At 37.7% G+C, this 72,089-nt stretch overlaps 3 protein-coding genes across 3 annotated transcripts in view; 2 read left to right on the top strand and 1 right to left on the bottom strand.

The window, feature by feature from the left end:
• The window catches only part of LOC306876166 (E3 SUMO-protein ligase RanBP2-like), a gene marked incomplete at its 5' end in the record, with an annotated part of 41,950 nt that extends 35,958 nt beyond the window's left edge, over positions 1-5,992 (bottom strand). The window contains 3 exons of the mRNA XM_079427147.1: positions 654-765; positions 851-918; positions 5,921-5,992. Coding sequence (XP_079283273.1) covers positions 654-765; positions 851-918; positions 5,921-5,992 — 252 coding nt within the window. The remainder of the gene's footprint in view (positions 1-653; positions 766-850; positions 919-5,920) is intronic.
• Positions 5,993-14,993: 9,001 nt separating this feature from the next.
• LOC306876045 (interferon alpha/beta receptor 1a-like) lies at positions 14,994-23,927 on the top strand. The gene is made up of 7 exons (XM_079426942.1): positions 14,994-15,195; positions 15,470-15,599; positions 16,349-16,539; positions 17,402-17,565; positions 18,488-18,635; positions 18,984-19,141; positions 21,418-23,927. Exons 1-7 carry the CDS (start codon positions 15,135-15,137, stop codon positions 21,712-21,714), a joined length of 1,149 nt encoding a protein of 382 aa, XP_079283068.1. The 5' UTR covers positions 14,994-15,134; the 3' UTR covers positions 21,715-23,927.
• Positions 23,928-33,842: 9,915 nt separating this feature from the next.
• On the top strand, positions 33,843-60,424 carry LOC306875704 (interferon alpha/beta receptor 1a-like). The gene is made up of 7 exons (XM_079426406.1): positions 33,843-34,123; positions 41,878-42,007; positions 49,470-49,660; positions 51,455-51,615; positions 53,061-53,217; positions 53,768-53,925; positions 59,674-60,424. Exons 1-7 carry the CDS (start codon positions 34,063-34,065, stop codon positions 59,968-59,970), a joined length of 1,155 nt encoding a protein of 384 aa, XP_079282532.1. The 5' UTR covers positions 33,843-34,062; the 3' UTR covers positions 59,971-60,424.
• The last annotated feature ends 11,665 nt before the right edge of the window (positions 60,425-72,089 follow it).

The following is a 72,089-nucleotide window of genomic DNA, read 5'->3' as shown; positions in this document are numbered from 1 at the left end:
ACTGTTTAAAGCAGCTCAGAGGGACACAGAATGCTAACCTGCAGTTAAATGCATAAATAACGTTTTGATATTTGAAACATAAAACGTTGAAAACTGATGTTTGAAATTATTTTTAAAAGATACAAGATACTCTAAATGTGAAATTAAAGCCGCCCGTATGTGGCAGTAAGTCAGTGTTAATAAGGGAGTCATTGAATCGTTTAAAAGGTTAATTAATTCAGGAATGAATCACCGTCATGTTGCTCAGAGACACAAAAACAGTGCTGTGGCTGTGTTTGGAATCATTTCTGTTGGAGAAATAGAGCAAAAGCAGGAAATATGTGTCTAAAACGTAAGTCTCTTAATATTAACTTCGTTTATTGAGCTGTTGCATAAAATCTAAATCATATTTGTAATCATGCTGACTTCTGGAGAAAAGATGGCACTCTGCGTTATTATTAACTACATATGTAATGATATACCGTAAATATAGGCTATACATTTTCTGCCCCCATATCTTAAATTATGTGATCAGAACAGATATTTGACAACACTATTATATGGATATTTATTTCCAGCCCTATGATTTATGCACGATCACATTAAACTCAAAAGCTGGTGTTTAAGACCACGCTATAGGAGAACATGTGAGAGCAAACGAGGAGAGGCCAAACCTTGTAACATCCCACAGCTTTGTCCGTTTCGCCGTCTCGCTCAAACAGCTGCCCGAGGAACTTGTGCGCTTTAGGATCCTTCGGCTGGACGGTCAGATACTCTGAAACATGTCTGCCATTGAAGAGAGAGAAACATCAGCTCGTCTGAGAGGAACCAGACATCAGACAAAGCAGAAAGAGCACAGAAACCAGCCTACCTTTTAGCCAGGTCATACTCCTTAGCCTCAAAGTATAGCTTAGCAAACAGAAATCCTTTGACTGGCCTCTGCAGAAACAGATCACAGAATCACAATGGGTTTTTTGCCAAGGTTTTTTACTCATGTGAAAAAGGGTTGATGCGAATAATGGGACATGGGTCTATAAATGTGTTTTATAGACTGATACAGTTACAGTTAGGGACACTTGATTTCTAGCGATTATCATCAATCTGATTTCACAGATACTATTTAAACTAAACTGAGCTAGACAATGACATCTCTGAATTCAATAATGAAATGCCTTTAACTGAAAATTGAGTGTTTAATCTTATTATTATACATTACTGACACTCTATTCTCCAATTCCAACGAATTCCAACCAATTGCCACTCCAATTCGTTGATCATTAGTTGTTGTCATGAGTGTCGTTAGGCCAATTTTAGGATGCTATAGCCCCCCTAAAAGTTTTATCTGCATCTGTGCAGTTCTTTGTCATAAATCCAGTTTACAAAATATCATGGAGGAGCAATCAAGTTTTCCCTGCGTTCACCCCTCATCACACCACAGCTGATTCCTCCAGCAAAAATGAAGCCCTTAAAGCCTTAAACACACTGCATGATTTGCGGCTGTCCCAGATGCAAGGTTGGCATCGTGAAACGATCGTGGTGATTTCTGTGATCATGGCTCCTAATCGGTGGTCCTGTGTCATACAGTGAGAGAGGTTGTCACGATCTTGCGACTAAAGATAGCCTACGATACAGCGTGATCATCACACAGTGTGTTTGCTGCTACGATCCACGTTTACTGACCAACCAATAAAAATGCTACATGAAATCAACGCAATATGGCGCTAAAACATAAAACTGCTTACCTCAAGCTCTTATGCCTTCCTCTTGCGCCGCTTCCACTTTTTTCAGCACTTCTACAACTGCTAAAGTAGGATTCATCATGCTCTTTATTTACAACTAGCGCAAGCTGATGATGTTTTATTCTTCTATACGAGTCAACAGGTGTCATCATCGTACAGTCTACACACGTCGTAGCCAAGTTTATTACATCCATGTGGCACAGTGTGACATGCAGTGATCTTATAGGACTGCTAAGATTGTGCAGTGTGTTTTGAGCTTAACACAGGGATGCCCAACCCTGTTCCTGGAGATGTACCTTCCTGCAGAGTTCAGCTCCAACCCTGATCAAACACACCTTTCTGTAATCATCATGCGCTCCTCCAGATCAGTTTGATCAGGGTTGGAGCTGAACTCTGCAGGAAGGTACATCTCCAGGGTTGGGCACCCCTGCCTGAACACATGATTGCGTACTTTATAAAATGATCATGTTGCCATGTTCATTTGAAAATTTAACTTTCAATATAAAACATATTACAGTGCATGTAGCAAAGCATACTTGAGCTAAGGAAAGAGGGTTGTACTAGAAGTGCAAATAGTAAAATGTTGTGTTTGTACAGCAAACAGGTGTGTGTGTGTGTGTGTGTGTGTGTGTGAGCCCCCCTAAAATGAAAATCCTAGAATCGCCCCTGGTTGTTGTTGATCAAGATTAAATGGATTTCACTGTCATAAAAACTAGTTTTAATAACTCATTTATGCATTAATTATAATGGAATATGTCCCAAAACACACTAAAAACATTTATATATATATATATATATATATATAAAAATAAATATATTACCATTTTTTTACCTATTTAAGCTGTGAATTTAGGTTTGTACTTTACTGCATTAATGTGCTTTAATAGAAAAGAAAATGTCTATTTTTATCCAAAAAATATGAGGTTTGAACCTAGAGTAAAATTTTCATCCAACTATATTTCATGTTGTCAAATGAGAGATCAAAGGCTGCCAAGTTTTTTTTAATTTATGTCAACAGTAAGCATTTTGTAAAAAGATGGAGACCTGTCTGAAAAATAAACTGACTTTGTATGATAGTTGGATTCATAAGGGTTAGATTTATGAGGTCAGGGAACTTCAATGCTGTATCACGTCTGTTACATTTTAAATGGATTTAACAAACCACCAGTACAAACCCACAGGGTCCATTAGTGTTTCATTAAAACCAGTACAAGTCCCATTATATCCAGTAAAACCATTACAAATTGTGTGATGGTGTCTGTTGTTTTCTCAGTGGGCAAGGCTGAGATTTGCATGGGATTTTCCTGTGACTCTGTGAGATGGGACGGCATAACCTGACTAACCACAGGACTGATCTCGTCGCACAGCAGCTGAAACTGGTTGGATGGAAACAGTGCTTATTCACAAATGTATTATGTAATGTTTCAATTTTGCACACAAGTTAAATTTGCACCATTCAATGGAAACCCAGCTACTGTTTGACTGCGTTTAACACAGTCTTGTGGAGCTGAGCTCATTTCCCATCATGCACAACAGCTCAAACACATGAGCATGACAATAACATGAATGGTACACTCTAAAAATATGGTTCTTTAAAGGTTCTTCTTTATGTATAAACATACAAAAAATATTAAAACTATCCCATGACTTTTTACTTTTAAGGTTGTGAAGGGCTCACATACTGTCCATTTTTGCGTTTGGCCTTCATAAACAATTGTTTTTACATAAACACATGGACACACTGTAACTCTAAACTCAATTGTGTGTTTCAGATGCATCTCATTGTACAACCTCATCATCTGAAGAGAAAAATCACCACTTAATCACACCAAAATAATGGACTTAAAGGCATCATCCTGAAGTTCGCAGACGACACCACACTGATCGGCCTCATCCAGGACGGAGACGAGTCTGCTTACAGACAGGAGGTTAAGGAGCTGGCTGCTGGTGCAGTCTTAACAACCTGGAGCTTAACACGCTCAAAACGGTGGAGATGATCGTGGACTTCAGGAGAAACCCCCCTGCACTCCCCCCACTCACCATCATGAACAGCACTGTGACTGCAGTGGAGTCATTCAGATTCCTGGGCACCACCATCTCTCAGGACCTGAAGTGGGATATTCACATAGACTCCATTGTCAGGAAGGCCCAGCAGAGGTTGTACTTTCTTCACCAGCTGAGGAAGTTCAACCTGCCACAGGACTTACTGAAACAGTTCTACTCTGCCATCATTGAATCCATCCTCTGCACCTCAATAACTGTCTGGTTCAGCTCAGCTACCAAATCTGACCTCAGAAGACTACGGAGGGTAGTCCGGACTGCTGAGCGAATCATTGGTACAACCCTCCCCACTCTACAAGAACTGTACTCATCCAGAGTACAGTAAATTATAACTTTCAAATGCTAATTGGTTTTTCTCTGTATTTTCTCTTTTTAGTTTAAGAGAACACGTACATGTGACCAGCTCTATTCATTTAAGGAAATTCTCCTCTTCTTCACTAATTAAGTAACAAAGATATTGATTTTATTATTTATTTTGGTTTATGCATAAACATACCCAGCTATCCCATGACTTTATATTACTTTTTCCTTTTAAGATTGTGAAGCGCTCACATACTACTTTTGAACTTCATAATTGCTCTCACAAAGAAATGAAAGGAGACAGATTGTATATCTAAACTCAACTGTGCTACAGCCTGATCATCTGCAGAGAGAAACTGCCATTCAATCACACCACATTACAGATAACGATTAACTTAAACGCATCATAGAGGATTGTGAAGATATTTCACTGGAGCTTGGTCTTCAATGCACTAGTTTATGTTCTATTTTGTTTTACTTTAAGCATTTATTTATGTTCAATGTCCATTGTCATTAATGTATTCTACTAATAACTGTTGTTAGAACACTGTCATTTTTGCTACAATTTCACATCATTAAAAAAATAATAAAATTGACACGTTGTTGTCGTTGATTTTATGTAAAACCCTAATAGACACTTATATTATAAGATATTGCAAGTATATTATGAGATAGGTAAGATAGATTATAAGACCAGGCAGATAGAGGGGTAAAAAAACAATATTAATAAATAATATATACAAATAATACTAATATTAATGAGAAACTATCATTAAAAAGGTTATTTATAACACTGTTAAGGTCCTATATAGCATTTATATAGCATGGTTCTATATGGAACCTTATAAAACATGTTCTATGTAGCACTAAAAAGATTTCTGCTATTGTTACAAGCTGAAGAACCCTTTTCTGGTACTATTTAGAACCACTTTTCTGGTACTATTCAGAACCCTTTTCTGGTACTATTTAGAACCACTTTTCTTAAGAGTGTATATCAATCATATTCAGATGTCTGTCTGGTTTAGGTGTGTCAGAACATGCCAGAGAGACTCAAACAACTGCATTACTGTCATTGTGTGCAGCATTCACATATAACACACACACACACACACACACACACACTGTAAATCAAAAACTGTCTTTGTCCATTTATCTGAGCAGCAGTGCATGATGGGAACTGAACCTCACCCACAAAACAATGTTCAGGGCTGCGTTTCCCAACATAAACTTAAGTAGCCTACATTGTAGACCCATTGAAAGGAACTACGATCAAGGCTTACAATGCTTTTGGGAAACACAGCCCAGGGGACTGTAAACCAGGCTCATTTCAGTTATTCTGCCTTATTTTGAATCAAATCAACTGACAATAATTCAGACTAACTCAAATAAACCTGTCTTATTTGGTAAACTTGTTTTATGAAACAGGCCCCAGGGCAATCAAACTGAGTCATTGAGTTGTGCAATTAACATACTTCTGTAGAACAGAAACTGAATCTGAAGCCTTCTGCACTTGAGCTCAGATGCTGAGATGAAGGTAACAAGATCAAGATCAGGTGAAACTCTCTGAAAGAGTCCTAAGCAGACTTCATATTACTGATATAGACAGAAATAATAACGTTCAGTAATAACTACACTCACACAGATCTGTACATCAGTCTCAAGATTGCTTCCAGAGGGAGCTGAAATTACAGACGGTGTGAGTTTGTGTTTCTCAGAAATAATTCCGCAAACTCTCGGCAATATTTAACTCGATTCATGTCGATGCGAGACAGTCATAAAGTAACTGCGGCGAGCTTCAGAAGCAGGTGTCGCGTCTGGAAACCTGTTCAAACTCTTCTTACCTCTTCCTGCGAGGCACAGGTGCTCTGAACTCTAGAGATATAGCGCTCCACATCTGCTTTAGTCCGCCTCATGGCTGCTGTGACAAACTCTTCGTCTTTGTTTCAGAAGATGCAGATTTCAGAAGTTCACCGAAGGCTATATCACTCTCTGTTCATCGAGCTCGAGAGCGAGCGAGCAGAAGTGGGCGTTTCTGACCGTGTGGGTGTGGTCAAGATCTTACCTGGCCCCACCCATAAACAAGCACAAAATCTGAATACAATAAAATGGCATTATTTAGCATACAAAAATAATCTGGTATGGAAGGCTCAACGCAACAGAACCATATGCTCAGACGAAACATACCAAGAAACATAAACATAAAATTACAAAATAATATAAAAATATATAATTACAAGTCACATACAAACAAATTAAACCGTTTTAATGCCTTTTTATTTTACTAAGGGCTTCTAAGAAGTGTTTTAGATCATTTCTAAATACAATAAACAGAGGAGATTTAAAACATCTACCATTATGTATAAAGTTTTTAGCTAATAATATAATATTATCAAACCGAACAATTTACAAATCTAAAAACCAAAGAAAGAAAACATATTTGACAATACACAGTGTTGGGCAAGTTACTTCCCAGATGTAATACTATATATATTTATTACTGTCTTTTGAAAGTAATTAGTTACTTAATATATTAAATAGTATGTCTTACACTGCTTTTGAGTTACTGTCAGTTTCAAGCACAAAACACATTTATTCAGAAATAAAAGCAGTAAATAAAGCGTTATAAGTTATAAGTTATAGGCCCTAATGTACAAATAATAAACACAATAACTAGCCTCCTCCCTGCAAAACAAATCCTTTCAATTTAACAGGATTCAGATCAGAACAAGAAAAATATAAGTTTCTAAACAAGTCAAAACGCACTGATTTCTGAGAATATTCTGAATGATAAACTATTTATTATATTGATATTAACTATTTATTATATAAACCAGGCTCAAATTATACTTAACCTGCTCTCCACCAAAAAGTACAAAATAATTAAATAATAATAATAATAAAATAATAAATCATCCTCTTCACGTGAGCAAATATGTGCTTGGGCCGAGTATTAAATTAATCAGTGCATATGTTTGACTGTATTTTATTCTGATAATGAACAGACTGCAGCGTTTGGATAGAGCATGTGTCCAAGACGTAAATTATGAAAGTGCGTATCAATAGGTTTCCTAAGTTTCTGTTTCTATTCGGCGCTTTATTTCCGCAGAAATGGACTTTGGCGTGCATTTGACACGTGATTAGAGGTGATTTGACACGTGATTAGAGGTGATTTGACACGTGATTAGAGGTGATTTGACACGTGATTAGAGGTGATTTTTTTTTTTTTTTTTTTTTTTTTTTTTTACAAATAACATTCACAGGGGATACAGTCAAAGCACAATCAGAATACAAGATAAACTATAACTAAAATAAAAAATTATACATAAAATTATACATAAAAACTTCAAGAAATACTCAGGAGGTAATCCTTACAGCAAAGTAATTATTTTTTCCATCAATACAGTTGTTTTAACAGCTTTCTTGTTAAGTGATGAGCAGAGGGATTCATAAAATAATTTCAAATCAATACAAAAAAATCCTAAAATTCGGCATACAATCAGTAACTTTAGATTTATGAAGATGGAACAGGCCACATAGAGTTAAGAATTTTACCATATCATCCAGCTCCTTTGATCCTGATTCCCACATCAAAAACAGTACATTACTTATTTCAAAATTAAAAAGTTTATTGTAAGCTGAAAAAACAAGCCAAGATATTTCTTTCCATAAATCCTGTGCATAATCGCATTCAAAAATAAATGTGATATTGTTCCCAAATTAGAATTACAGAATGTGCATTGTCAAGAGATATCCAACTTAAATTATGAAAGTAGAGAATTACAGGGATAGTACATATGAAGCATTTTATAGTGAAGTTCTTTTATCTTGTTAGGTAACAGAAACTTGCTAATACCAGCCCAAATTTGAATAGTAGAAAGAAAAGGGTAATTTAGTTTCCACTTATAAAATGCTTTAGGATTAGAACTAAATTTCTTAACAAGTGTTTTTCTAATCCAGAAATTGTTAATATTACAAAGCTCCAGACCTCCAATCAATTTTCTTGGGATTTCACATTTTAAAGAATAGTAACCATTTGTCCTAACCAAATGTACCAATTTGGGTGAAATGGAATTAATTACCCATTCAAACACTCTAGGTGAGATTTCCAACTCAAAGAGTTCTGAAAATTCTGAATAAGAATAGAAGTTACCATCCTTTTTTAACAAATCTAAAACAAAAATAACCCCTTTGTCAAACCAGTTTTTCATAAAAACAGATTTTTTTCCATGCTGACTCGGCAATGATCCAGAAGATGAACACTGACGCCCTCCACAAAGAGGGTACACTCTAAAAAACGCTGGGCAGGATGTCGGGTTGTTTTGGGTTGAAAATGGGTCTTGATCATAACTCTGCGACGCTGGGTTAGGAACGCGGACGTGAAAGAGAGCACGCACGTCACGTCAACGCCGGAGGACACCAGCGCGAGAAGCCGCTATTTTCTCCGCCTGAAAGAAGCGAGAAGCGAGTGAAAGATGTTATGGTAAGTAAAGATTAAAAATATAAAGTCATAATTCATAGTTTGTGTCCGGGAGCATTTTGAGGTTTCATGGAAGGCGGAAATAGTCCGAAAAGAGCTTATATTGAAAAATGTTCTCCTCAGAAACGGTCTTAACGGCCTCTTTTACTGAACACAAGAGGTACTTATATAACGTCCGTGAGTGTCTTATGTCATATTTACATACGATTTTATATTATCTGCACATTTTGAGGTGTTAATAGACGGTTATTAACACATTTACATGTTAATTCGTTATCTTATTTTTCGCAGTTAAACTGAATGTAGGTTCCTAAAGGAAACGGCGTTATGTAATAAAGACTAGCTTCATTATTTTGAGGCTGATTAAGTGATAATTGCTAAAAGTAATGTTTTCATGTAATATTTCAGACTTGTTGAGCTGGAGGCCTGCTCGTGTGAGGACGCGATATTCTCAGCTTCTTCAGAAGGGAAAGATAAAGCAAGTAAACTTCAGAATCCCATGCTAGCAAAAACATTTGGTTTGTTTTTTTTAAACTAAGCGTAAAATAATGTTTGTTTGTTTTTTTGTAGATGTTGAAAGCCAGAGACAGGAGAGCATCATTCTTGAGATTGATGTAAATAATTTTTTAGAAAATAAATGTTTCTGTTGTCTCCTGCCTGTTTATTTCACATGTTGATGCAAGAACAGTGTGTTTATGTTCATATTGTATGTAAACACTGATGTCTGTGTTTTTCACTGCAGAACTCAAACCAGCTTTGGAGTCTGATTTGGAGAGTCATCATTCTTGGTCTTCCTTTCTTAAAGGAATAGTTCACACAAAAACATAATTTACTTGCCCTCATGTCATTCCAAACCTGTAAGACTTTTGTCTGTCTTTACAACACAAATGAATATATTTGTAATTTTTTCTAATAATTTTTTGTTAATCCATTGAGAGTCTAGATAATCTGTATTTTCAAGCTTCATAAATACAGTTATTGTTGAAGTAATCCATTCCAATATTTATATATATGAATAATCCTTAAATTATATGATAGCGAATGTCTGTTCAGAAGAAAATATTGGTCTCCCAGACTTGCAATGGAGGACAAAACTTAAGAGAATATTAAATATATTTATTTGTGTTCCAAAAATGATCAGAGTTTGTATGGGTCTGGAGCAACATGGGGAGAGTACATTATGACAGCCAAAGAGCAGCCCTCCACGGTCATGGAAGATTGTGAGGTATGTGAATGATGTCTGTTTTAATGTTTCAGTAAAGAAGTAGCTTTCTGAAAGCAATATATTTAAACAATATTACATGCCCTCACACTAGTGCTGCATTCTAGAGCGCTGCGGCAGACAGACATTAAACAGCCACACAAAGCAGACTATTTACCTGTCCTTACTGATGTGGATGCTCTTCTATCTGAAAATGGATAGTTTAATTCAATGTTTTCTTTTTTCAAATGTTTTTCTCTTTTTAGGCCACTGATGAACAGACGCTGACTGGGATGAATGCTGGTCAAAGAGGAGAATGGCATTTCCCCCAAACTGATGCAACAGTGGTATTAAAGGAGGACGCTGCCCTGGATGCTGTGCTGATGACTACATCAATTATGCTAACGAGATCATGAAAACTGACAGTGATGCATGATCTGTATTCATGGACTATGAAATAAACTGTAAGTGTATAATCTGTAAAAACAAAATGTTAAATGTGTTTAGTAGAAGTGGAGTTTATTCACACACATGCATCTTTTGAATGTTATAATATCAGTGTTAATGTTGTGCTTTATTTGTGTAATGTTATGCCAGAATAGTTTGTAAAGGACTTAACTATTAACTAATTGTACAATTATTGTATAATAGTGTTTTTGTATATTTTTATGCAATATATAAAATTTACCAAAAAAGTCCAATTTGATCAGAAGTTATATTCAATTAATGTTCAATGCTTCATTTATAAACTCTGTAGCTGTTAATGCCATACTTTTCTGCATTTCTTCTTACATGCATGTTACTTTTTGAATTTTCTCGTTTTTAATAAATATTTATCTTTTGAAAGTCATTCTTTGTGTGATTTTAAAATTAACAAGATTTGTAGGTTTAATTTGGGATAATTTTAGCCTAGTAATGTAGTAATTTAAACCATAAAAAAGCATAAACATAACCCAACTTGTTGGGTTAAAATAACCCAGCGCTGAGTTCGTCCCTTGTTGACCCAAACTGGGTTGTTTTTAACCCAGCAGTTTTTAGAGGGTAAGTCACAGAGGGTCATTACTGAAAGCTGTGGCTGTTCACAGAGTGCTGTATCAAAGCATATTAAATGCAAAGTTGACTGGAAGGAAGAATTTGGGTAGGAAAAGGTGCACAAGCAACAGAGATGACCGCAAGCTTGAGAATACTGTCAAGCAAAGCTGATTCAAACACTTGTGATAGCTTCAGAAGGAGTGGACTGAAGCTGGAGTCAATGCATCAAGAGTCTCCACGCTCAGACGTCTTCAGGAAAAGAGCTACCAAGCCACTTCTGAACCAGAGACAACGTCAGAAGCGTCTTACCTGGGCTGTGGAGAAAAAGAACTGGACTGTTGCTCAGTGCTCCAAAGTCCTCTTTTCAGATGAAAGTACATTTTGCATTTCATTTGGAAATCAAGGTCCCAGAGTCTGGAGGAAGAGTGGAGAGACACAGAATCCATGTTGCTTGAAGTCCAGTGTGAAGTTTCTACAGTCAGTGATGATTTGGGCTGCCATGACGTCTTTATTTCACTTTTTTAAATAAGTTACAAGAAAAAATTAATTATTTCTGAGCTGCACCTGTACGTTTTATTCCTGTGGCTCAGTGGCAGAGCATTGCTTTAGCAGCGCAAAAGGGCGTGGGTTCAATTCCCAGGGAACACAGATACTGATAAAAAAAAATAAAAAGTATAGTCTGAATGCACTGTTAGTCGCTTCTTTACTACAACAAAGCACTTGAATGCGACAAGCTGGTAAACATGACTTAATGGCAAATGAAATTTCCGATAGTACTTGAAGACAGCATTAAGGTCTTTCCTGGGACTCGGTAATATTTCAGTCCCCCACAGTTTCTGAAGTGATGGTTCAACAAAATGAATTGTTAGAAGCTTTTCACAAAACTTTGGGATGGCCATTATAATGAATAAAAATCATTATTGCATTTTAATATTTTTTTTAAATAAAATAATGTCTTATATCTATCTTAAACTAAGCATTTTGTCATGTCCCTGAGGCACATCTCTGAGGTTGTACTTAGAAAATTATTTAAAAAATGTGCATAGTGTCTGTGATTTTTGGCAACTATGTAAGCTTTTATTTGTGTTCCTTTCTTGTAAAAAATATTTTTCTTAAAAAATGCAAAATATTTGATAAAAAACAGACTTTAAAATTATGTGCCTCAGTTTGAACTCAGCCCCGTCATGCTAACCATTCTACGGCCATAACACTTTAGACTCCGCTCATATGACATCATTTACCAGAAATGACATCATTCAGCTCTCTTTAACAGTGCTGCAGAAAATATCATCATAAATATATATGCTGAGTAGTATCATACTTTTATATTCACATTTTTGAGGCATGTTATAATCAGGGAGGGACTGTCAAGCTTAACAACTCAACCCCGTCACATACAATTAATATGGAAAATTATTACTTTTTCAACATTTTATTTTAATCCATAAGTAAATATAATGTACTTATTTTATTGCTGCCATATACGGTCTATTCTCCTACACTACATGAGCAGTAGTGGCCATTTTGAGTGAAACACCACAACCCCGTCACAAATATATGTATTTCTCATTGTTACGGGGTTGTAAACTTGTGATAGGGTTGAGTTATTTGCTTGATTTTTTTATAATTTTAATTAAAAAAAATATAAAATAGTCATCGTTTCAGTAAATATATATACTCCAAAATCATGACAACTCATATTTTTTTTAAATATAATTTTTGATGTAATATTTAAACTTTGACAAGCATCATACATCAGAAACTGCTCCCACATTTGCAGCAGAAAGACAATGTTGGCCATGCAGATGTTGACCCAGAAACAAGGGGGCAATATGAGTCAAGTCAAGTCAAGTCACCTTACTTATATAGCGCTTTTTACAATGCAAATTGTGTCAAAGCACTGCACAATATCAAAAAAAGGAAAATAAAGTGTCAATATTTCAATATGAGAGAGAAACAAAACCAAAAATGTAAATTTCAGGCAATGTATCCCTTCAAATGCGTTACAGCCTTCAACCACGTCACAACTCTCACATTAATATTTTTAGAAATATATAGGAAAGACAATTAAGAACAAACGTATTTCTTGCTGATTACCATCTGACATGTAAGGGGTAAAACAATAAAATTGTGGTTGTAGTTATAATTCTAAAATAAAAATATTTTTTACAAAAATAAAGAGACCGTAGACACAATTAGTGTATTTTTAGCTTAAGTCCTATAAAAAATTTAAAAAATTATGATAAATGTTGCATTGGTTATTATTAAATTTCTATGAGGACAATTTCCGAGCAACGTCGTTTTTAAACCAATCCAAGGTATCTAAAGCTAAAAAAAACTGAAAATAATAAAAGGTCTTTAACGCCTGTGTGAAAAAGGTTTTTTGAAATTTGATATGTGTCTAATCATGTGGGGTATTTAGTTGAAAAAAATAATATTCCAAGTTTAAATGTTACCGAAGCCCAGGAATTGCATGAGCCACGTGACCGCGAGATCTATGTTGCAGATCTGCTTTTCTATGGCTCTGGTCAAACAGCAATGGCATTCAATGATGAAGCGGCTTGCCATACTAGCAAACTTATGAGTGGACTCGCTGTCTCGCTCCCTCGTCCACTTGAAGTGGAAGACGCTTAAAAATGGCTGCGGGGATTGACCGAGGGGAAGCGCTTAGGGAGTGTGCATCTAAACGCGATTGGAACGCGACCCAGCTGCTGATGAGGTCACCTGAAGAACACTCCCTGCTAGGGGTGGGCGGATCGATCCTAATATCGATAGCAACGTTGGTATTGGTATCGGATCGACACTAGATCGATACTTTAGGTTAATTTTCTCTCCTATGCACTGAATACATTGAACAAGGTGTAGCCATGCATGTCTGTGGCGGTACATTCCGCTCTCTTCACATCGCGTGCAAACGCTGCTCCTCCCATCACGTGACGCAGCGGCTCCGAGCGCGAGCGGATACAGTGAGAGATGGACCGGAACTCCGAGCTACAAAACAAATGCAAAAGGGAAGGAAATCCTTCACACAGTGCGTTTTGTAACGAATTTGTCCTTTTTATGCAGTTTCACTGAGAGGTGTACTGAGTTTGGCCTGTTATTTCTTAATGCATTAAATGTTTTCATTATAACGGTTTTCTGTGGGAGTAAAATGCTTTGCATGTAGTTTAGCATGTTTGCTTATATATTCTTACATATTCTCAGCTACTTGTCACGTATTATATTTTATTAACAAACTGTATACTGAATTTAGTCTTTATATACTTTATTTATTTGGTCTATCACTGTCTTCCTCCATTGCACCATATTAAATATGTTTATATTGGTTATGAATGAGAGGAAATTAAATTCAGTGTTGCATTCATGTTCTGGGTTCATCTGCTTACCTACATAGTATATATTTTTTTACAAACTATACCGAATTTGGCCTTTTCATATCACAGTTTTTTATTGCAACAGTAACAAACAAATATTACAGTATGTATGAAACAAACAGAAAATACAGTACCTGCATATTAAAACCCTTTCAATAATAAACGAGTTATGGTTTAATAGTTATTTTTCATATCAATGTCTTCATTCAATAAGCCATTTACATTAAACTTTTCTTTATAATGTTTTTTATGGGAGGAAAATACATAATGTGAAAACTTTCAGCATTTCTTTCATATTCTGGGCACATCTGCCAACTTGTATATCTAGTAATAAAGTGTATACTGAGATTTGACTATATGACTGATTACTGGACCTTACTGTATAGTTAAAATCAGATCCGTTATCACTCATGAATCATCAGGTCTGTCTGCTGATTACTAGTGTGTGTGTGTGTGTGTGAGTGTGTGTGTGTGTGTGTGTGTGTGACTGTGTGTGTGTGTGAGCGAGTGAGTGTGTGTGTGTGCGTGTGAGTGTGTGTGTGTGCGTGTGAGTGTGTGTGTGTGTGTGTGTGTGTGTGTGTGTGTGTGTGTGTGCGCGTGCGTGTGCGTGTTGTGATGACTGACTGGATGCATACAGGAGGATATATATGCACGCTTATCTTATACAATTTATATGTTTTGAAAACCGCCAAACTTACCAAAAACCAGCCCAAATTTTGTCCACCCGCCCAAGCCAATATTGACCCGCTCAATCAAAATCAAACCCGCTCAATCTGGCAACACTGATTCGGTCTAACACGTGAGAACACGCTCTGTTTCGTAAAAGCTGAGCCCTTTAACATCCGCCAGACTGAAGCTCTACTTCCTGTGTGGTGGGCACGAGCAGAAGCGAAAGAACTCTTTGTTCAAACTCAGACATGGTTTGCCATAACCGCCGAAAAACATCATAAGAAGAAGAATAATGCTGAGACATGAGGGCGCTTCTCTGCTTCTGCGTCTGTTCTCTGCTTCTGCAGCTGAAAGCGTCCGCGGGTGAGTCTGAGCTCTTCTGACACTGACAGTAAATATCACTGTATTTGTTTCTTTTCAGGGTTATTTTCACAGATGCTTTAAAATGTGTTTTTTTCTTTCACTTCTGATCTCTATTAGCAGTGTTTAGCAGAGTTCGCAAAATTTCAAAATCACTGGTAGTTATTCTGGCGGGCACTCCTCAGGTTTTGGTAACCCCAAATAAATGTAACTAGCCCACATAAAAAGACCATTCATATATAAGTAGGTGGGTGTGCTTTCTCTGTGTGTCTGGCAGGATTTGGACATCTGAGGCATCCTGAGAACGTCAGCATGGACTCGCTCAACACCCGATATGTGCTGCGCTGGGACTGGCCTCACGAGACCCCGGCCGACCAGACCGTCACCTTCACTGCACAGTTTATACGGTAAGAGCCTTCGTCTGCGTTTGCTTCATGCACGTGAAAAAAAGCTGAGTTACTGTATTGCAGAAATGAGTGAAGGAAAATCCGCATAAAAGACAGTACAATGAATACTACCAAGAGCATTGTTTTACAGTAATCTATATAATTTTCGCATTACAGCTGTAAGAATTGAGGGAGAAATGTGTTTAATTTTACTCAGGCTTTATTAAGCACCGATAAAGTCAAAAGAGACGCAAAGAACTCGTCTTCAGGCAGCCACATATTCACCCTAGTCCATACAAAGCACACATGCACACGCAAAACCTCATGCTGACAGATGTAAATAATCATATACAGTAGTTATAAACTATATGACTGATTAGTGGACCTTGCTGTATAGTAGGGATGTAGGAAGGGGCTTCACAAAAACAGAAGCAAGTAAACCTTGGGACGTCCAAAAGAGGGGTGACATTTTAATGCTTCAGTGAACTCTAAATAAGAGATGTTCTGTTGTTTCCCTGACACACTCATCTGTCCAGGATCAGATGACCAACTGAACTGATTGTGTTGTTGTGTTTCTCAAGCCTGTTCCTGAAGCCTCACACAACCACATCTAGCACATCTCCTTTAACTGACAGACTCGTTTCAGTGTCTGCTGATGAGCTGAATCAGGTGTGTTTGATGGAGACAGCACTGGGGCTCCAGGAACAGGCTCAGGAAGCACTGCTTTACTGACAGATCAAGTGCACTCACGTCGTTCTTTCCTCCAACAGAGAGTTCCGGACCCAGAAAAACAATTATGAGAAGTACTGGACATCGGTGTGTGTCAATGTTTTGGAGCATCTCTGTGATTTCACTGGAGCTAAACTGCATTACCAAGGCTTATTTCTGCTGCGTGTGCGGGCCAACACGTCACAGCAGGCCTCCAGCTGGGTCCAGATCAGATTCTGTCCTGATAAACATGGTGAGCTGTCTGTCTGTCAGTAGTCTGTCAGTTGTCTGTCTGTCTGTGTCAGTACACTCTGTCTTTCAGTACTCTCTATCTGTTAGTACTCTGTCTGTCAGTAGTCTGTCAGTTGTCAGTCTGTCTGTCAGTACTTTGTCTGTCAGTCTTTCTGTCAGTAGTCTATGTTGTCAGTAGTCTGTCTGTCAGTAGTCTGTCTGTGAGTCTGTCAATAGTCTGTCTGTCATTCTGTCTGTGTCAGTCGTCTATCTGTCAGTTGTCTGTCAGTTGTCTGTCTGTCATTCTGTCTGTGTCAGTCGTCTATCTGTCAGTTGTCTGTCAGTAGTCTGTCTTTCAGTCTCTGGCTGTCAGTACTCTGTGACTGTCTGTCAGTAGTCTGTCTGTCTGTGTCAGTACTTTGTCAGTCTGTATGTCAGTAGCCTGTCTGTCTGTCTGTCTGTGTCACTACTCTCTTTGGCCGTCAGTACTCTGTGACTGTCTGTCAGTAGTCTGTCTGTCAGTCTGTCTGTGTCAGTACTTTGTCAGTAGTCTGTCTGTCTGTCTGTCAAAAGTCTTGCTCTCAGTCTGTCCGCTTCAGTACTTTATCTGTCAGTAGTCTGTTTGTCCATCTGTCTGTAGTCTGCCTGTCAGTACTCTCTCTGTCTGTCAGCTGTCTGTCTGTCTGTTAGTTGTCTGTCTGTCTGTGTCAGTACTTTCTCTGGCTGTCAGTACTCTGTCTGTCAGTCCGTCTGTCTGTCTTTCAGTCTGTCTGTCAGTAGTCTGTCTGTTTGTTAGTTTATTGTCTCTGTCAGTAGTCTGTCTGTTCCTGGCACTGGCGTTTAATTCTATGATTCTGACCCCGGCTCTTTTCTTCTGCTCGCAGCTGCTTTAGGTCCTCCCTCCAACGTGAAGCTGAACTCTGTTAAAGGAGATCTAGAGATCATCATCACCGACCCTATGAGCAGCACTAACCAGTCCATGAAAACTTTGCTGGAAGATGGGTTGAGCTACCTCATCCAGTACTGGAGGCGCTCTGAAGAGCCTCAGGTATCTGTGCACACTCGCGCTGCTCTCGCATGGGTTTCAGCAGCAGCTGCGTGTGGATACTGTCTCAATGTGGTGTCTGCTGAGGACTAGTAGAGGCTGTGAACACAAAGCACTTCAAATTATCTTCAGTTTCAATCTCAGAACTGCTGCTAAGTAATGTGACCACATCCTGTAGATAGATGGTGGTTTCTGAACTCAAACCAGATTCTGTGCTCTCAAAATGTTTATAGTTAAAACTATCGTCACACACACTGGGCTCCAATAGTCTGTGAACATGTGGGAACTGTTCTTTTTTTAAAGCTTTAAATAAAATTTGGGGACTTTGAAAAATGTAAAACAAAGAAGAAATTGTTTCTAAATATTACATTAACTGCTTAAATTTTAGTTTGTATTTTTGTTTACTCATAATAATGTCTGATGATTATTATTATTTAGATATTCACCAGTTTCATGAAGTGTGTATAAAGTAAATGAAGCATCGGGCTTCTCACAGCACACTGAGAGGTGAACTCTCACACAAGTCTGTAGGTTTGTGTTTCACCGGTGCTGTGTGTAAAGGGTAATCGTAGCATAGCATCATTTGATGAGCAGTATCAGTGTCTATTTGTGCTGCTTAGTCGTCAGAGAATTTGAGTGTTTGCCCATCGCACCGGCGAATGGTTTCATTATATCATGAAATGTTCCACAAAACAAAATGTGTTCACATCAGTTAATGTGTATGCTGATCAAAAGTCCTAATCTAGGCAGAAATAATAAGTGCAGTGAAAGTATAGTTCATTGTTATTTCAGAATACCTGATGCATTCAGTCGTGTTAACGGACCTTCTTATTTTACGGCCATGATTGGTGTGTTTTCAGTGCAGTATTACTGTATAGATGGCACTGCTGAGTGACATCATTTCCTGCTCTGACTGTCCCTGCAGACGGCTGAAGTTCTGGAGACGAAGAACAATGTGGTGATGCTGACTGAGCTGGACAGACAGACGTGGTACTGTGTGAGAGTTCAGAGCCGTGTTGACTTCCATAACAAGAGCAGTGTCTTCAGCGACACACACTGCGCACGCACTGAAGGTCAGCAGCTCCGTCACACACACAATTCCATCATGTCAGATTGAAGAAAATATGTGTAACATGCAGCCACAGAAAGAAAAACTGCTCCAGTGACACTGTACCTAGTAAAGGCTACAATTTTGGGATAATTATTCATTTAATAAGTGTCATAAAAGTCATTTCTGTGAGTTCTTCTAAATAATTTACATGGTTATTCATCCACATTTATGAGCATTTATTCCCTACATGTATGGAAGATGTTACATAAGGCAGAGTCAGTGCTTACAGTGGCAAGTGAATCTTCTGTCAGACGAATGAGTGTGTGTGACATACAGTGACATTACGACTGAACGCTGTGTGTGATTTCAGGTCAGATGCCGTACTGGCAGATAGTCCTGTACTTCCTGATTTCTCTGCTGCTGTGCTTCCTGCTGGTGCTGCTGCTGTACTTCTGCATTTACAAGATGTTTACGCTCCTCAAGAACGCCTTCTACCCAGCCATTCAACTCCCGGATCACATTCAGGAGGTACAGAACATACTCTCTTACCTGCTTCAAATTCATCTGATATTATACGGTTTCAAAAACATTTGATGCATCTCTGGTCAGTTTCTGCATTTTAGCAGTCATGTGCAGATGAACTGATTATCCAAATACATTTATTAGCTGCCTTCAGGAATAAAGTCAGAAGATGGTGTAGACAGCCGTTCTGAATGAATTGTATATTTTACATGCTCAGTAATATGTATGGTCTCTTGACTCATTATTGCTGCATATAGTAGGATTAGGGTTAGTTTCCTCTATCTTAAGTTATTTCTCATCCAGCTCTTTGTGTCAGCTGCTTCTCTGTTGTTCCAAGTGTTTTTTTTTTTCTTTAACTGGGCGCTCCTTGCCCTTCTAGTCGTATATCAAAAGATTACCCTTGCTGTAAAACACAGTTAAATGCATTTTTATCAGTCAGTCACATTTATTTATATAGCATATATTGGCTTTACATACCAGGACCTAACACATTCATACAATCTAGGATTATAAAATAAATACAAACTTATACAAAATTAAGTAGAATCAAATGCAAGTGAAAAAATGAGTCTTTAAATTAGATTTAAATGCATCAAGAGTAGCACAAGATCTACTGTGAAGAGGTAAGCTGCTCCATAAGCGAGGAGCTGCAACAGAGAATGCGTTTCGATTTTAACCAAGATTTGACTGAAACCTTTGACTGAAACTGAGACCTCCAGATCTTAATGGCCTAGAGGACGTGTGTAACTGATGAAGTTGGGTGTCAACCCATTTAAACCCTTAAAAACAAATAACTTCTTATATTTGATTCTGAATTTGACTGGAAACCAATGGAGGGATGTTAATACAGGTGATATATTTGCATACTTCTTTGTCCCAGTCAAAAGGCTAGCATCAAAATTTTGAACCAACTGCAGGCATGAAAGTGAGGCATGAGAAACACTGTAATACAGAGAGTTACAATAGTCCAGTCTGGATGGAATAAAAACATGTATAACAACTTCCAAATCATTAAAAGACAACAAAGGATTCAGTTTCACAATGTTTCTGATTTGAGAGGATCTTCTACTAACCACAGGGTTTATATGCTTATCTAACTCGGCATTAAAAATAATACCAAGGCTCTTTGCTTGATTGTGTACCTTGGAATCAGAGGCCCAGTGATTCCTGGTCCTGGAAGCGCCCTGCTCTGCACATTGTGTGTCTCCCTTATTTAAAACACCTGATTCAGATCATAAGCTCATTTGGAAAGAGCTCCATGAACTGAACTGAGTGTGTTAAAAAAGACATACAAAGAGTGCAGAGTGGGGGACCCCAGGACCAGCATTAGGAACCACAGAAGAGGCCTACTTAATTAGTTAAAGGTTTGGATAAACTTGGAGGGCCAAACACTAACACTTTAGTCTTTGATTCATTCAGGTGAAGAAAACTGGCTGCCATCCACTCCTTAATATCATTAAAACAACTAAAGAAGGATTGTAGATCCAAACTGTCCTCCACCTTTAAAGGGAGGTAAAGCTGACTGTCATCAGCATAGAGATATGTTTCTGACAAATATCAGCCAGAGGTAGCATATAGATGTTCAATAATACTGGACCCAATATAGATCCTTGAGGGACCCCACATTCTGTTATAGCAGAAGATGATGAAAAATGTCCTAATTCCACAGAAAAAGTTCTCCCAGAAATATAGAAGGCAAACCAATTAATTTCCTTGGCAAGAGCATTTCCTTGGATCCCTGCCCACAGCCTTAAAGGGTCATCGGATGCTAAATTCACTTTTACATGTTATTTGAACATCAATGTTTGTTGGCAGTATGTGTACACCTCCACCCTAAAATGATGAAAATCCACCCTAAAATGATTTCATCACACTTTACTCTAATGCATCAAATAGAAATACAACAAAAGCAAAAAATTATTAAAAATAAAAATATGAAAAAACATTAGGTTATGTTCATGAGAAGGGTCGATTAAGTAATAAATGGATAGTTGCTTTGTTTTTCCTTTTTGAAGACAAAAAATAATAATAATTTGAAGGTCCACAGCCTGTAAAATCATCTACAAATGCTGAAGATTTCAGACCACATTTCATAGTGATTCCACACATTATTAATGGAGAAACAAAATCACAGACGTATCAAATGAACAAAGGTCAATATCATAAAGAGTGACAAGTCTTATAACGGATTTCCCTTTCTAAACCTATCTACAATTCTGCGTTCTTCTGTTCTTTAAGAAGTCACCCTATCATTTAAATGCATGTTCTCTCTCTCTCTTCAGCTGTGGTTAAGTGACTCAGAGAAGCCGCAGCTGCTGGCTCCTGAGTCTCCAGAGTCTGTGTGTGAGCCGCTGGTCATGGTCCGTGTGGAGCTGGACGCTGTGGCGGTGGATGAGCACTCAGACACTGGAGATCTGGACTCCAGCGCACACAGCCGACACGGCAGCGGAGACTCTGGCGTTTACTCCACAGAGGAGGACTCCTCTCACAGATCCACCACACACACTGATCTACAGATGAGCAGCAGAAAGCACAGAGAAGAGCTGCATGATGGGACGCTGCTGGAGCTCTGTGCTTGAAACGGTCAACAAATGTCAGACGGACATGACTGTGGCTTTTTGCAGCTTTCTCTTTCTCTCTTCCAGCATCTGTCAGCTTATTGTACATGTGGAGACAGCAGCACCTTACTGAGGTTTATTACATTTCAGCCATATTTGTCATATCTGTATTTTAACATGCAGATTTCTTATGATTCTTATAGAATTTTAATTCATTATTGTCACTTGATGTCTTTTTTGTTAGCTTTAACAACAGCAGTGTTTAAAAGGAGAATGAACTGTCATTCATTAGTTTGACTGTTTTCATATCCTTTCAGTGTCAGATTAAAGTATATTGCAGCGGACTGACTGATCCTGGGGTGCCAACTTATACATTTATTTATAAGTTAAAAAAATACTGTAAAGTCAGCCCTACATAGGATTCTCATGGGGAAAAAAGCAAACATTTTGAACCCTTTTAAGCCAAAGACAACCATAAAACACAACAATAAACCAATTTGAGTTACGCTGAGGTATTATTCCAATTTGCCCTCCTTTCTTAAAGGAGTAGTTCACTGAAGTCCACAGTCAACGCAGCCATCTACCAGGAGATTTTAGAGCACTCCATGCTTCCTTCTGCTGACAAGCTTTATGGAGATGCTGATTTCATTTTCCAGCAGGACTTGGCACCTGCCCACACTGCCAAAGCTACCAAAAGCTGGTTCAATGACCATGGTGTTACTGTGCTTGATTGGCCAGCAAACTCGCCTGACCTGAACCCCATAGATATTGTCAAGAGGAAGATGAGAGACACCAGACCCAACAATGCCGATGACCTGAAGGCCGCTATCAAAGCAACCTGAGCTTCCATTCAGGGGCGTGTCCACAAGGGTAGCACGGGGTGGCAACTGCCACCCTAAAAATGAGCTTTGCCACCCCAAACCAGAGTAATGGGATCGAGAGAAGTGAGAGCGGAGCGAAAATCATGGAGCTGCGTGATTTTGACTGAAGCAAGGAATTTTTGAAAGTCGGGAGTTGTAGTTTTCATTCGCTCCGAGAGCGCTCCGTTACCGCTTCATCACGAGCTAAATTAATGCCAACAGCTCATAATATAACTGCATTTTATCAAGAATTGATGCGATTATCTAGTTTGACACTGATGTAGCCTATCACTCAAATCAGACAGAAGGTGAAGGTTATGAAAATGGCGATGCACAGTTAATGTGCAAATAATTAAAACACAGCTTCACTGGAGAGACGTTGCACAGACGCGCTCTCACATTTGCATTCAAATAAATGTAATCTTATTGTGCTTCTCTATCTGTATCTGACTAAATAGTTGATGAAATAACTGACTAAAATGTAGTTAAGACTTCCAAACCAAATGTGAGCTTCAAAACCCTACAATGACAGATTTAATGCCGATAAAACCTTGGTAAATAATTTAATGCACCTAGCATAAAAGAAAAGAAATAGCCAAACACAAATAGCCCTTTTTGTCTTATCAGATCTGCTCAAGGGCTCTTATGTTTAAGCTACATTTACTTTATCCAAAGCAAACCGCAATGCAATTAACACAGAGACCTACATTTGGTCGTGTTCATGGTCTGAGATCGATTCGAACACATGATTCTGATTAGCTACATTTTTGCCGAAATCATTCTGTGAAAATCTTCTCTAATAAAATGTTATAAATAACCAAAACATTACGTGTTACAAATAAACAAAGGTGAAAGAAGTTTTTCTTTTCTTTTTTCTAAAAAGACATTTTATTATCAAGTGAGCATCAATCGCTTATTTGACATTACAGACACTGAATTATCCTAAATAAAATATAATAAATAAAATGAAGAGAGGAGGGAAATGCGCTGGGGTGCAGAACAGAAAAAGACACAGGGGGGGGAAACAATGCAATAAAATGAGTTCAGCTCAACTAGTCCCTTTTCGTAGAAAATCTTGAATTCAAAATAGGTCATTTCTGGTGATCACAAGTTTTTGAAAACTCTTCATACTATTTATCCTATAGTTAAAAACAGTGCTAAACTTTTTTTTGTTATAAGTGTTTTTTTTAAATGATGTCTAAATATAAATCCTAAAACAAACAGTGAAAATAACTTTATTAGAAATGTGCCAATGAGTGGTCCTGCAGCCATCTACTGGTCATATGGTAATATCAAGTCATTTTCATTTTGCTAAGTGACCAGGCGGCAGAAATCTTCCTCTTGTGTGGCACAGTTTCCATGAAATATCTACATAAATAAAAATAAAAAAAAAATAAAAAAAAATATATATATATATATATATATATATATACTGTTTCCTTTTTTTCCCTTTAAAATGGGAGCAATATGGCAATGTTTTTGTGGTCAGGAATCATGGGAGAGGAGGGTGGCATCTTTGTCACTGTTTTCACCCCTGATTGTTTTCTGAGAGGGTTAGTGCTAGGGAATAAATTGTGACCCGTGCTGGCAAAATGAGTCGGAATGAAAATTCGACCAAAACTGACATTTTTGCGGGGGTGACAACACTGATCTTGCACCCCTCAGCAAATTTGCGCCCCTGGTGACAAGCCTAGTTGCCACCCCTCATTCTGCTCTTGCCCCCCCTTTACCACCCTGAGTATAAATTCCTGGACACGCCCCTGCTTCCATACCACCTGATCAGTGCCACAGGCTTGCTCAATTGGGGACACTTGATTTCTAGTGATTATCGTCAATTTCATTCACATAGACTCCATTGTCAGGAAGGCCCAGCAGAGGTTGTACTTTCTTCGCCAGCTGAGGAAGTTCAACCTGCCACAGGACTTACTGAAACAATTCTACTCTGCCATCATTGAATCCATCCTCTGCACCTCAATAACTGTCTGGTTCAGCTCAGCTACCAAATCTGACCTCAGAAGACTACGGAGGGTAGTCCGGACTGCTGAGCGAATCATTGGTACTACCCTCCCCACTCTCCAAGAACTGTACTCATCCAGAGTGAGCAAAAGGGCTGGCAAAATCACTCTGAACCCCTCACATCCAGCACACTCCCTCTTTGAACTGTTACCGTCTGGTCGACGCTACAGAGCTCTGAGCACCAGAACGACCAGACACAGGAACAGTTTCTTCCCTCAGGCAAACCATCTCATGAACACTCAATAAATAAACGTGGAACACACAACTATAATACATATCCATTCACCACACTCACTTATTTTATTTTTAATTTTCTCACTTCTAATTCGCACATACTTGACCTGTACATACATAGTTGTCTATATTATATATTGTGTTTCTGCTGCTTTGTATATTGCCTATTTGTATATTATTCTTTTACTATCCGTGTCCTGTCCTGTTACTGTCTTTCTGTTGCACTGTGGAGCTTCTGTTACTACAACAGATTCCTCGTATGTGTAAAGATACCTGACCAATAAAGCTCATTCTGATTCTGATTCTGATTTGGTTTCACAGATACTATTTAAACTAAACTGATCTAGACAATGAATCTCTGAACTCAATAATGAAATGCCTTTAACTGAAAATTGAGTGTTTAATCTTATTTTATACATTACTGACACTCTATCCTCCAATCTGATGCTGTTAAGTGCTTTGACACAATCTCTATTGTTAAAAGCGCTTTATAAATAAAGCTGACTTAATACATGAAAAAGTATAAAATTCTACAAATAATTTCTTTCAGCATAGGTGTTTTTATACACGTCTTATTTCTGGTAATATTATCCAGAGATTCACAAAATATTTTGAGATCGTTACAGAAAAACCTAAAAGAGGGTGTAATAGACATTACTTTAACTTTGTGTATATGAAACTTCCCACGAATAATTATCTTTAATGTGTTTTCAGTTATATTGGAGCCAGTATTACAGATTTACAGTATTTCGTCTAGTGATTTCTTCCTTACGTCTCAAAGTGTGCACTGTAAAAACATAACATGATCAATAAATAATATCAACATATGTTTTTCATCGCTTTAACTTGTGTTACACACTAAAGTAGGCAGATTGCCGAAACGTTTGTCCATTTGATCTCCTGCTTCGATTCCAATAAAAGACTTAAAGAGTGCAGGCCAGCCTCTGTAATGTAGAAGAAATACAGTCTTGGCACCTAATTTAGCGAGAGTGCGGTGATTTGCTTTGATCGCTTTAACTTGTCAAATTGATTTAAGCAGTTACAATTGTAGCAACCCATAACTACTCACTATCTTGAGTTAAAATTCTAATTTATGCCAGCAAGCACATTTTTACAGTGTGCTTACTGATTTATGGCTTTGTTCTTTTATTTCTGATATTTCTTCCATGCCTTGGATATCTTATCCATCTGTGCCTTCTGTAGTATCTCTCTCTTTTTGCTTTTTTGCTTTCTGTAATAGCACAACAGTTCAGTTTATTGGTTCAAATCTACAGCTGTGGAAAAAATTAAAATGCCATTTACATTTTTATTCTAATATGTTTTTTAAATGTACTATCTATAGCAGGCTTTCTCAACCCTGGTACTCGAGGGCCACTGTCCTGTACATTTTAGCTCCAAGCCTAATCAAACACACCTGAACCAGCTAATGAAGCTGTTGAGGATTACTCGTAAACTACAGGCAGGTGAGTTTGATCAAGGTTGGAGCAAAACTCTGCAATTAATTATAAATGGTGTCATTTAAAAATTAATATGAACTTACATTGTTTGCAGTATTCAAGAACCCTGCAGGACCAGGGTTGTGTTTAGTTAAAATCATCATTCTGGTTTCATTCTGTGAACTCTTAAAAGGAGTTCTCCAAAAGACCTAATTGTGTTTTTTTTGTTTTTTGTGTGTGTTTTTGAAGAGTAAAACTGGACAAATTGGTCATAATTATAAAAGAGATGCAAAGTTTTTTTATCTTGAATACTGCAAACAATGTAAGTTCATATTAATTTTTAAATGACACCATTTATAATTAATAAAAAAAAAACACAATGTTATTTTAAAATGTATTTAAGAAGAGTGTGACACAGGAAAGGAAGTGCCACAGAGCATGTTAAGATGCTGACTAAGGGCAAAGTTGAAGCGGCATCTTAATTTATTTATTATTTTTTTTGCTGAATATGTCCATCTTTAAAGTCGTGACGTATTGTCAAGAATGGTGACCCATACTCGAAATTGGTGCTCTGCGTTTAACCCATCCAAGTGCACACACACAGCAGTGAGTAGTGAACAAATGCACACACACACACACACACACACACACACACACACACACACACACACACACACACACACACACACACACGTGAACACACACCCGGAGCAGTGGGCATTTATGCTGCGGCGCCCGGGGAGCAATTGGGGGTTCGGTGCCTTGCTCAAGGGCACCTCAGTCGTGGTATTGAGGGTGGAGAGAGCGCTGGACATTCACTCCCCCCACCTACAATTCCTGCCGGCCGGGGACTCGAACCCGCAACCTTTCGATTACAAGTCCGACTCTCTAACCATTAGGCCACGACTTCCCCCGGCCACGACTTCCCCCGACTTCCCCACGACTTATAGTACTTTTCTAATATTAGGTACTAGACAAGTATAGCCCTCATCACCACATTGAAGCTTTTGCATGTGATTTGCATGTACTGCAGCATCATGAATATTCCTTGTTGGAAAAGCACTTTGCATAAAGTAAAATGACAGTAAAATATTTAGAATAGTACACTTTGTAAATTATATCTAATTATGCAATGATCTAAAAACTGCAATAAATTGTTGGCCATGAATTACAATGATCATAGTGTGTTTGGAAATATCATAATATATATTTAAAAAATGGTCTTGTGAAGTCAAAAAATATTACACTAAATAATAATCTGTCAGGACGACTATCATCAAAATGATTGACACTTAGCATGCAGTTTGGATTGATGGGATGGTCTGTTTTGCTCTAAGGGGGCTATTATTTCTGCTCTCATTCATGACAGGCTGCAGGATGGGCAGGGAGTTTTTGCCCAGAACAAAACAGATATCATTAATGTTCTTAATGATAATTAAGTGTAACAACATTATTCAAGATAAAAAGGAGTCTGATTCAACGAGGAATATCAGAAAGCCACGTCCTGACTGAGGTGAAAGGAGGAATTGGGGATGGAGGAGGGTAATTGCTCCTGAGCAAGTGAAAAAGCTGCTGAATAATACTGAATAGAGCTTATATAGGAATGCCGTAATAGGTGTTGTATTCCTTATAGGTAGATGTGATCAGATGAGAGTCAGCCGATGCAAGCTTGACTCAGAACTAATGCTATATGATTGATTTATTATACAGTTGGATAAATTATCATCCTTAACTTATTATAAATGGCCAATAGCACATTTTAATTGTTGGCCATAGATTAATTTAGTGACAGTACAGCTTATCATTGTTGGTTGAAAATAGATCCACAACAAGGTTTGCCCATGCCTGTGGTGCAATATCTTTTTGCTGACCAACAGCATGTTTCAATGCATTTATAATGGCACCCCTTCCTCCAGTTTGTTGCCAAAAGTTCTTGTTTTTGTTTCTTTCTTATACCTTCCCGTTTTGTATATCAGTCAAAATATCAAACAATATCAAAATAATTTCTTCTAAATCCCTTTAAATGTGCTATTTAACATACTGCCAAGTATGGTGACCCATACTCGGAATTCGTGCTCTGCATTTAACCCATCCAACGTGCACACACACAGCAGTGAACACACACACAGCAGTGAACACACACACAGCAGTGCACACACGCACAGCAGTGAACACACACACAGCAGTGAACACACACACAGCAGTGAACACACACACACACACACACACACAGCAGTGAACACACACACACCGTGAACATACACCCGGAGCAGTGGGCAGCATTTATGCCCACTGCGGGCATAATCCTTCGGATTACAAGTCCGACTCTCTAACCATTAGGCCACGACTTCCCTGGTCTCTTGCTCTTAATGAAAAAAAATGAGTTGGAAGCATACCGAGCCGCGGAAGAGATACTTTTCCACTGTACTGGTGGTGAATACACGGCTCTCAGACAGAACAGGCAGGCTGTCGAGGAGCAACAGGGCAGAATAAGGATGGCAGAGCAAAGTGACAATACATTTTGAAGGACGTTGAACTTGGAATGGTCAGTTTACTGCTAAGAAAACCACAGATTTGAACAACAGCTGCCGCTGAGCTACAGACAGCTTCACAGTCTTTTCAACACACAGTATCATTATTTCTGTTACAAACATGCAAATAATCACAGAAGTACAGGGATAAAAGTTTATAATTAGGATATAAACACTGATGTCTACATTAGTTATCAAAATAAAGTAAATCACCTTTTGAAAGTAATTTGACACTTCAAATAAAGATTTATTGATTACATTGTTACACCAGTAGGTGGCAAAAAGGCGCTGTTATAATGTATTTGTTTCTGAATCATTCAAGAGATTCGTTCAAAAACACTGATTCATCCAGTAATGCAACTAGTAAATCTTGAGTGAGTCATTGAATCATTCATTCATAAATTACATGTGATTTTGTTTAGTTGTCTAATGTTTTCTCTTCAGAATCGTGAGAGAACCACAATCTCTATTTAAAGAAATCAACAACTACTACATTTCTCCAGAATCATGCAGCTCTATTTTGCGCACAAACAGCTCTTAAATGAGTCCAGTTTTTATGTAGCTTGCTGATTTTTGTTCATGATATTTAGCTGCAGATAAATATTTAGCAAAAAGAGACAGAATAAATATGCTTGATATCTAAATGTTTGACCATGTTTTAATCGCATTGGAATCAAAACTTGGAATCTAAAAGAATCCGAATCGATAAGCAGAATCATAATTGATCAAATTCAAACGATACCCAACCCTACAAACATGAAATTTGTCCAGTATTTAAATGGAAATGATTGAATTATTTTAGTAATTGAAGTAACATTGGCTAATGAATGATAACGTCAATATAATTAGTGATTTGAAAAGTAGGTGGAGGGATTAAATTGCTTTTCACACCGAGGAAGGCTTTGAGCCAAAACGTTTGTGTCTTTTCTCATCAGTAATGAATGTAAAATAAAACATAAAATCGGATCATTATCCTATAATAAATAACTTAACAGACTGACGCACCGAAATAAAAAGATCAAGTGACGAAAGAACGCGGTGCAAACAGCGCTGTAGTAAAAGATTAATGGAAATGTTCTATGAGCCACTAACAAGACATACCATTTGAAACGGATCCATCTATAATGTGCTATTTAAATTAATTGATTGAAGCATCTGAATTCAAGCACGGTGTTCCTCTAGGGGCAGCATACTTCACTCTTTGGGAAGCTTCCAGAGCTCTTTCTCATTTTTTACAATTCAATATTTGTGATACATTTTTGTGAATAAAAACAGCATCTAAATGTTAGTCTAGGAGCAGGTAACAAGACACAGCCTTTAAAGCTGAAATAGAAGAGGGAATTTATTGGAAATTAATTGATGTATTTATTGACATTTCAATAAAATGGGTTGTGTTTTAGTTGTGCGAATGAAACCAACAGCCAGTAACCCTTTAAAGTCATCTTTTTATTATGTCTTTATCTTCATTCTTTCCTGATTGTTTCTGTATGCTGGCTTATCTTAACGTTGTATCTAAAACTTTATATTACTGGCACTTCTAATGATTATTGCCCTCCATAAACAAATTTCTTGTTGTTTTCCTCGACTGTAAGTCACTTAGAAGCATCTGCCAAATGAATAAATGTCATTGTAAAGCTGAAATTGAAGAGTGAATATATTGGAAATTAATTGATGTATTTGTTGACATTTCAGTATCACAGGTTGTATTATAGTTGTGTGAATAAAACCAACAAATGTTGTTCTTTGAGCTAGTAACAAGACACCCTTTAAAGTTGACATGTAAGATTTTTTCATTTTTAATTGATTTATTCACATTTTTGAATGTTAAAGGGGACCTATTATGCAAAAATCACAGTTGCGTGGCATTGTTTAAAAACAACCAGCCTATAATGGTAAAAATTCACCCACTAATTTTTTTTTTATAATCCCAATAAATCATAAGCATAAGTCTCTCAGAAAAAGTGATTCCAGATTCTCCCTAGGTACAGGTCATCATAGGGAAAAAGTCCCGTCCATTAGTGATGCTCTCTGCCCTATAAGCATAGACACAGGACTGAGTGAGAAGCAGCAGTCCGTCATTACTGTTGGCTTGCTGTAGCTGCTGGAGATACAATGTCAGTGCTAAAGAGGCATTACAAATGTTGTGTTTTGGGATGCACCAATAAACATAGCAGTCTCCATAGACTCCCTCATTCTGAGCCGCTGAGGACACTGCAGTTAAATTTCATTTTCCAAGAAAATTGGTAAAGTGCCCTGTATATTTAGGGATCAGTACCAATGCTTCGAGCGCGAATGTCAGCTCCAGACAAAGTAAGTGTAGCCGGGGAGGTGACTAGTAGTAAGGGGCGTGGCCAATCAGGTAGTTTGAGCTTTTAAGCAGGCACCTGAAAGGATGCCTGAAGATGGGGTCCGATCTTTTTGTGTGTGAGCGCCTGTTGGGTAGCACTTCCCTATTCGTTGGTGCATGGACATGGTCTGGGTGAGCAGGTAGGCTAAGTGAATATTGACTGTTTGGCCTTGTATTCACAAGGCTTTTTATTAAATTATTTTGTTTTTAATGCAGACAAACTGTCCTCTGTACGTGTAGTACCTCTGTGTTTGATTGTGCACATGGTCCGGGCGAGCAGGTAGGCTAAACGAACATAGGCTGTTTTGCTAATAAAGCCTTGTTTTATTAAAATAGGGTATTATGTTTTTAATGTAGATGTAAGCATCGTGGATTTGTTTGCTGATGGTCACGCTCCTTATTCTTTGATCCGGAAAACCTTTTGGAAAGTAGTTTGGGATTGATGGCGGTGTTGCAGGTAATTGCAGAGGTTTTTTACGGGGTTTGTTAGTGTTTTGTTTTTATTATTTTAATCCCATTAAAATAATAAATTAAGCATTGGAGTCATTTCCCTTTGAATATATTGTGTTTTTGGTATTAGGTTTAGCTGATCGCTGTTCCTCCAGTGTTTGTTGCAGGTTCTGAGCTAGCCGGTTCTTGCATGTGCGCACTGTATGCCTCCAGCGCAATTAAGATTTGATGACTGTTGTGAACCGGACTGGCTAGCAGAGAGTTTTATTATTATCATTTTTTTCCAGTTTTTTTGTTTGTGCATCACTTCCCAGTCTCATGTTACCAGCCAACCTTTGTAGCCCTTATATCTGTTGATGCTTTAAAACACATTAATTATTTATTTGCATGATGGATATGTTTGCAGTGAAATTTGGAGTACTTTTTTTGAGTGAGGTGTTTTTTTTACATGCAGTAAGAATTGGAGGGTGTTTATGTAATTTCTTTCTTTTTTGTGTGAAGTGTGTTGGGGTTTATGGAGGGTTGGCTGGCTATTAATATCCTTTTTTGAGGGGAAATTAATGTCTGTTACAAGATGTATTTTGTTTGTATTTATTTAGTTATATTGGTTTATTTGTATTAATTTATTTTTGTGATAAGTCTGACTATTAGCTTTTTTTGTGGTCACCCTTGCTTGGAGAGTTACATAAGTATCACATGTTTTCTAAATTGCCTTTCTGAAAGAGCTTCTTGGCACTCTGTTGCTAAAGCTACCATTGTCTCTGTCTGTTTTCACTGATGCTGCCTTCAAGTGCTACACACTACAATAGGAATGTGGTAGTTAAAAATGCATATGAATGCAATGTCAAGTCAACTGATTGAATTTGTTGAGCTCATAATCACAAGTGGGACTTATAAAGTTTGTGATAGCACACGATGGCACCATGAGTTATTTTCATTGCACCGTGTTTCCCATCTGTGTAATTCATAAATGCGGATTTATTATGCATGGTACAATCAGATGACTGACTTTTAAACCGAGTATGTTTTCTGTAAAGACAACAGGCATGTACTAGAAGTGGAATGTTTATTTGTATGCTGAAGCTTGAGCTTTTGAAGGGAGCCGGGAGCACCAGCTCATTTGTATTTAAAGGGACAAACACAAAAACAGCGCATTTTGGCTCATACCTTAAAAGTGTCAATTTTAACAAGCTATAAAAAATGATCTGTGGGGTATACGGAGTTAAACTTCGGAGCACACTCGGAGACATCAGAGACTTGTTAAAAGGGGCATAATAAGTCACCTTTAAACTCAGTCAAAACAACTGCAATGTGTTCCTCTAGGGGGCGGTGTACTGCACATATTAATAAGCTTTCTCAACTTTTACATTTCAATAAGTTTTTTTTTTTTTTTGTCTTGTAGTAATGTGAATAATATCAACATTGAATTGTTATTTTAGGAACAAGTATCAAGACACACCCTTAGAGACTGAGATAGAAGAGAACATTTATAAGAAATGAATTGATGCATTTTAATATCATGTGTTGTCTTATAGTTCTGTGAATAAAACCATCATCTACATGTTTGTTTAGGAACCAGTACCAAGACACTCCCTTTGAAGTTAAGATAGAAGAGCGTATTTACTTTACACTGATTGATATATCATTATTATCCTGTAATATGTTATAGTTTTGTGAATAAAACATGTAAATATTCACCTTTGAAACAGTAACAAGTCACACCCTTTGAAGTTTGGATGGAATACTGTATGTTTTATAAATGAATGTGTTAACGGATTCAAATTTAATTTAATAATGTGCATCCTGGTTTACATATGATCGAAAAAGATGCCTGTAAATATTGTTCTTTCAACAAGTAACAAGACACACACCTTGAAGATTACATATCAAACTGTGTGCATTCTAAATTAATTTATTTAAACTTCTGAATGTCAAACTTGGTCAAAACAAGTGCAATATCTTCCTCTAGGCGGTGGTAAACTGCTAAATCTTTCTAATGCTTTGCAAGCGTTTTCTCAATTATTCCATTTCAATAACTTTTATTGTTCTATAGTTCTGTGAATAAAACCAACATCTAAATGTTCTTTTATGAACCAGTAATAAGACACACCCCTTCGAGGCTGAATCTCTGGCAAATGTCAAACCAACTTTACATCGGTAACGTCTGTACGCGAAATAGCACGTGTAGACGCGTTATATCGTCTGTAAATGTTGCGTGTAAACACATATATTTAATATTATGGCCTTCCATAGTTCCATACGTTTTGGCCCTAACGGCCTTCCATACTGCTGCTGATGTGAGAGCAGCTGTGGCCACCTGTGTCAGAAGAACACTCCTTGCTTTGCTTTATTCTGTTTATCGTGTGAGAACACACCTTGTACTTTCGCAACAGCTGAGCCATCGAACATCACTTCCGCATGACTGAGGCTCCACTTCCTGTGTTATGGCCACGAGCAGAAGCGAAAGAAACGGAGCAGCAGCGCAATGCTGAGACATGAGGGCGCTTCTCTGCTTCTGCGTCTGTTCTCTGCTTCTGCAGCTGAAAGCGTCCGCGGGTGAGTCCGAGCTCCTCTGACAGTAAATATCTCTGTATGTTCATGATCACTGAGCTTAGTCACTCTACATTCTGCATACTGTTATTATCAATACTCATGACTCGAACGCTTCTGTTTAATCGGAGCTAGTTTTAATCGTTGTTTGGTTTCATCTGTTGTCATGCATTCGCTGCGTCACAGAAGAAGCTTTTACTCTTTCATTGCCTATTTGTATATTATTCTTTTACTATCCGTGTCCTGTCCTGTTGCTGTCTCTCTGTTGCACTGTGGAGCTTCTGTCACTACAACAAATTCCTTGTATGTGTAAACATACCTGGCCAATAAAGCTCATTCTGACTCTGATTCAGCAGCTTTAACTTCTCGACTAGAAAACAAGCAGCCTATGCTCTATATCCAGCTTCCTCCTAACGTGTCTGCTGCTCTTTAGATCATGGGAGGCGCTTCCAGTTTGAGGAATTTCCACTCAAAAACACCGAAACTAATCATTTCGAGATTTGCTGTAAATAATCCTCATCTTTCAGTTTGACGTCAGGAGGATGACGTAACGCTCTTTGTTTTAATGTGACGTGGTAATGAATGTGGCACGCGCTCTTCTCAGTCGCTGTATCTCTGGATTGTTTCTCTTTTACTTTATATTCTGCTGTAACAAAACAGACAGCATATACTGTGTGCATCACTGATCAATCCCATGAAGAAGTCACTTAATGCACCGAAGAATGCCATATTAATTTTGTCCCCAAAATGATTCAAGAAATCTTCACATAATGCACTGGTAGGATTTTGGAAAGTCTGTACAGAAGGATTTAGTACCGAATTTCTAACAGAAAAAAGAACTCTAGGAGTCTGATGATGTTTCTCGATCAAATTAGAAAAATAGAGAGACTTGGCCTTCTTAACAGCTCTCTGGTATAACGATAAACAGTTTTTAAATATATTAAAAGATATTTGCAGTTTGTTTTTTTCATTTTCTTTCTGCTATCCTACATGATTGTTTCAGTGAACGAATATCTTGATCTATCCAAGGCTCTGATTTACGCTTTGGCTTTAGAGACCTATAAGGTGCAATAGCATTTAATATCTCCAACCATACAGTGTTTAAAGATTCAGAATGTTCAGATACTAAAAACTCAAGGGATACAGAAGAACTGTGTTCATTGTAGCGTTCAGTAAAGGCCTCGCAGAACCGTGGTGAATAAACTCGGTCTTCTATCAGAGGCAGTTTTATGAGGGATTACAGGGAGAGACATTTTGAACATGATAGGAAAATGATCAGAAATGGGAGAGTCGATCACTTCAGTATCAATTATAGACAAACCAAAAGACAATGTTAAGTCCAAAGTGTGACCTTGATTATGTGTAGTTTTTTAACCCATTGCAGCAGATTAAAAGAGTCAATCACATTCAAAAACTCTGCCGCTAGTTGTTTCGAAGGACAGCATACATGGACATTAAAATCTCCCAAAAGAAGAATCCGATCATGTGTAGTGATAAGATCCCCTACAAACTCAGGAAATTCTTCAATAAAACCTTTCGCCAGATGTGGTGGTCCATATATTAGAGCGAAGACAATAGGTTGAGTCCAGGCGAGTAGCAGTAGCTGAACTTCAAAGCTTGTGGGGTTGATGGAGGATAGCAGTTGACCGCGTGAGCTAAAACTTTCTTTAGCAGTAACGGCTAACCCTCCTTATGTCTCTTTGCAGGTTTGTTTTCACACTTTAAAATGCTATTTTCTTTCACTTCTGATTCCTATTATAAGTGTTTGCTACAGGGGACCTAATCTCTGTCCTGCAGAATTTAGCTCCAAGCTGGCTTAAACACACTTTTCTATTTGTAGTGGTCCTGAAGACCTTGATGAGCTTGTTCAGGTGTGTTTGTTTAACAGGTGCAGGGCTTGCAAAATGTCAAAAATTGTTACCAAATGTTTTTGATAGTCCACTTTAGACATTCTACTAACAGGAAGTAACTTTGCAACTACATGTCAACTATCAGTCATTAGAGTATTAGTAGACTGTCTGCTTAATATCTGCTAACACTTTATTTTGATGGATCCACAACATACTGACTATCAGAAACTTTGCAAGTATGCACTACTGAGAGTTAGTAGACATGTAGTTGACACATTGTTACAAAGTTACTTATAGTTAGTCCACTTTAGTCCACTTTTCTACTATCCAAATAAAGTGTAACCCAAAATGTATACAGAGCACAGCATAAATTAGAACACCTCCTCTGAAACTTAACAAATTCAGCAATTACTCTTTACTTAGAAGACATATTTAGGTTCTTTAGAGAGATAATATTCCAGCAAGTCTGTTTGATCAGTTACCAAAGAAGAATGTTACAATTATTCAGGAAAATACAATTTTCTGATTAAAGTGATAAAATGTTTTGTTGCAAAAATGAGTACACCCTCCTGAAAGTTACTAAATAAACATTTCTGGTGTAAGTTTAAGGCAAGTTTTGATCAACAGGTAGGCGTAAGTATGTTGAACCAAAACTGTTAAAGAGAAGTAATTTCTTGACAATTAAAAGTGTTATAAAGCCCACTGAATCATACAAACTGTCAGGAAATTAATTTCTTAGTATAAAAGTAGGGCTGGGCGATATGGCCTAAAAAAAATCCCAGATTTTTTCACAAAAAATCAGATTTACGATTTAAATCGATGCAGATGAAATTGTTCAAAACAAGTTCCAATTTTACGGAGTGTCATTTACACTGAGTGCGAACAGCCCGCCTTGTTGGCAAAGGCTATTAACTCTGCCCACTAACGTGCGATTAAGTTAGTCAACAAAAAGACACCCATATAGCATCAATGTCAGTGGTGTAGATGTAAGGCGCATGCTTTTTGATGTGATCGACCCGAGTTCGAGCCCGCCTTTTACCAAACTTTTTTTCTCCCTTTTCAAATCTCATATCGCATCAGAAAGGCATTTTATTCAATAAAAATTAAGGAAATTATCAAAAAGTTGAAAATAAAGTATCGGGTAGGTGTAGGGAGGGCTTTATTGTCCCAATAAGGTGGCATCCATTTAATAAATTGAATTAAGTAAAATTTATTTATATAGCACCTTTCACAGACAAGGAGTCACAAAGTGCTTTACAACACTATCAGTAAAACAAATCAAACATACATTCAATCAAAAATACAAACGTAAAAACAAAACAAATTAGAGACTGAATATCTCAGAAATTTAATAGCAGCCAAACTGTACTGTTAATTAAAAGCTTGTTCAAAGAGGTGTGTCCTTTAAAAGCGTCTACAGAGCCCATTGTGCTCAGTGTTAGAGGAAGAGAGTTCCAGAGCCTTGGAGCCACAGCACAAAAACCACCTTTTGTCTTGAGACGTGTTCTAGGGATAGTTAGAAGGTCCAGGTCACAAGACCTTAAGGACCGACCACGAGAATGTGCGTATAATATTATAATGTCTTATAATAATTAAAACTAATTTACACTCAATAATTGCATACGGTTTTATAATGTACTACAATACTGAGGTGCAGATAATTGCCACTATTTGCAATAAATAGCCTAGCATAAATAGCAGAAAATCTTGCTATTTGCCCTTAGTGTAAATAGTATCTATTGCTAAGAAAATATGCTATTTGCACTTATAGTATAAAAATAGCTAATAGTACAAAATAGCTATAAATATTTATTTGCACTTATTAGTATAAATGGAATCTAATTGCTATTTACACTCAGCGCTCACTGATAGCCATTGCCCTAACTTTATTTTGTTTTGATTTTGCCTTCTGGGATTTGATCTGGATTGCCCCCTTGGGGTTAAAGTACAATCAGAAACAACAAGCCAAAAAGACAGTGAAAATGTAACCTAAAATAACATTACATAACATACAATGTTATGTCTTATGTTAGGCCTACGTTACATTGTGTGACGTCCTTTGGGCTGAATCGTGAATCAGTATTCAGAAAGGCACAGAAAACAAATAACGAGTGGTTGCCTGTTACATTACCAGTGTTTCCCACAGACTTGGACTTTATTTGTGGCTGCATATATGCATATTAATTCTCTGCCAGCAGGAGGCTTGCATATTATTACTCTTTTGTTGGTTTTGATTGATTGATATTGTCTTATGTAGCATGATGCTAATGTTAGCTCTAATGCACCTGCAGAACAGCTCCAAATCTTCTTCATAATGAAATGTATCATAATACTTCATGTAAGGTCGCAAGAAAATGTTTTTTTGTATTTAATTAGAAATACTTTTGATAATAGTTGGGTAAATGTGTACTGGGATTGAAGCGATGTGGCTTGGTAAAGGTTTTATTGCCGGTATAAAGGATGATAATTGCTGAATTAAAACAAAAGAATAGGATTATGGATTATGTCTCATACCTGGCGGAGATGTGAAAGGCTCTGTTTCCTTAAACTAGTTTGCCATGCATTCCTTTATTTCAACACATTTACAGGTAAATCTTAGTATTTTAAATTTGCGATTAATCGTGATTAATCACAGTCCAGGACTGTGATTAACGTGATTACATTTTTTAATCGATTGACAGCACTAAAATATATGTATATATGAGTATCTCACAGAAGTGAGTACACCCCTCACATTTTTGTAAATATTTTATTATATCTTTTCATGTGACAACACTGAAGAAATGACACTTTGCTACAATGACAGTAGTGAGTGTACAGCTTGTATAACAGAGTAAATTTGCTGTCCCCTCAAAATAACAACACAACCATTAATGTCTAAACCGCTGGCCACAAAAGTGAGTACACCCCTAAGTGAAAATGTCCAAATTGGGCCCAAAGTGTCAATATTTTGTGTGGCCAGCATTATTTTCCAGCATTGCCTTACCCCTCTTGGGCATGGAGTTCACCAGAGCTTCACAGCTTCACTGGAGTCCTCTTCCACTCCTCTATGACGACATCACGGAGCTGGTGGATGTTAGAGAGCTTGTGCTCCTCCACCTTCTGTTTGAGGACGCCCCACAGATGCTCAGTAGGGTTTAGGTCTGGAGACATGCTTGGCCAGTCCATCACCTTTACCCTCAGCTTCTTTAGCAAGGCAGTGGTCGTCTTGGAGGTGTGTTTGGGGTTGTTATCATGTTGGAATACTGCCCTTCGGCCCAGTCTCTGCTTCAGTATGTCACAGTAAATGTTGGCATTCATGGTTCCCTCAATGAACTGTAGCCCCCCAGTGCCGGCAGCACTCATGCAGCCCCAGACCATGACTCTCTCACCACCATGCTTGACTGTAGGCAAGACACACTTGTCTTTGTACTCCTCACCTGGTTGCCGCCACACACGCTTGACACCGTCTGAACCAAATAAGATTATCTTGGTCTCATCAGACCACAAGACATGGTTCCAGTAATCCATGTCCTTAGTCTGCTTGTCTTCAGCAAACTGTTTGTGGGCTTTCTTGTGCATCATCTTTAGAAGAGGCTTCCTTCTGGGACGACAGCCATGCAGACCAATTTGATGCAGTGTGCGGCGTATGGTCTGAGCACTGACAGGCTGACCCCTGACCCCTTCAGCGTCTGCAGCAATGCTGGCAGCACTCATACGTCTATTTCCCAAACACAACCTCTGGACATGACGCGGAGCACGTGCACTCAACTTCTTCGTTCGACCATGGCGAGGCCTGTTCTGAGTGGAACCTGTCCTGTTAAACCGCTGTATGGTCTTGGCCACCGTGCTGCAGCTCCGTTTCAGGGTCTAATCTTCTTATAGCCTACGCCATCTTTATGTAGAGCAACAATTCTTTTTTTCAGATCCTCCGAGTTCTTTGCCATGAGGTGCCATGTTGAACTTCCAGTGACCAGTATGAGAGAGTGAGAGTGATAACACCAAATTTAACACCTGCTCCTCATTCACACCTGAGACCTTGTAACACTAACGAATCACATGATACCGGGGAGAGAAATTGGGCCCATTTTGGACATTTTCACTTAGGGGTGTACTCACTTTTGTGGCCAGCGGTTTAGACATTAATGGTTGTGTTGTTATTTTGAGGGGACAGCAAATTTACTCTGTTATACAAGCTGTACACTCACTACTGTCATTGTAGCAAAGTGTCATTTCTTCAGTGTTGTCACATGAAAAGATATAATAAAATATTTACAAAAATGTGAGGGGTGTACTCACTTCTGTGAGATACCGTATGTGTGTATGTATATACACACACACACACACACAGATATAAAAACGTACTGTCTTGTTTGAACTTTTAGCAGGCACATTAACTTTCAAATTTACAATTCTGCGTGTTTGCTGTGTAAAGTTATAGGTTGATTTTCACACTGGTCTGTACCTGGGGATTTATTATTTTAATTTTTTTATCACTCCATAAATCAGAATATACTGTCAACAAACGGGCTTATTGAAAATGCACATTGATTCTGGAGCTACAGAATATAGTGGTTTCCCCAGTGACCGCTGTCATCAAAGCAGCCCTGTGCTTACAGATAAGATGAAATAAAAATGTCATCGAAACGTTTCTGAAGACTTTCCAATTTGTTGTAAATGGGGTGCGTGTGAACACTCATGAATTATAACTCCATGAGTTACGTGTCCAGGAACTCAGTGAAATATTCTGGACTTCCTTCTCAGGTTTGGCTCCAGTATTTTACATAAATGCAATAAAGACTAATAGGCAATAAGCCTAACAGTAAATATTTAATAAAGTGTGTCCACCAAAGAGTTTTTAGCCAGCTGAAAAAATGCCAGCTGCTCTTCTGAAAACGGCCAGTTGGTGGCGCTTGAATGCTTTGGTTGCTATGATCCATGACAGTAACATATCAGTAGTATCTCACTTTAAATAATATTATTGAATATAAAAATTAAGTAACCAGCCAAATTAACTTCCATTGTTGTTCGGTTTTTGTACAAGTAGGATGATTGGTCAGTGTAGTATTTGTCCCGCCCCTCCTTCACTGATTGGACGGCTGACATAATGACATAAATCACTTTGAAATAGTATCACTCAGTGTTAATGTTAATGAACGTTGCGTAGTACTGACACACATTCCTACAGTAATATTTATCTGTAATATTGCTGTGAATAACCAAGATTAGACCATCAGAGGAACTGAAAGAGTTTCTCAGCTGTGCTCTAGACTTCTCTTGATCCTCCCTAACGCAACATCACTTCTGAGACTCGAACCCTTCTCATTACAAACTCTAAACCCTGAGCCGTCTGGATCTTTACAGCCTCGTCTAAGGAACACAATATTTCTATATGAACATGTCTTCAGATGTGCTCTAGAGATGGGTGTTTGTTTCAGGGAGCTGAGATACTGAGCTAAAACCAGAAATTGTTGTGGCACGACACACAGACAGCTACTGTGGTTAAACACAGTCAAACCTAAAATAAAGCTTTAATCACTTCATGTAGACTGGTCATAAAGACACATACAGAGATTAAAACACTGCAGTTATGCATTTTAACCAATCTGTGGGACACATTAAAAATAAGGCCACGAATGGATTATAAGAATCTGTAACTGTAAATGTTAAATTTATGAATGCACTCTGTTGCTCTTGTTTGAAACTTCTCTGTCTGTTCTTGAATGCATGCAGTATTTCACACTAAATGACATCCATGAGGTCATAAGTGAAAATGTAATCAGGTTTAGGGCTGTGTGATTACATCAGTGAAGCTGTCAGCCCTGCACACTGCTGCTTATGAAGACGAGTCTGGAGAGCTGTGGAGCAGAATACAGTTATAATGATCAACCCTGCAGAAACAGAAACTTTGTGTCTCTGTGTGTCTGGCAGGATTTGGACATCTGAGGCATCCTGAGAACGTCAGCATGGACTCGCTCAACACCCGATATGTGCTGCGCTGGGACTGGCCTCACGAGACCCCGGCCGACCAGACCGTCACCTTCACTGCACAGTTTATACGGTAAGAGCCTTCGTCTTAAAGTGAAGAAACAGGTCATAAGACATCACAAACACTGTAATGGATAGTTTGAGGAGATTTAGGCCAAGCATATGATCACGGTCTAATGTGTGACACATTATAGTTAAAACAGTCCATCTTACTGTGTAAACGCTTCTACCGTCAGGTTTAATTTTCATCTCAAAATACTAAGGAAAATATCTGCTAAATATAATTTAGCAGATAAGAAAATTAGGCCTACACATTTTTGGCCTCCAAATTTCTGATTATAGCGTTTTGTTTTTATTCTCATTGTTACTGTATTGCAGAAATGAGTGAATGAAAATCATCGGAAATTAAAGACAGTACAATGAATACTACCAAGAGGATTGTTACAGTAACCTATATCATTTTTGCATTACAGCTGTAAGAAATGAGGGAGAAATGTGTTTAATTGTGCTCAGGCTTTATTAAGGGGAAGTCGTGGCCTAATGGTTAGAGAAGTCGGGGGGAAGTCGTGGCCTAATGGTTAGAGAGTTGGACTCGTAATCCAAAGGTTGTGGGTTTGAGTCTCGGGCCGGCAGGGATTGTAGGTGGGGGGAGTGAATGTCCAGCGCTCTCTCCACCCTCAATACCACGACTGAGGTGCCCTTGAGCAAGACACCAAACCCCCAACTGCTCCCCGGACGCTGCAGCATAAATGCCCACTGCTCCGGGTGTGTGTTCACGGTGTGTGTGTGTGTGTGTGTGTGTGTGTGCATTTGTTCACTACTCACTGCTGTGTGTGTGTACTTGGATGGGTTAAACGCAGAGCACCAATTTCGAGTAGGGGTCACCATACTTGACAATACGTCACGACTTTAACTTAACCCTTTAAACCCGAGGTGTCCGCACAAAAAAAATTAATCAAATTACTAAGCACTCCCTGAATGGAATAAAGTAGGTATCATTTTAAATCTTATAATCTCAGCTTTTGAATTCATTATTTTGATCAGCTCTTAATAAGTGCTGAGAAGTCCCTCTATACCGGACGTCCCCTCTGTGAAAATATTACTAATCATATTTCTCAAACCACTGCCTTGATCAACAAAAAAATTGATAACATTTGAAAGCTTAGAGCTTTACAATGCATGTAACCACTTTAATTAAAGACTACTCGAAAGTAGTGCCGAGTTATTTGCTAATAAATGACAAATGTTTTCATAATTTTATAAAACAATTTTTTTTGTGTGCCATGTTCTCTGATATGTCAATAACATCATACAGCTCAGATAGTCATATGTGATTTGAAAGGGCTCATCGAATAGAATAAAACAAACATAATTGTTTGGGACTTGAGCAAGTCACCCCCAGACCCATATCACAATAATTTAACTTTATAAAACATGCTCAGATCATGGAAAAATAACATTATTAAGGCATCATTATTTAGAGCAGATTCTCCGGATTAAAAAGAGGCCAAACTCAGTATAATCCGTCATTTATATCTAAAGATATTCCTCATGAATTTATAGCACATAAAACTGCCCAGGCGTCATGTATCTTAGCAGAACAATCTGAGGTAGCGGTCATGTGGCGATTTCACTCGTAACTTCCAAAAACATGCATATATCATAAAAAAGGGCATGTCATTATTTGCGGAAAATTCTCCCAATTAAAAAGAGCCCAAATCCATGGCTTGGCTCTAAAGATATCCCTCATAGAGCTATAACACACAAAAAAGGATTAGTACATGTAGCTTAGCAAAAACATCAGACGTAGTCCTGTGGCGTTTTAGCTCGTAACTTCATGACACGTGCATAGATCTTGACAAATCACATTATTTTCAGAAAATTCTCCCGATGAAAAAGAGCCCAAATATACCATAATCTGTCGATCAGATCGAAAGCTATTCCTCATAGAGCTGCAACACATTAACCCAGACAGGTGCAACAAAGAAAAACAACTCTATGCTTCACATTGCATTTTTATTCATTTTATACACATTGCATTTTTATTCCTAACTTCAAGGTTTAAATGTATTATATGCCCAAAGGCCGATTATTGGTGCTGAATAAAATTTGTAAACATCATACAAAACACACAAACAGAACAAATAATAACATCTTCCAGCTTTAAAAGCCTTACAGCAGTGGGAATAAAAGAATGTCTGTAGTGATGTTTAGTTTCGGCACACCAGGGGTCACCGAGCGTTCTGTGAGGGAGCGCTCCCTGAAGGGATAAAACGGTCTCAAGGGCTGCTTGTTTAACTCCAAATAAAGAAATATCATTGTCACATATACATACATTACTGTTTTCTTACAAGCATTTTCAATGTTTTTACCAGTCCAGGAAAATAGTTATCCTGATGATTGTGAAAATGATATCACAATATTAATCATGATATTAATTTACCATTAATGAGGAAGGAAATGCTTTCCACGTTTGTTAGACCTTGACAATGAAGGGAAACATAACTTTGTTCACAATTAAATTCCACAGAGGACCTACTTTTTAATTTAGGGCCCCAGTAAATACATTTAATTTTTCCCTAAATTATGTGTTTTCCTTTTTGATTTTTTAATGGATTCTGTGTTTTAGGATTCCGTACAAAAAAAAAGCATTTTAATTTTATCAGATAAGATGCTGCACAACGGAACTGTATAAATTAATAATAATAAAATAATAACTTGGTTGTGTGATATTCCTTAAAATTATATTATTAATATTATTGTTATTACTTGCATTTTAGTATACAGTAGTAATATAATCGGTCAAAATATATTACAAAAGTCAAATATATATATAAATATATATATATATATATTATATATAATCAACAATTGTACTTAGTCATGGAACTACTCATTCAGGAGTGGAGATTTTGTTTAACAAATGTCCTGGAAAAATAATTCCAGCTCGTGTGGATTTGAAAGGGCATCGGGTGGTGCTCGTTAAATATTGAAGAGGCCTTTTTTATTTTGATTAATCTATATATAATAGCTACGTCACATAATCAGCGCTTGTTCTCAGAGCTTCTAGATAGGATTGTTGAGTTAAGAACTTTATATCCAACTGATAATATTATTTTGGGTGGAGATTTTAATATTGTACCAGAGGAGGTTATTGATCGATACCCATCTAAATATACTACTCAACCTAATGCACTGATTTCTCAGTTATGTTCAGAATTAAGTCTGGAGACATTTGAATCCCTCTTGCAAACAGCATACATGGATGAATTCCAGTTCTTGTGTCAGATCACGTGATTACTTGCAGTATGTGAAGGAATGCTCTGCTGATGGACTATTGTAGTATTGCCATCTCATTTAAACCAATAGTTGAGATTTCAAAGAAGAAAGATTATTGGAAAATGAATGCGGATTTACTGTTTTATGACAGTTTTTGTAATAAGATAAAAAATGTAATTCAGAAAATTACAAAGGATGCAACATTTTCCTCATGTAAATAGATGGAAATACCTTAAATTTAAAATTAGAGAACTTTCCATTAATTATAGTAAAATGTTAGCAAACGTCAAAAGGCAGGATAAATGTAATATTATTCATCAATTCCGATCTCCGACCGATCGATCAGAGCATCCCTTATATATATATATATATATATATATAAGAAAAGCAGAGGGTGCCTATATTAGGTCAAGAGCCAGGTGGATTGAAGAGGGACAGAAGACTGCATATTTCTAAAAATGCTATATTGTCTTTGATAATTGACGATGCAGAAATTTCTGACCCTAGATTAATAAGTAATGAAAATTTAAGTTTTATGAGGATTTGTATTCATCCAATTTTTCTCAAACAGATTGTAATTTGGTTTTTTTTAAATACAACAATTTATTCCTCATATTGATGGCAAATTATTTTTATTTTTTTTGAAGATTTGCAAATAGAGGAAATAGATTTAGCTGTTAAAAACCTCATATTAAATCACCTGGTCCTGATGGGCTAACTTCTAACTTTTTATAGATTTTATTTGGGATGATTTAAAAGAATTATTATTTGAAGCTTTCCTACAATCTATTGAAGACACATTAAGCTCTACACAGAGACGAGGGCTGATTACGTCACTATAAACCCAATAAAGACTCTAGATATATAGATAATCTGCGTCCGATAACCTTGTTAAATACGGATTACACCATTTTTTTCACACGTTTTTGCCAATAGATTTAAAAAAGATATAAATAAGGTAATTAATGAATCTCAATCAGGTTTTTTTGGCGGGTCGCTCCATTCATAATAATATAAGATTGATTATGGATTTGTTGGAAAATAGTGAATGGATAGAAGATGATGGCTTTATTTTATTTATGGACTTAAATAAAGTGTGTTCTAACATATCAAAAGCTTTTTTGATTTCATGCTCTTCAGTCTTTTGGTTTTGGAGAGAGATTTGTAAATATTATAGGGATGATCTACAGGGATATGAATACTTTTGTTTGGTACATCTAAAAGGTTTATGATTGGCCGTGGTGTAAGACAGGACCTCTCCCCTCTTATGTTTATTATTGCAACGGATCTGTTGGCTCGTTTAATTAATCACGATTCAAGTGTTAAAAAGTTGAAGGTATTTAACATGACTTTTGGTATTAGTCAGTGAGCAGATGATCTTTTATAGGATGCAGATCAAGTTTCTCTTTCTATTTCTTTAGTTAATTTTTTTACTAAAGCGTCAGGTCTCCATTTAAATATGTCCAAATGTGAGCTTATGCCCATTCATAATTGTGATCACACAGCAATCTTTAACATTCCGGTCCAAAATTCTACTAAGTATTTAGGTTTTATAATTACGAGAAATTCAGTGAGGCTTAATTTCTTAGAAAAATTAAAAAAGGCCAAAACAATTCTAAACAACTGGTTACAAAGAGACCTTTCTATTTTTGGTAGAGTATTTATATGGCTATTTATCCAACATTTACTTTAGCTCCATCTTCGTTTGTTTCTAAATTAATTAATTGCTCCTTGTATAATTTTATTTGGAAGAATAAGAATCATCTTAAGAAAAATGATATAGTTAAATCCTATGACCAGGGTGGTTTAAACATCATTGATTTTGAACAGATGAATGGCATGTTGAAGTTCAAATGGGTTGCAAGCATTTTTATACAATTCTGAGAGCTTTTGGTTTAAATTCCAGCATCTTTATTTAAGAAACTTGGTGGCATCGAATTTGAACTTAAATGACTTCAATATTTCTAAACTTCCACTGAAATTATCTGCATTTCATCAACAAGTTTTGCCATATTGGAAACTAGCACACACAAGTATATTCTCCATAGAAATAAATCCCTTTTTTATGAAGATTGGTTTCGTGGAAATATTTGGTCTTTAAAGGATCTTTTTGATGATGCTGGAGAGGTGCTGGAGTACAATGCTTTCACTCTTAAACATGGTTTTGCATGCCATCCAAAACAGTTTTTCACAGTAATTTCAGCCATAAATGACAAAGACTTAAAATGATCATGAAAGGTTATTTATTATATAGACAGTTTACACCAGTTCTACCGTCACTATATCTTGAACCAACTGAATTTAAACGTAAGAAATGTACAAACATTTATATCAGACACATTGTCAACAATGTCATGTTTCCTTAAAGGTCTGTAAAAAATTATTTGGATCTTTTCTTTGAAAAAACGAATGCTTAAACGTTTTAGAACCTCATATTTAAAATGTCCAGTTCACCCCAAAATTAAAGAAACTCACTTTAAAATTGTATATGATATTTACCCTTCTGGAGAGTTCCTAAGGCTTAGATTTAATTTTGAAATATTATTAATTTTGTAATTCATCTCCAGATAATACAGAATTATTTTTTTTTTTGCTTGTAAATATTCTAGTGCCTTCTGGGATTATTTGAGACAATACTCAAAAACTTTGTCAAAATAAAAAAGATGGAATCTTCTTAGATTTATTTGATAAATATAATTTCTTATCCCGTTTAATTTGTATTTATTAATATGGATGGTTTAAAGATTGAATATGATAGATAGATAGATAGATAGATAGATAGATAGATAGATAGATCTTCTGGTTGTATTTTTTTTTTTATCCATTTACTTTGTTTTCTGTGCGTGTCTAAGCCCCTTTTATAATTGCTTTTTTTGAAGGCAAGTTGTATGCCAATTTGTTTTTGTAAATTTGTAATATAATAATAATAATAAAAATGTATTCCATTATCACATACATAAAACCATTCAATTAAAAAAAATAGTTTTTTCATTTATAACTTAATGAAACATGCATAGTTCGAGGAAAATGGACTTTTCAAAAGAATTCTCCTGATTAAAATTAGCCCACTCTTACTATGATCTGTCATTTAAATGTGAAGATATTCCTCATGGAGTTTTCACACTTAAAACCCTAAAGGCGCATGTTATAACTTTCTCATGGTTTTTAACGCTCGTCATTTCATGAAACATGCTCCAATCGTGGAAAATGGCACATCATTATTTACGGCAGATTCTCTTGAGTTCAGAATCAAAACAATCTATTGCATCTTTTGTGTGTAAATAATACCTAAACCCATGAATTGAATAAATCAGTTGGATACTGTAACTTTTGGATACTTTGTTATATTTACTTGGAGACAGCACTGGGGCTCCAGGAACAGACTCGGGAAGCAAGGACGATTCTAGGATTTTTTTAAATGGGGTGGCACAGGGTGGACCAACAACCAGTCACTTTCTCCCCTTGTCATTTTTTTTTTTTTACACACAATTCTGTCAAAATAAAAAAACTCTAACTTAATCATCAATATTACTCAAATAGTATATTTAATAGCCATATTCTCACCTGATTAAAGACAAAATCATTTAAATGTGAAGCTGTTCTTGGACATTGCAAACGAAAATAAAAAATATAAGACTACCACGCAAAAACGTTTGTTTATTCAATACAAACAGCTGATTACTATTGTCTTAAAATTCCGCTAACATTGTCAAAACCCCACATTTTAGCGTTTACCACGTTACTGCAGACTTTGAGAAAGTGATTGTGCCTTTAATCTTTGAAACGACAGAAAGAAACGTAACACAACGATTCCTATTTTAAGCGGTGCTGGTGCATCATGGCAACATATGTATATTATAGGCCTAGAATTATAATTTAATACTTACAATGACCAGAGATGCCGTCTGTAGCCTGTGAAATCGTGCTTCTCCTGTTTGAGCTGTGAAATTGACAGCACTGTAATTTAATGGTGTTAAATATTCAGGAAATAATTGTCCGTGAGCCAGACAGAGAGAGAGAGTAGGTGTCGCTCTACGCTGCCGATTAGCGTATGACATTAGTGGCAGCATATGAGAGTGTAAATGCTCCCACACCACAGATGTTATACTCTGATCAGTCTGCGCTGTTGGGGGGGCACAAGGGGGGCCAAGCATATTTTTAGGGGGGCCGGTGCCACCCCTTTAGACACACCCCTGTCGGGAAGCACTGCTTTACTGACAGATCAAGTGCACTCACGTCGTTCTTTCCTCCAACAGAGAGTTCCGGACCCAGAAAAACAATTATGAGAAGTACTGGACATCGGTGTGTGTCAATGTTTTGGAGCATCTCTGTGATTTCACTGGAGCTGAACTGGATTACAATTGCTGTTGTCTTCTGCGTGTGCGGGCCAACACGTCACAGCAGGCCTCCGGCTGGGTCCAGATCAGATTCTGTCCTGATGATCATGGTGAGCTGTCTCTGTCTGTCAGTAGTCTGTCTGTTCTTCAGTAGCCTGGCTGTGTTCCACTCCACTTTTAGACACACACTCGTGAACTTCCCCAAGCACTTCCCCTCAGGGGAATCCCCGCTGCCATTTTGAAGTGCATACCACTTGGTGAAGTGCATGAGGGAAGTTTAAATGGACAGACCCTCAATTTTGACCAAGTGAGCGAGTCTGCTTCATATGCACACTTCAGACTGCTCCATAGACCACAATGCAACACGATTATGACGTCATCGCAGAGCGCATTTAATTCATCCCCACCCCAAACAACTCTATAATATATAAATTATTTATAAAAATATTTATAATAGCCCAAGCATACCTACATGCATATAGAATGTAGGGGTGGGAGAAAAAATCAATTCGCCTATCGCGATTCTTTTAAAACGATTAAAAAAAAATCGATTGGGTTATCTCAGAATAGATTTAATTATTTTACTTTTCCTAAGAGGTGGTAGGGAGTAGTTAGCGCTTTTATTCCAAAAGAGGGCGAAATGTATAGATGAGTTAGATTTGAAGCAGCACTGCGCAGACGATCAGCGTATGACATCAAACTACCCCGAGAGCGATTCAAAGCATGCAGAGCGGTGATGTCATACAACGATCGCTCTTCTTGCGCAGTGCCGCTGCATTAGATGACGTCATATACGTTTCAAGCTGGCGCGAGAAAGCAAAACCATGACGGCAGTGTTGCCAATTGGGCTACTTTAACACTGTTGCCGTGGGTTGTTTTTCATGTCCGTGGGTCGAAGCGACCCCAGTATCGTGATCGCCCCTGGAGTGCGAATTTTAACAGGGGAATCCCGCCAAAAAATGTATATTTTACCCCCCGTAATGCGACTTTTACTGGGGGACCCCCCTCGAAACACGATTGGGCTTGTTTTGGGCTAGTTTTGAGTAGCAATTTGGTGGGTTTTGCTGTGAAAACCTGGCAGCCAAAGTAACATAGCACTTTATTTTATTTCAGAAAGTGTTTTTCTACTCATTTTGTTGAACTTTTAACTATTATACTCATGTGCAAGTTCAGGGTTTTGGTACTCTATGGTTCAAGGTTCTTTAAAATATATAGTTACACTGCGTATGTGTATGCTCCTGAAATAAAAGTTCAGAAAGATGTGATGCATTGTTTTTGTTAATATGACTCATTTACAGTCTCTGTAAGGGTATGATCAAGTATTTTCCATTGTCTAGTCTTTAAGCAAACAAAAATCACAAATTGTAATTTCGAATCATAATAGTTATATAATCGCGATACTCAATTATCGCAATATATATTGAATCGGCACACAAGTATCGGGATAGTATTGAATCGGCAGATAAGTGTATCGTCTCAGCCCTAATAGAATGCTGCACCAAACAAATTCATAAGGGGAAAAATGTAAACAATAAACCAGCTCCATAGCGGGTTCTAAGTGATCAAGGGGTTAGGACATTCCAGTTCAGCCCTTTCCAAGGGTTCCGCCAGTAGTGGGCACTCATGCAACGTAATCAAAGACGTACAACCGAGTGGACGAGACGAAGGCAAGATAGAGAATGAAGGGCATAAAAAAGGAACTGGAACGCAGCCCCTGTCTGTCTGTCTGTCTGTCTGTCTGTCTGTCTGTCTGTCTGTCTGTCTGTCTGTCTGTCTGTCTGTCTGTCTGTCTGTCTGTCTGTCTGTCTGTCTGTCTGTCTGTCTGTCTGTCTGTCTGTCTGTCTGTCTGTCTGTCTGTTCCTGGCACTGTGATGCTGACCCCGGCTCTTTTCTTCTGCTCTCAGCTGTTTTAGGTCCTCCCAGCGTGAAGCTGAACTCTGTTAAAGGAGATCTAGAGATCATCATCACCGACCCTATGAGCAGCACTAACCAGTCCATGAAAACTTTGCTGGGGGATGGGTTGAGCTACCTCATCCAGTACTGGAGGCGCTCTGAAGAACCTCAGGTATCTGTGCACACTCGCGCTGAAAGCTCATACCATACTTAGCCACGTCACGTCACTTTCAATGTCTATTAGAGCCCTGCATTTCAGCCCGGGCCCGACAGGCCCAGACTTATTTACGCCCCCTCGGGCCAGGCCTCGGGCCTGTTTCTCCTAAACAACACAAGACCAGGCAAGTATTTGCTGAGTTTCGGTTCATTTTTGTGAAGTGCTCCTGTTCAAGACCGAGATGGCAGAAAGCGCATCCTGTTTGTTTTCTTTATTTTATAAAAGCACAACGTTTTGTTGATATTGTGAGTGCACACAAATAAAAGTAGACCCTTTACAGTTCCGAAAGATGTATTACTCTTACCTTTGATAAAAAATGACGGCGTATTTTAAGTTGTTTCCAATGCAAGTGATCGCGCTGGCGCCTCCATGTCCTGATCAGCGCGCTTTAGCTCCTCTCTGCACAAACAATTGGATATGCGTCTAACAGCGCACATTTATATAGGTTAAACGTTTAAACTAACATTGTGATTTGCTTGAATGGTTTTATATTTATAGATTTTATTTTAGGAAAATCGTGATGATTTGAGAAGGCTAAATTGATCAAACATGTTATAAGCTATGATCAACTCACTGTCGGCCGCTACGTCATTACCTTAAAAAACAAAAACATACATTTAACGAACAAAAAATGCTCCAAACATTTTTCTAAATGAACTTAATAAAAACATTTAACTAAATATAATCACTTTACCATTACATACAGAACTGAACTATTTTAATAGCTGAAACAGTAGTACAAGCTGTTTTGGGAGAAGGGAAAAAAAAGACTCGGGTTGGACTCGGGTTGGACTCGGGTTGGACTGGCCGGTAAATCTGATAAGCTGTTGGACAAGGGGCCTGAGCGTCTCGGGCTAGGGCCTATAGAGCCCTGCAGGGGCCTCAAATAGTGTCTATTTATGCTGCTTAAGCCCTTTGCATGGGATTAGTATTATATTATGTTTTATTTACGTGTCTGTGAGAAAAGTTGACTGAGACGGCAGAGAGCACACTCGGGTTTTCTTTATTTTACAGAAGCACACTGTTTTGTTGACCCTTTGCAGTTTCCAGCAATACCTTATTCTTATCTGTATGATCAAAAATCAATGAGGATTTTTAGTTCTTTTTGCGGTCATCAAGAAAAAACGAGACAGACTGCACCGGTGCGGTCTTTGACCCCAGAGGGTTAATGTGTATGCTGATCAAAGTCCTAATCTAGTAGTAGTAATATCTTTAATCTAGGCAGAAATAATAAGTGCAGTGAAAGTATAGTTCATTGTTATTTCAGAATACCTGATGCATTCAGTCGTGTTAACGGACCTTCTTATTTTACGGCCATGATTGGTGTGTTTTCAGTGCAGTATTACTGTATAGATGGCACTGCTGAGTGACATCATTTCCTGCTCTGACTGTCCCTGCAGACGGCTGAAGTTCTGGAGACGAAGAACAATGTGGTGATGCTGACTGAGCTGGACAGACAGACGTGGTACTGTGTGAGAGTGATGCTGTTTGAGATCCGTGATGACTTCCATAACAAGAGCAGTGTCTTCAGCGACACACACTGCACACGCACTGAAGGTCAGCAGCTCCGTCACACACACAAGTCCATCATGTCAGATTGAAGAAAATATGTAACATGCAGCCACAGAAAGAAAAACTGCTCCAGTTACACAACTTAACCTCAAACATCTGGCACTGTACCTAGTAAAGGCTACCATTTTGGGCAAATGATGATTAATTTAATAAATGTATAGCTCATTCCTGTGAGTTATTTTTAAAATAATTGACATGGTTATTCATCCACATTTATTTATTTATTCATCCGCATTTATAGCCTGCATGTATGGATGATGTTACATAAGGCAGAGTCGGTACTCATGATGGCAAGTGAATCTTCTGTGAGAGTTTAAAAGGATAGTTCACCCAAAAATGAAAATTCTGTAATTAATTACTCGCCCTCATGTCGTTCCAAACCCATAAGACCTTCGTTCATTTTTGGAACACAAATGAAGATATTTTTGTTTCAATCCAGAATTTTCATTTTTGGGTGAACTAACCCTTTAACCCAGACGAATGAGTGAGTGTGACATACAGTGACATTACGACTGAACGCTGTGTGTGATTTCAGGTCAGATGCCGTACTGGCAGATAGTCCTGTACTTCCTGATTTCTCTGCTGCTGTGCTTCCTGCTGGTGCTGCTGCTGTACTTCTGCATTTACAAGATGTTTACGCTCCTCAAGAACACCTTCTACCCAGCCATTCAACTCCCGGATCACATTCAGGAGGTACAGAACATTTATACCCCGCTCAAAAATAGGGATGCAGCGATTAACCGGTTCCGCGATTAACCGCGCTTTAAAACGTCACGGTTAATTAATCGTAAAGGTTTCGCAAAACCGAGTGTTTCTGTTGCACGGAGCTGAACTGTTGCAGCTTGTGCAAAATGAAAACAAAGTCACGCTAGTGGTGCACCAGCTTCAAATGACGCGCTGCTTATCAGAGACACTGAGGCTACTACACTAATTACATTGGTGACAGAGGGACTAAACAGCAAAGCTTTATTTCCACCAAAGAAATGCCTGTCGATAGTAGTGTGCAGGGCTCCACAGTGCGAGCATTTCACTGGCATTTGCGACTAAAAATAGATGTGTGCGAACTGGAAAATGTATTTAGCAGCACAAGTGCGAATACAAAAAAAAAAAAAAATACAAAACAGCCTAACTTATACAGTAGCCTATAACAAACGTATTAATTTATTCTGTTTATTTATGGAAAAATTGCGATGCAGCCTCATATGATTACTTTAGAACTTTAAAAAGGCAACGGTTTAATTTAAATGAGCACAGATGAGAAGAAAAGCGGAGCGAGTTAAAGTGAAGACGCGCTGAATGACGCGCATTCGCCACTAGAGGGCGCTGCCGCTGCCGTTACCCCCGGTAACCCAGTAAACAAATCAGCTGCGCTACTTTCCTAAAACTGTGTAAATAATGTTTCACACTCAGTCATTTAGATATTTATATTCGCTTTAGTCTTCACAATAGCATCAAATAATTCTTACTTAAAGACTTAATGAGCTATTTATTTTCAAACATTTTTCTAAGCTAAACCATGGCCCATCCACTGATCTATAATAGAGTATATCAACGATATCAATCTATATATCAACGACTAATTCGTTATTATTGTTCAGTAACACAAGTTCCATTAGTTAACATGAAAAAAACAATGACTGCATTTATTAATAATGCTATCTTAATTTCAACTTTTAATAATACATTATAAAATCAAAAGTTGTCTTAATATAATTCAATGGAGCTAACATTAACTAACATAGTTGTATTTTTTATTAATCAACATTAACAAAGAATATTAACTACTGCAACAATTAGCTATTGCACATTTTTAGTTAATGTTAACCTGCTTTAACTAATGTTAACAAATGGGACTTACTTACCTATTGTTCTTTCGTTCATTATTTTCAAAAGAGAAATACTGTCATGGATGTTTACAGAGCAGCGGTCACCTTTTTTAATTCTAATGGAAGAGATGGACTTTTTGTTGTTTGTTTATTATTATTTTGTGCTGTATTGTTGGTTACTGTGTTATTTCAGTTTCAAAAGCCAGCAATAAATAACACTTTAACATCTAAAGAGTGTTCATGTGATTTTATACATTATTAATGTTGGGAAATGAATAAATGCCTAATAATCGTCATAATCGTAAAACCGTGATTATTCATCAGACAATAATCGTACCAGCAAAATCTATAATCGTTGCATCCCTACTCAAAAATGATATATATCATAAGGTTTTAAATACATTTGATGAGTCTCTGGTCAGTTTATACATTTTAGTAGTTATGTGTAGATGAACTGTTTGTCCAAATACATTTATCAGCTCTCTTCAGGAATAAAGACCGTGTTGGCAGAGAGCCGTTCTGAATGAATTGTATATTTTACATGTACAGTAAGATGTATGGTCTCCTGACTCATTATTGCTGCATATAGTAGGATTAGGGTTAGTTTCCTCTGTTTTAATTTGTTTCTCATCCAGCTCTTTGTGTTAGCTGCTTCTCTGTTGTTCCAGCTGTTTGTTTTTTTTTGCTTTAACTGGGTGCTCCTGGTCCTTCTAGTCATATATTAAAAGAGTACACTCACTATAAAATGCAGTTAAGTGTATATAGCACACATTGGCTTTACATACCAGGACCTAACACATTCATACAATCTACTAGATATCGGAATCGTCCGATAATGACTTAAAATGTAAATATCGGAATCGGCCTAATATGAAAAATTATGCCAATAAGAGGATTAACTCACATGTGCTCAGGGTGTCCTAGCGATTAGATCACACCAGCAGTGTGGTCATTCTTGAAGTAAACTTTTGCCTTGATGATTAGATTCACTGCTTTGGATCGCTGCATTTAATTTGAGAATACGTTTACAAGATGATGCGTTCGGTGTGTGATAGTCAACAGTCACCAGCGTGTGCTGCAGCGACAGCCTCTCCCGGGGTCCTAATGCCCATCCAGTAAGGTGCTGTCTTTACATGGTTTTATTAACAAGGTTCGGGAGGAGCACAATCAGATAATCAACCAATTTGGCTCAGGTGTAACTCGTTTAGCTAACCATCCTAACAAGCACAATACATGTATATGCAGCCTACCTACCTTTGTCCTAGGATAGTTTTCCAGCATCCCTCCTCCACCCCAACTCCTCACTCCTAATCTATTTTTATCCCATATTAGTGATAGGAGGAGTTCTCTGGGTTTGGGCTATATTCCGGGCTCGGAGCCCTCCTCCAGGATAGCAAGCCAAAATATGCTTACTGTTTGCTATCAGATTAGATGTAAGGGTCAACTCGTGAAATAGGGGGTACTGTTGGCCTACTTGTAACAAAATGAAAGTAAAATACACAAAGAAACTTGTGTGTCTGATAGGGCTGGGCGATATTTTGAACGCGATGATCATGCGCATCTCGTCAATAATGCCGGGTCCGTGATTAGCGCTAAATCTCCATCACCTGCTTTCAAATGGAGCGGTATTTAATACACAGAGCCGTAGATCACTGACAAGCTACGAGATAGCGCTTTCATTATCGCAGATGAATCACCTTTGATAATGAAAGGGATATTGCATAGCTTGTCAGTGAACTACGGCTCAGTGAACTAACGTTAATACACTAGTTTTAGGACTAGTTTTACAGGGTGTCGTTAGAGGAATTTGTTTCACAGATGTACTTTGCTATTTTAATCCCATCCAAATCTGCCACATCTGTTTTTCCCACACAATCTCTGTAATAATTCCAGAGCAAATTACCTACGGTTTTTCGGCAAACTCAGTGATCCTCTTGAGAAAACTAGTCCCGTCCAAATAGGGCTTTAAACATACCAAATAAATATTGTGTGCTGTAGTGTCAAATGCTGCTGTCAGATCAATTAAAATCAAAATTACACACTTTCCTGAATCTGTGGCCAGGAACAGGTCATTAGACACTTTGAGAAGGGCTGATTCTGAACTGAGTCCGGCAGACTGGATAATGATATCGGTTCAAACTCACTCAAATCATGTTCAATTGGAGGTGGGGAAATATAATCAAGAATAAGGTCAGGAGATGAAATGCTAGCTCTGAGAGCCTCAATTTTGTTTATAAAAAACGGTTCCACATGTTGACTGAGTAATGTCAACTCCTGTAGTTGTGCTAGGATTTAAAACTGAGTGTGTTGTCTTAAATAATGCTTTAGGATTACTAGGATTCCTATAAATAAGATCAGATAAATATTTTAGCACTGCAGCTTTAACTGCCTTCCGATATTTAATCATAACATCTGTCAACCTGTCATATCACAGCTCATCTCTTCCACTGCCTCTTTGCTTTTCTCCACACTTGTCGGAGATCATGAGTATCATTATTAAGCCATGGCTGTGGATTAGATGTTGCACCAAAGATTTTGAATGGAGCGCAAGTGTCCAGGATTTCCTTACAGAGGGAATTGAACATTGACTCTAAAACATTTAAACCCTGACCAGAAAATAGGGACCCTAAGTTGCACAGTACTGGAGATCATGTATAGGCCTTTGAAAACTCACTGGCTGTTGAAGGTTTTATGGAACAGACATACCGACCTAGTGGCTTACAGTTTAAAGAGGAATTAGAAACAGTGATATTAAAAACAATTTGATTGTGGTCAGAAAAATAAGCATCCTCAATATTCACATTATACACTGGAACATCTAGAGATAAAACCAAATCCAAAGTATGATCAAGTTTATGGGTAGAACTTCAACCAAACTGGGTAAAATTAAATGAATCAATAAGATGTAAAACTGCTTTGCAATAGACTCATTAAAAGACAACAGATGTGTATTGACAACAGCAAGTATTAAGATCCTCTCAGAATTTGCTACAACTGCTCAGAGAATTCTTGAAAAAAAGTTTATATTTGGGTGGTCTATAGGTGCACAGATAACTGGACCGTTTAACTCCGATGCAGCTCAAAGCTAGAATAATTTTGTACTGCTAATAAACAACATTTAAAACGACCATCAAATATAGCGGCAACCCCTACACCTCTACCCGATGGTGGTTAAAGAGTTTTCAGATAAATCGTCCAGATCGCCAGCATTGAGCAAAGGCTCTGTCACGAACTAAAAGTCCAGCTCCCGAATGGAGATAGAATTATTTAATACAAAGGTCTTATTTGAGATGGATCTAGCGTTTGTTAAGCGTTTATCAAATTGTTAACTGTAAATAAAGATGAGGAGGTGGTAATAGATAATCTTTGATGTGGAACAAACTCCAGTGCTTGAAGATGATAAACATTTGCTCCAGCTCCACGAAACATCCTGCTCTGTTCTGCAATGAGCCGTCGTCTCCGGATGCTCCAGAAAAACAGTGTAGAAAAGAAACCCTTAATGCGAAGGTGGGTGAAGAATACCATAGACTGGGTGATACACCCCAACTTCAACTTCAGTTTTGCGCTGCTACGAGAATACGTTTTTAATTTTTTTGTGCACAGAAAACAAAAATAACAATTTACTCAACCATTCTTCTCCTCCGTCTTCCGGCATTTTGGGAGAGTACCCAAGAACGTATTTGATATAATCAGTGTTGTTTACGTTGGAGGGGAAGGCGCACGCATGACGAACGCTATGTAATAAGTGCTGTTTACACTGAGGCAAAAGCGTGCGTATGCATTGTGATACTCTCTAAAATGGCAGACAACGTGACTCTGGGAGAAGAATGGTTGAGTAAATTGTTATTTTTGTTTTCTCGTAGCGTCGCAAAACTGAAGTTGAGCCACTGATGTCACATGGACTGTTTTACCGATGTATTTACTATGTTTCTGGACCTGGGAACATTTCAGTTGATTTGCTGTCTATGGAGGGTCAGCTCTCTGATTTCATCAAAAATATCTTAATTTGTGTTCCGAAGATGAACAAAGGTCTTACGGGTTTGAAACGACATGAGGGTGAGTAATTAATGACATAATTTTCATTTTGGGGTGAACTATCCCTTTAAGGGGTCACCCTATCATTTAAATATGTTATTGATCTCATTGTGAACAAGTTATCTGTGTTCATATATCCAAAGTTATGGCATGAAACTCTGATAGGTCTAACTCGGTCTGACATAATGATATTACATGGCGCTGCTGATTGGTACTTTTTGTATCAGCAGCCAGTGAGCTGCTGCTCAATATATATGACTAGTGCTTGCTTTAGCAGTTGCAGCGTGCTTCAGAAACCTTACACCTTCCCCAGCTCCACCTGTATAGATCTGCTACGGGGGGATTCATGTTATATGTGCAGCAGCAGTATTCCTTACATGTTCACAGCAGCATGTTATGGATGTATTGGCAGTAGCAAGTCTCGGTACTTGCTCTGCCACAACAGCAGCGTAGCAGATCTATTCCGGCCATCATTGTCATGTACATTACCATGCCAATCCCTCCGAGAGTTGTCATGACAGAAATATAAGATCTCTCTCTCTCTCTCTCTCTCTCTCTCTCTCTCTCTCTCTCTCTTCAGCTGTGGTTAAGTGACTCAGAGAAGCCGCAGCTGCTGGCTCCTGAGTCTCCAGAGTCTGTGTGTGAGCCGCTGGTCATGGTCCGTGTGGAGCTGGACGCTGTGGCGGTGGATGAGCACTCAGACACTGGAGATCTGGACTCCAGCGCACACAGCCGACACGGCAGCGGAGACTCTGGCGTTTACTCCACAGAGGAGGACTCCTCTCACAGATCCACCACACACACTGATCTACAGATGAGCAGCAGAAAGCACAGAGAAGAGCTGCATGATGGGACGCTGCTGGAGCTCTGTGCTTGAAACGGTCAACAAATGTCAGACGGACATGACTGTGGCTTTTTGCAGCTTTCTCTTTCTCTCTTCCAGCATCTGTCAGCTTATTGTACATGTGGAGACAGCAGCACCTTACTGAGGTTTATTACATTTCAGCCATATTTGTCATATCTGTATTTTAACATGCAGATTTCTTATGATTCTTTGTTACTTGATGTATTTCTTTGTTAGCTTTTAACAACAGCAGGGTTTAACCCCTTAACACTCATCCTCATTTTTGAAAATTCAAGAGTAAGTGCACTATCCAAACTTAAATTATTATAATGAATGAATGCTTTTGAATACAGACCTAAGGTTGGTCTCTTTTTAAAGAAGACAATTAGCAGATTATTACAGAAGTGAAATCATTTAATAAAATGAAAGTAAAGAGAATGAACTGTCATGTCCTCTGTGTCAGATTAAAATCACCTCTATCATATGTAAATGACTTGTTCGTGACTTTAAATGGTCATATTTCCAGTCTTTAGCCCTATAAGGTTATACTCGTGTTTGTGTGCTGTATTTGCACATAAAGTGCTTTAGCTGTCAGAAGCAATCAGTCAGTGAAGACGGCGCTTCTGTGTGAGTGTTTAATACCTTTGGTTGTTTACATTGATATTTGCTATATACTGTACACACACAAACGCATCATACATCACAATATTCAATTAGAATATTGTGAAAAAGTTAAATTTTTTTGTAACTTATTTCAAAAAGTGAAACTTTTATATATTCTAGATTCATTACATGTAAAGTAAAACATTTTAAAAGTGTTTTTTTATTTTATTTTGATGATTAGAGTTTACAGCTAATGAAAGTAAAAAATCCAGTATCTCAAAATATTATAATATTTCCTAAGATTAATCAAAAAAAGGATTTGCAAAACAGAAAAGTTCAAGTTCTTTAAAGTATGTTGATTTCTGCACTCAATAAAACGCTGTTTGCGTTCCGTGGATATTCTACAAAATGGTGCTAGGGTGACGTGGAGGAGAGCTCTCAGATTACATCAAAAATATCTTAATTTGTGTTCCGAAGATGAACGGAGGTCTTATGCGTTTGGAACAACATGAGGGTGAGTAATGACATAATTTTCATTTTTGGGTGAACTAACACTTTAAGATCTGCCACTGCTGAACGTGAAGCAGATCTGACACGCATTGTATTTTCTCTCGTCTCTTTACCTTTTCTGCAATTGAAGAGCACGCGCTGCGAGAACAGTACCCTTTCTGCGCTCGTTCGACTTGCGCCTGGCGCTGAAGTGAAGCTGGAGCGCGCGTCTGAACGTCTCCCGTTTGATGTGGTCATAAAGAAGTTCTGCGACTGAATAAATGCACTTCTTGTCAAGAGAAAGTGACAGAGACAGCAGTTGAGTGGGAGTCCAACCCTAGCTCTGCCCTTGCGTTAAATATTTTTAATGCGTTAAACTGGAAAAATTAATCACCAGCATTAACACGCTTATTTTGACAGCACTTTTTATATATATATATATATATATATATATATATAAGCAGAAGCAGACTTTATTCCAACAATCTACTCTCAGTATCTTTAGCTTGATTGACACCTGGGGCCTGTTCTTCATACGTCGCTAACTCAGTTAGCTGGATTTGATTGTTGCCGATTTCACTTGATCTTGGATCATTTGGTTCTTCGAAGCTCGTCCTGGACTTGCTGTCATAGCAACAGGTCCATATGCTTAAACCTGCTCGGGAGCAGCTTATTTCATGTAAACAGGATTAGATTGCATCTTTTTAAGCAGAATTGATACTTAATATCTGCCCCAGCCACCACTACTTTATTACAAGAGTACCCTACCGGTCCAGGGACAATAGTTTAAAATAATAATTTAAAAATTAATTTGAAAATAATATAATGTTGTGTAGTCTATAATACTATACAGTCAGTTTTACTAAATGAAAGATTTATTAGTGATGAAATAATTACTTTATAATTGTTTTGGAGTCTTACACACTTCATACAGTTAATCTGAGCCTTGCATTAATTTGAGTGATGACAGATATTATGGGAGTGGAGCAGGATAACTTCATCTTGACCCTTAAGAAACTTTAATTAATGCTGTCACATAACAAATCTGTTTCAAAGATAAAATTAAATTAATTGCTCATTACAACATTTGTTTGACAGAAACCTGGATAAAACCAGATGAATACATTATTTTAAACTAGTCCACCCCCCAAGATTACTGCTATAAACATGAGTTGCATCCAAAAGACAAAGGAGGAGGTGTTGCTACAATTTATAGCAATATTCTCAGTATTTCTCGGAGGGCAGGCTTTAAGTATAACTCCTTTGAAGTAATAGTGCTTCATAAAACAATATCTAGAGAAACACGTGTTAGTGATAAATCCCCTGCGATGTTTGTACTGGCTACTGTATACAGGCCACCAGAGCCCCACACACTTTATTAAAGAATTTGCTGATTTTCTATCCGAGTTAGTGCTGGCTGCAGATAAAGTGTTAATTGTTGGTGATTTTAATATCCACATTGATAATGAAAAACATTAGGATCAGCATTCATAGACATTCTGAACTCTATTGGGGTTAGACAACACGTTTCAGGACCTACTCATTGTCGAAATCATACTCTAGATTTAATACTGTCACATGAAATTGATGTTAGTGGTGTTGAAATTCTGCAGCAAATCTATTATATCTCAGATCATTATCTAGTCTTGTGTAAACTCCATATAGCTAAAACTGTAAATTCTACCACAAAAGATTGCTTTGTAAGTAATCATCCTGATTTATCTAAATTCCTCAGCATATCCAATAGTGCAGAAAAACTTGATGATGTAACAGAAACTATGGACTCTGTCTCTTCTAGCACTTTAGATACGGTTGCTCCTTTACGCTTAAGGAGGATTAAAGAAAAGAGTCCAACACCGTAGTATAATGAGCAGACTCGCGCCTAAAGAGAGCAGCCCAGAAAACGGAGCGCAGCTGGAGGAAAACAAAACTAGAGGTATTTTGTATTGCTTGGCAGGAAAGTACCCTATCCTACAGAAAAGCATTAAAAACTGCTAGATCTGATTGATTTTTGTCTCTTTTAGAAGAAAACAAACATAACCCCAGGTATTTATTCAATACAGTGACTAAATTAACAAAAAATAAAGCATCAGCAGGTGTTGACATTTCCCAACTACACAGCAGTAATGATTTTATGAACTATTTTACTTCCAAGATAGATACTATCAGAGATCAAATTGTAACCATGCAGCCGTTAGCTACAGTATCGCATCAGATAGTGCACTATAGGAGACTATAGGAGAGGAAGAATTGTATAAATTTGTTAAATCATCTAAACCAACAACATGTATGTTAGACCCTATTCCATCTAAACTACTAAAAGAGCTGCTTCCAGAAGTAATGGATCCTCTTTTGGCTATTATTAATTCATCATTGTCATTAGGATATGTCCCCAAAACCGTCAAATTGTTATTAAGCCTCTCATTAAAAAAACACAACTTGACCCCAAGGATCTAGTTAATTACAGACCGCTCTCAAATCTCCCTTTTCTGTCAAAGATACTAGAAAAGGTAGTATCCTTACAATTATATTCCTTCTTAGAGAAAAATTATATCTGTGAGGATTTCCAGTCAGGATTTAGACCGTATCATAGTACTGAGACTGCTCTCATTAGAGTTACTAATGACCTGCTTCTATCATCTGATCGTGGTTGTATCTCTTTATTAGTGCTACTGGATCTTAGCGCTGCGTTCAACACTATCGACCACAACATTCTTTTAAATAGACTAGAACACTTTGTTGGAATTAGTGGAAGTGCATTAGCATGGTTAAAATCGTACTTATCTGACCGTCATCAATTTGTAGCAATGAATGAAGAGGTATCATATCGATCACAAGTGCAGTATGGAGCACCTCAAGGCTCAGTACTAGGGCTGTTACTTTTCACGCTTTACATGTTACCTTTTGGAGATATCATCAGGAAACATGGTGTTAGCTTGCACTATTATGCTGATGATAATCCACTATATATTTCTTTGCAACCCGGTGAAACACACCAAATTGAGAAACTAATTCCCAAGGTTTTTTCTCCATTCTGTCACAGATGGGAGTTTTGGTTCCTTGCTGCTGTCGCCTCTGGTTTGCTCAGTTGGGGACACTTAATGTCTAGCGATTATCGCCAATTTGATTGCACATAGTATTTAAACTAAACTGAGCTAGACAATGAATCTCTGAATTCAATAATGAAATGCCTTTAACTGAAAATTGAGTGTTTAATCTTATTATTATACATTACTGACACTCTATCCTCCAATCTGATACTGTTAAGTGCTTTGACACAATCTCTATAGTTAAAAGCACCATATAAATAAAGCTGACTTGAATGGAATGCATAGTCGATATAAAAAACTGGATGACAAGTAATTTCTTACTGCTAAATTCTGAAAAAAATTGTTAATTATCGGACCTAAAACCCCCACATGTAATAACCTAGAACACTGTCTAACACTTGATAGGTGCCCTGTCAATTCATCGTCATCAGTCAGGAACGTAGGTGTGCTGTTTGATAGCAATCTCTCCTCTGATAGCCACGTTTCTATCATTTGTAAAACTGCTTTTTTTCATCTTAAAAATATATCTAAATTGAGATCTATGCTCTCTGTCAAATGCAGAAATGCTAATTCATGCATTCAGACCTCGAGGCTAGATTATCGTAATGCTTTATTGTGTGGTTGTGCTTCACGCTTAATAAACAAACTACAGATGGTTCAAAATGCAGCAGCTAGAGTTCTTACTAGAACCAGGAAGTATGACCATATTAGCCCGGTTCTGTCAACACTGCACTGGCTCCCTATTAAACATCGTATAGATTTTAAAATCTTGTTAATTACTTGTAAAGCCCTGAATGGTTTAGCTCCTCAGTACTTGAGCGAGCTCTTATCACATTATAGTCCTTCATGTCCGTTGCGATCTCAAAACTCTGGCCATTTTTTTTATTTTTTATATATGATTTATTTATTGCATTTTCAAAATGACAAGACAGAAAGTAATAAACATACAAACAAGAAAAAAAAAAAGTATGTATATATATATATATATATATATATATATATATATATATATATATATATATATATATATACATACACATACATACACATACATAAAAAAAAAAAAATACACACAATAAATAAATAGCTTAGTTACAAATGTGTGCTACTAACATGGCAATACAAATGCGCAATCGGGATAAATGGAGTAATAATAGTAGTGTAGATGGATAATTAATCAAGAGAGACTGCATCCAACTGCAGAGTTCTAACATGCTCAAGGAAGGGTAACCAAATTTTTGAGAATTTGACTATGGAGCCACGAAGACTGTGTTTAATTTTTTCTAATTTAATAAAAAATAAAGAATCTTTTATCCACCGAGTGTGAGAAGGGGCTTGAGGACCTTTCCAATGCATCAGAATACAACGTCTTGCTAGTAAAGTGAGAAAAGCTACCAGCTCAACGAAATGAGATGGCAATGAGTAATCAGAAGGCAAGACAAAACTCTGGCCATTTGATAATACCTAGAATATCAAAATCGACTGCGGGCGGCAGATCCTTTTCCTATTTAGCTCCCAAACACTGGAACAATCTACCTAACACTGTTCGGGAGGCAGACACGCTGTCAGTTTAAATCTAGATTAAAGAGCATCTCTTTAACCTGGCTTACACATAACACACTAATACACTTCTAATATTCAAATCCGTTAAAGGATTGTTAGACTGCATTAATTAGGTCAACCGGAACCGGGAACACTCCCCATAACACATGATGTACTTGTTACATCGTAAGAAGAATGGCATCTACGCTAATATTAGTCTGTTTCTTTCTTATTCTGAGATCACCGTAGCCACTAGATCCAGTCCATATCCAGATCAGATGGTGGATCAGCACCTAGAGATGACCTCTACAGCCAGGACACCTAGATGAGCCCCAGAGACAGATCCCCAGTGAAGACTTTATCACCTAGACGGCCATCGGGACAAGACCACGGGAACCAAATGAGTCCTCTACACAATCTGACTATGCTGCAGTTGGAATTGAAGGAGAACTGCTCCCCGACTGAGCCTGGTTTCTCCCAAGGTTTTTTTCTCCATTCTGTCACCGATGGGAGTTTTGGTTCCTCACTTTCGCCTCTGGTTTGCTCAGTTGGGGACACTTAATGTCTAGCGATTATCGCCAATTTGATTGCACATAGTATTTAAACTAAACTGAGCTAGACAATGAATCTCTGAATTCAATAATGAAATGCCTTTAACTGAAAATTGAGTGTTTAATCTTATTATTATACATTACTGACACTCTATCCTCCAATCTGATACTGTTAAGTGCTTTGACACAATCTCTATAGTTAAAAGCACCATATAAATAAAGCTGACTTGAATGGAATGCATAGTCGATATAAAAAACTGGATGACAAGTAATTTCTTACTGCTAAATTCTGAAAAAAATTGTTAATTATCGGACCTAAAACCCCCACATGTAATAACCTAGAACACTGTCTAACACTTGATAGGTGCCCTGTCAATTCATCGTCATCAGTCAGGAACGTAGGTGTGCTGTTTGATAGCAATCTCTCCTCTGATAGCCACGTTTCTATCATTTGTAAAACTGCTTTTTTTCATCTTAAAAATATATCTAAATTGAGATCTATGCTCTCTGTCAAATGCAGAAATGCTAATTCATGCATTCAGACCTCGAGGCTAGATTATCGTAATGCTTTATTGTGTGGTTGTGCTTCACGCTTAATAAACAAACTACAGATGGTTCAAAATGCAGCAGCTAGAGTTCTTACTAGAACCAGGAAGTATGACCATATTAGCCCGGTTCTGTCAACACTGCACTGGCTCCCTATTAAACATCGTATAGATTTTAAAATCTTGTTAATTACTTGTAAAGCCCTGAATGGTTTAGCTCCTCAGTACTTGAGCGAGCTCTTATCACATTATAGTCCTTCATGTCCGTTGCGATCTCAAAACTCTGGCCATTTTTTTTATTTTTTATATATGATTTATTTATTGCATTTTCAAAATGACAAGACAGAAAGTAATAAACATGCAAACAAGAAAAAAAAAAAGTATGTATATATATATATATATATATACATACACATACATACACATACATAAAAAAAAAAAAATACACACAATAAATAAATAGCTTAGTTACAAATGTGTGCTACTAACATGGCAATACAAATGCGCAATCGGGATAAATGGAGTAATAATAGTAGTGTAGATGGATAATTAATCAAGAGAGACTGCATCCAACTGCAGAGTTCTAACATGCTCAAGGAAGGGTAACCAAATTTTTGAGAATTTGACTATGGAGCCACGAAGACTGTGTTTAATTTTTTCTAATTTAATAAAAAATAAAGAATCTTTTATCCACCGAGTGTGAGAAGGGGCTTGAGGACCTTTCCAATGCATCAGAATACAACGTCTTGCTAGTAAAGTGAGAAAAGCTACCAGCTCAACGAAATGAGATGGCAATGAGTAATCAGAAGGCAAGACAAAACTCTGGCCATTTGATAATACCTAGAATATCAAAATCGACTGCGGGCGGCAGATCCTTTTCCTATTTAGCTCCCAAACACTGGAACAATCTACCTAACACTGTTCGGGAGGCAGACACGCTGTCAGTTTAAATCTAGATTAAAGAGCATCTCTTTAACCTGGCTTACACATAACACACTAATACACTTCTAATATTCAAATCCGTTAAAGGATTGTTAGACTGCATTAATTAGGTCAACCGGAACCGGGAACACTCCCCATAACACATGATGTACTTGTTACATCGTAAGAAGAATGGCATCTACGCTAATATTAGTCTGTTTCTTTCTTATTCTGAGATCACCGTAGCCACTAGATCCAGTCCATATCCAGATCAGATGGTGGATCAGCACCTAGAGATGACCTCTACAGCCAGGACACCTAGATGAGCCCCAGAGACAGATCCCCAGTGAAGACTTTATCACCTAGACGGCCATCGGGACAAGACCACGGGAACCAAATGAGTCCTCTACACAATCTGACTATGCTGCAGTTGGAATTGAAGGAGAACTGCTCCCCGACTGAGCCTGGTTTCTCCCAAGGTTTTTTTCTCCATTCTGTCACCGATGGGAGTTTTGGTTCCTCACTTTCGCCTCTGGTTTGCTCAGTTGGGGACACTTAATGTCTAGCGATTATCGCCAATTTGATTGCACATAGTATTTAAACTAAACTGAGCTAGACAATGAATCTCTGAATTCAATAATGAAATGCCTTTAACTGAAAATTGAGTGTTTAATCTTATTATTATACATTACTGACACTCTATCCTCCAATCTGATACTGTTAAGTGCTTTGACACAATCTCTATAGTTAAAAGCACCATATAAATAAAGCTGACTTGAATGGAATGCATAGTCGATATAAAAAACTGGATGACAAGTAATTTCTTACTGCTAAATTCTGAAAAAAATTGTTAATTATCGGACCTAAAACCCCCACATGTAATAACCTAGAACACTGTCTAACACTTGATAGGTGCCCTGTCAATTCATCGTCATCAGTCAGGAACGTAGGTGTGCTGTTTGATAGCAATCTCTCCTCTGATAGCCACGTTTCTATCATTTGTAAAACTGCTTTTTTTCATCTTAAAAATATATCTAAATTGAGATCTATGCTCTCTGTCAAATGCAGAAATGCTAATTCATGCATTCAGACCTCGAGGCTAGATTATCGTAATGCTTTATTGTGTGGTTGTGCTTCACGCTTAATAAACAAACTACAGATGGTTCAAAATGCAGCAGCTAGAGTTCTTACTAGAACCAGGAAGTATGACCATATTAGCCCGGTTCTGTCAACACTGCACTGGCTCCCTATTAAACATCGTATAGATTTTAAAATCTTGTTAATTACTTGTAAAGCCCTGAATGGTTTAGCTCCTCAGTACTTGAGCGAGCTCTTATCACATTATAGTCCTTCATGTCCGTTGCGATCTCAAAACTCTGGCCATTTTTTTTATTTTTTATATATGATTTATTTATTGCATTTTCAAAATGACAAGACAGAAAGTAATAAACATGCAAACAAGAAAAAAAAAAAGTATGTATATATATATATATATATATACATACACATACATACACATACATAAAAAAAAAAAAATACACACAATAAATAAATAGCTTAGTTACAAATGTGTGCTACTAACATGGCAATACAAATGCGCAATCGGGATAAATGGAGTAATAATAGTAGTGTAGATGGATAATTAATCAAGAGAGACTGCATCCAACTGCAGAGTTCTAACATGCTCAAGGAAGGGTAACCAAATTTTTGAGAATTTGACTATGGAGCCACGAAGACTGTGTTTAATTTTTTCTAATTTAATAAAAAATAAAGAATCTTTTATCCACCGAGTGTGAGAAGGGGCTTGAGGACCTTTCCAATGCATCAGAATACAACGTCTTGCTAGTAAAGTGAGAAAAGCTACCAGCTCAACGAAATGAGATGGCAATGAGTAATCAGAAGGCAAGACAAAACTCTGGCCATTTGATAATACCTAGAATATCAAAATCGACTGCGGGCGGCAGATCCTTTTCCTATTTAGCTCCCAAACACTGGAACAATCTACCTAACACTGTTCGGGAGGCAGACACGCTGTCAGTTTAAATCTAGATTAAAGAGCATCTCTTTAACCTGGCTTACACATAACACACTAATACACTTCTAATATTCAAATCCGTTAAAGGATTGTTAGACTGCATTAATTAGGTCAACCGGAACCGGGAACACTCCCCATAACACATGATGTACTTGTTACATCGTAAGAAGAATGGCATCTACGCTAATATTAGTCTGTTTCTTTCTTATTCTGAGATCACCGTAGCCACTAGATCCAGTCCATATCCAGATCAGATGGTGGATCAGCACCTAGAGATGACCTCTACAGCCAGGACACCTAGATGAGCCCCAGAGACAGATCCCCAGTGAAGACTTTATCACCTAGACGGCCATCGGGACAAGACCACGGGAACCAAATGAGTCCTCTACACAATCTGACTATGCTGCAGTTGGAATTGAAGGAGAACTGCTCCCCGACTGAGCCTGGTTTCTCCCAAGGTTTTTTTCTCCATTCTGTCACCGATGGGAGTTTTGGTTCCTCACTTTCGCCTCTGGTTTGCTCAGTTGGGGACACTTAATGTCTAGCGATTATCGCCAATTTGATTGCACATAGTATTTAAACTAAACTGAGCTAGACAATGAATCTCTGAATTCAATAATGAAATGCCTTTAACTGAAAATTGAGTGTTTAATCTTATTATTATACATTACTGACACTCTATCCTCCAATCTGATACTGTTAAGTGCTTTGACACAATCTCTATAGTTAAAAGCACCATATAAATAAAGCTGACTTGAATGGAATGCATAGTCGATATAAAAAACTGGATGACAAGTAATTTCTTACTGCTAAATTCTGAAAAAAATTGTTAATTATCGGACCTAAAACCCCCACATGTAATAACCTAGAACACTGTCTAACACTTGATAGGTGCCCTGTCAATTCATCGTCATCAGTCAGGAACGTAGGTGTGCTGTTTGATAGCAATCTCTCCTCTGATAGCCACGTTTCTATCATTTGTAAAACTGCTTTTTTTCATCTTAAAAATATATCTAAATTGAGATCTATGCTCTCTGTCAAATGCAGAAATGCTAATTCATGCATTCAGACCTCGAGGCTAGATTATCGTAATGCTTTATTGTGTGGTTGTGCTTCACGCTTAATAAACAAACTACAGATGGTTCAAAATGCAGCAGCTAGAGTTCTTACTAGAACCAGGAAGTATGACCATATTAGCCCGGTTCTGTCAACACTGCACTGGCTCCCTATTAAACATCGTATAGATTTTAAAATCTTGTTAATTACTTGTAAAGCCCTGAATGGTTTAGCTCCTCAGTACTTGAGCGAGCTCTTATCACATTATAGTCCTTCATGTCCGTTGCGATCTCAAAACTCTGGCCATTTTTTTTATTTTTTATATATGATTTATTTATTGCATTTTCAAAATGACAAGACAGAAAGTAATAAACATGCAAACAAGAAAAAAAAAAAGTATGTATATATATATATATATATATACATACACATACATACACATACATAAAAAAAAAAAAATACACACAATAAATAAATAGCTTAGTTACAAATGTGTGCTACTAACATGGCAATACAAATGCGCAATCGGGATAAATGGAGTAATAATAGTAGTGTAGATGGATAATTAATCAAGAGAGACTGCATCCAACTGCAGAGTTCTAACATGCTCAAGGAAGGGTAACCAAATTTTTGAGAATTTGACTATGGAGCCACGAAGACTGTGTTTAATTTTTTCTAATTTAATAAAAAATAAAGAATCTTTTATCCACCGAGTGTGAGAAGGGGCTTGAGGACCTTTCCAATGCATCAGAATACAACGTCTTGCTAGTAAAGTGAGAAAAGCTACCAGCTCAACGAAATGAGATGGCAATGAGTAATCAGAAGGCAAGACAAAACTCTGGCCATTTGATAATACCTAGAATATCAAAATCGACTGCGGGCGGCAGATCCTTTTCCTATTTAGCTCCCAAACACTGGAACAATCTACCTAACACTGTTCGGGAGGCAGACACGCTGTCAGTTTAAATCTAGATTAAAGAGCATCTCTTTAACCTGGCTTACACATAACACACTAATACACTTCTAATATTCAAATCCGTTAAAGGATTGTTAGACTGCATTAATTAGGTCAACCGGAACCGGGAACACTCCCCATAACACATGATGTACTTGTTACATCGTAAGAAGAATGGCATCTACGCTAATATTAGTCTGTTTCTTTCTTATTCTGAGATCACCGTAGCCACTAGATCCAGTCCATATCCAGATCAGATGGTGGATCAGCACCTAGAGATGACCTCTACAGCCAGGACACCTAGATGAGCCCCAGAGACAGATCCCCAGTGAAGACTTTATCACCTAGACGGCCATCGGGACAAGACCACGGGAACCAAATGAGTCCTCTACACAATCTGACTAT

This window comes from Barbus barbus, assembly GCF_936440315.1.
Source record: "Barbus barbus genome assembly, chromosome: 10".
NCBI classification, from domain to species: Eukaryota; Metazoa; Chordata; class Actinopteri; order Cypriniformes; family Cyprinidae; genus Barbus; species Barbus barbus.
The sequence above is the reverse complement of the archived record's forward strand: the minus strand, read 5'-3'. Positions and strand labels throughout refer to the sequence as shown.

What these genes read in the sequence shown, in the direction of transcription:
- LOC306875704 (XM_079426406.1), top strand. Translation starts at nt 34,063, where the DNA reads ATGAGGGCGCTTCTCTGCTTCTGCGTCTGTTCTCTGCTTCTGCAGCTG. An exon ending in GCAGCTGAAAGCGTCCGCGG is followed by an intron (nt 34,124 to 41,877) that starts GTGAGTCCGAGC and finishes TGTGTCTGGCAG; the next exon opens with GATTTGGACATCTGAGGCAT. An exon ending in ACACTGCACACGCACTGAAG is followed by an intron (nt 53,218 to 53,767) that starts GTCAGCAGCTCC and finishes GTGTGATTTCAG; the next exon opens with GTCAGATGCCGTACTGGCAG.
- LOC306876045 (XM_079426942.1), top strand. Translation starts at nt 15,135, where the DNA reads ATGAGGGCGCTTCTCTGCTTCTGCGTCTGTTCTCTGCTTCTGCAGCTG. An exon ending in ACACTGCGCACGCACTGAAG is followed by an intron (nt 18,636 to 18,983) that starts GTCAGCAGCTCC and finishes GTGTGATTTCAG; the next exon opens with GTCAGATGCCGTACTGGCAG. An exon ending in TCCCGGATCACATTCAGGAG is followed by an intron (nt 19,142 to 21,417) that starts GTACAGAACATA and finishes CTCTCTCTTCAG; the next exon opens with CTGTGGTTAAGTGACTCAGA.